The sequence below is a fragment of the Telopea speciosissima genome, chromosome 11 (assembly GCF_018873765.1).
Source record: "Telopea speciosissima isolate NSW1024214 ecotype Mountain lineage chromosome 11, Tspe_v1, whole genome shotgun sequence".
NCBI classification, from domain to species: Eukaryota; Viridiplantae; Streptophyta; class Magnoliopsida; order Proteales; family Proteaceae; genus Telopea; species Telopea speciosissima.
In genome coordinates this window covers 46267615-46328814 of record NC_057926.1, presented here as the reverse complement: position 1 = coordinate 46328814, position 61200 = coordinate 46267615, and the positions used below count along the sequence as shown (strand labels likewise).

The following is a 61200-nucleotide window of genomic DNA, read 5'->3' as shown; positions in this document are numbered from 1 at the left end:
ACTTAGTTTAGTAATATAGTGTCTTGACTATAACCTCTTACCTTATTTAGACCCATTGTAACCAAGTTTTATTTCAAAAGCTGAAACCTAATCCTATGGGAATTTTAACAAACATGTTAGGTGGACTACGGAATTACTTCCTTAGAGTGAATTCTTCTTGCCCTATTCACATAGAAGTCCTCGATGAATCAGATATGGGGGCACTTGATAATCTTGTACAAGATTCTCCTATAATTTGCTAGGCTGCTATGTTCGAGTCTTTTTTAAAAGAAGTAGAGTGGGCATTGTTTTTTGCCCATAGGAGACAGCTTACTCTTGCTGGTTTTGGATGTAGTTCGACTTGTGACAAGATTGAAGCAAAAGCCCAGGGCCTTTCTCGGGCTTTCTCAGTATTAAAGATGCAAGTAAGAAGTAAGAGAGAGAGAGAGAGAGAGAGAGAGAGAGAGAGAGAGGTCAGATCTCTTTAGAAGAGAGACAAACTGGCCGGAAGCACCAAAGTAGAAAATTGGAGCCAGATAACTTGATGGAGAGGACATTGTTTAGGGAGGGAAATGTTGGACAAGTGTGTGTCCATCAAACCCGGTTCGGTCCGGTTCAACCCGATTCACCTTTGTATTGAACATTTATACATTTTAGTTTAATATTGTCACATGCGATATAAACTTTTTGAGCATTATGTGTCCATAAGTTATACTTAAAATGGTAGTCATGACTAGGGTTTGGGCTGGGCACCCTTATCATATGGTCGTCGCTTTGGGTATGCCTAGACATGTGATGTCAGGGTACGAATGCGAGTGCTCACATGTTTGATGTGTGCATTGACGAAGAATCTACTTTGTCAAGTCCCTCATGTATTACTGCCAGATGTAGGAAGGGATAGACATGTGTCACCGACACCCTGTACCTGAGGGAACCCTGTTACTGCAAAGTGTGATCGCATTCTTTGGTTCATCAATGACTGAGACTCAAGCGAGTCAAAGCCGGTGTTCTGGGAATTCATGAACACTTTGTGAGTGAAGGAGTTATCCAACACGATCACCACTGCCCGATTGGGGAACACCAAGATAGAGACTGTCTGTGCATGGTTGGATCAGAATCTGGATCCAGTATCATTTTGGAAATGGTTTTACAAAATTTATTTTACATAAAATGATACATTATTTATAGTTATTTCAAATAAAGTGTTTTATCGAGTTTTGCGGGACCCGATCGGATGCACAGACGCTCTTATATGGACATGTACTATGGATTGGGATTTGGCAGTACATGTGTACATACCCTAGATTCCATAATGATGGTGTTGATTAGTGGGGGGATTGTATATGATAAATTGTTATCATATAGGGAGTTATTTGGAATTTGCTAATTTAATTGGTTCTTTATTTAATTAATGGATTTGGTGCTAATTATAATTATCCATTAATAATTAAATAAAAAATCTAATTAATACTTTCCCTATTAGATTCTGCTTCTTCACCTGTGTAGCACTTTGAGTTTAAACAGAACTGCCAGACTGAGAGAGAGAGAGAGAGTCAAACTCTCACTAGGGCTCTATTAAATCTATCTAGGATTTAATTAAACCCTATCATTATAAATAGGGGACCATAAAACGCAGAAGAGGAAACTCTCCACGTTTTTGGAGCAGACACTCTCTCTCTTACGTTTTTGGTTTCTTTCTCTCCCTCTTGTGATCTCTCTTCTTCATCTTGCTTCTCTCACCTGTGTTTGAGAGTTAGGGTTTGTGAAACCCTAGATCTGTACTGAGGAGTTTGAGGGCATCTGAGATTGGCGTGTAGAACCTTGGTAGCACCATTGGAGGTTCAGATCTGTTTGCTTGGAGCGCTCACTGGAGGAAGAACCACTGTCTATTAGAGGAGCAACACTTGAGGCTCACCAGGTTAGCAGTTCTTTATTAATTGCTTCTGTTCATTGATTATTAATATTTATGGGATGCGAAAGAAACTTGAATCGATTAATTTTCGCTGCGCATTCGAGTATGGGATAGATCCCTCTTGCCATGTGATGGACTAGAGACAAATTTCTCCGTCCCTATTGTGGTAATTAGTTTTATGGGACGCAATAGGGAAGGAGAAACCCTAATAGGGATGCACTAGGGTTCCCATGGGCGACCATGGAAAACCCTAAAATTTAATGGGGCACCCATGGGACACCACGAGATAACCTAGGGTGTGCAAAACCCTAATTTTTCTGTATATTGGTTTCCCTAGGGAACCATGGTTTGATCCCTGGATAGTTGTTTGACCAACAGTGTGGTATCAGAGATACCTTTTCCACCCATGAATATTAGATAATTAATAGTTTAATGTAATTATCATGAGTGGGATGCAAGTTGGCACATGGGTGGTTAGAATATGGTTGTTGTAACAACCTTCCCATATGCACATGGGTAGTTACAAGGTTGTTAGTGTAACAACCTACCCATGTGATGATGGATTTGGTTTGTTTTATTTATTCAAATTATTGAAGCATGTATCCAATTAGGTTGTGATTACTAATTTTTAATTTTAAAATTTTTTAATCATATTCTATATGTGGGAGGAGAGTGCATGCTGCCAAGCCTCTGCGCACGCCCTCCCCCATGAATCTACCCTTGTGCGCATCCCCTTGCGGGCTGCTGTCTGCGGCAGCAAGCTTGTGGGCTGCAGGCCTGCAGGCTGCTGTCCGTGGGCTTTAGCCTACGGGCAGCAGGCTGCTGCTCGTGGGCCTTGTGCCTATGGGCTGCACAGGGAGTGCCTGCAGCCTGCGCATGTGGGCTGCATGCACCCCCCTTGTTTTCCCTCCAGTTTAACAATAAATAAAAAAAAAAACATTATTTTTTCAAAACAGAATTTTATTATTTTGTTATGTTTTTTGGAGGATGATGATGGGTGAAGAGATTCCCTTTTTACCCACTTGCAATTAAAATGCGATTTTAATTTTATAGGCTTGGATACATGTTATCACATGCGATGTGGTGGTTCAATAATTGAAGGAATCCATGTTTTAATTTTTGGTTTACTTGCTTTAGTGCCCATGCATGGAATTGTATTATGATGTGATTATGGGAATGGCATTCTAATAAATGGATGGATTGTTTATGTATGTGATACATGGGGTTATGGGTGGATGTGATGCTTCTCTTTCTTTCTCTCTCTCCCCCTTTCTTTTTTATAAACAAATGTACTCCACCCCATGGGCAGCCTAAATGGTGGGTTGGTTTCTCCATGCGGGGTTTCTTTATTATTATGGAAAGAAAAGTGTATAGAATTTTTCCTAGGTTTTCATTGTAATTTTAGAGGAGTTAGGACTCCCAGGGCATGTTGATGGTGATCCACATGTGGTGCTCAAAGCTTATGGAGATGCAAGTCACCTATTTTGAAGACGTAATCGGGCGGAGGAGATGATCGAGGCATGGCATCCATGGCATGATAAATGCATCCAAAGTTATTAGTTTTATTTTTATTAGGAGGGTTCTTTAATTGCTTCTGATAAAAATGCCGCCATCCCATAATCACTTTTAATTAATGTTGATTAATTATGTTGTTTAAATCTATCCATGTATGTGAGAGTTAATTAATCCCTCTTTATTTACAATACATGTATGATATGGACTAGTCTTAATCGGTAGACATGTCCATGGCCTCCTATTGAATATAAATATAGAAAGTGTGTGACATGATCCCGCATAAACCGACAGGACATTGCCAGAACCTCTGTCACACATTTATCTATATTTAACTCTATCTAGATACGTTAGGGTATGGATAGTGAGAGGGCACTGTGACAGTGGGCCATCTTTCATGATTCCATGATTCTAACTAATACAATAGGTAAGTACATGACTTGGGTGTATGTCAGCCGACAGGATCTGGACATGACACCCAGGTGGCCGAAAATATTGGAAGCCTATGAGGCAGACAACTTAATCCACACTACCATGGTGTGTATAATGACTCCCGACAGGGTAAGTAATGCATGCAAGGGTTGTAGGTATCCAATTCATCTTTTGGGTTATGAGGGAAACCCAAATCATGAAAAACCATTGATGTGTGTGTGCTTAATTTATTATTTTCAATGGTCATTAATTAACATGTGGTTATTTACTTGTGCATATGTAGATTAATATACGATGGCTGCCGTTAATTCCAACCTGTTAACACTCATTAGCGAATACAAACTTAAAGGTACAAACTATGTCGATTGGTACCGGAGCATTAAGTTGCTCCTGACTGTTGAAGGACTGTACACAGTTCTAGAAGAACAAGTTCTTCCTCAACCCGACCTGAACGATTTTGAGGCAAATGAAGAGATGCAAGAGTTCTTCATGAGATTCCAAGGCATCACTTTATATCCTAGGATCGTTGGAAAAGTCAGTTATAGACTCAATCATGGATATACACACTGCTAGGGGTAAAATGGATAAGCCTGCTGAATTGTTCAATAGGCAGTTGACACACGCATATTCTGATGCGGTGAGTCAAATCCATAACTCCAAGATGTCCCAGGGGACTCCAGTGATGGATCATGTAATGAAAATGATCAATCTGTTTGAAAACTGAATTCCATGGGGACTGATTTCAGCCTGCGATACGCATGATGTGATCTTAGCGTTACTCACTTCGCCTCACGCACCTTTTAAGATGTCCTACAAGATGTCCGAGAAGGAGATGGAGCTCACCGAGCTTGCTAATGCACCGGTAGAGGTGAAGCGTCCTTGAAAAAGGACAAGGCGAGGTCAATGCAATGAGGCAAAGCCTTCTTTAAATGGGAAGAAGAAGACAAAGGGAAGTAAGGGCAAGACCTTGAAAGCCAAGGGTGGGAAGTCTGGCAATAAAGGCAAAGGCAAGTGCTTCTATTACAAGAAAGAGGGTCATTGGAAAAGAAACTATCGTGCTTACCTGGCAACTTTGAAAGATAAGAAGCCGGATGAAACAGAGGCTGCTAAAGAAGGTACATGTGATGTTCACGTTCTTTATGAGTCTAATTTGTCTTTTGAACCGACCAATTCTTGGTTGGTGGATAGTGGATCCACTGTTCACATTTGCAATGATTTGTAGGGGTTCAATGAGACAAGGAACCTGGAAAGAAATGAATAGCATCTTCGGATGGGCACTGGAGCTGAGACCATGGCGTTGGCTGTGGGAACTTTTATTTTAAATTTTAGTTCTGCTAGTTTAGTTTTAAAGGATTGCTATTATGTACCCTCTTTCAAGAGGAAGATAATTTCAGTTTCAAAACTTGTTTTGGACGGATATAGTTTTTCCTTTAATTCTAAATTGATTATTCGTTTTAATAATTCCTTTGTGGCATTCGGATATATGCAAAGTGGTTTATATTTTCTAGATTGCCCTATTAGAATGAATGTTGATTCAAATGTTGATTTGAAACGGAAAGCAGCTCCAGTGAACTCAATATATCTGTGGCATCTAAGATTGTGTCACATAAATGTGGACCAAATCAGTAGATTGGTGAGGGATGGGCCCTTATAGAGTCTGAGGGTGGAACCATTCCCCACCTGTGAGTCATGCCTTCAGGGCAAAATGATCAAGAAACCCTTTAGCAATAAAGGTGCTAGAGCCACAGATCTGTTGGAGTTGATACACACTGACGTGTGTGGACCCATAAACATATAAGCAAGATATGGGTATGAGTACTTTATCACGTTCACCGATGATTATTCTAGATATGGTTACATATACTTGATGCGTAGGAAATCGAAAACCTTTGATAAATTCAAAGAATTCCAAGCCGAGGTCGAAAGACAACTTGATAAACGCATCAAGTCCTTATGATCAGATCGTGGAGGGGAGTATCTATCGGATGAGTTTAAAGAACATCTCATATCCCAGGGGATCGTTAGTCAGCTAACTAATCCAGGCACACCACAATAAAATGGTGTATCCGAACGACACAATCGGACCCTATTGGATATGGTCAGGACGATGCTCACTTATAGTGAGTTGCCTCTTTCTTTCTGGGGGTACGCTTTAGAGATGGCGATATATATCTTGAATAGGGTTCCATCTAAGTCTGTAGCCAAGACACCCTTTGAGTTGTGGAAAGGGCGAAAGCCCAATATTCAACACCTTAGGGTATGGGGTTGCATAACACATGTGCGAAAGCAACAGACAGACAAGTTGGAATCCAGGACTTCGAGATGCCATTTCTTAGGCTACGCCAAAGGCACGATAGGCTATTATTTCTATGACCCAGTTGATCAAAAGGTTATTATAAGTAAATATATCCCATTTTTTGAGGAAGAAATGATGACCCAGAGGTCCGAACCAGTAGTCATAAAAGAGCTATCAGATGGCTCAGAAACGTCACTTCTAGAAGTGAGACCAACTGACATACCCGCTGAAATACTAACACCTGAGGAACCTCAACGCAGTGGGAGGACTATTAGACCGCCCACCAGGCTAACTCTTCTAACCGAAGAGGATACAGTGGAGGAGTTCCACATGGTATCGGTTGAATCGGATGATGATCCGATGACATACTCTGAGGCTCTAAAGGATGTTGATGCCACTAGGTGGTTGGAAGCAATGCACTGAAATCGATTCGATGCATTCCAACAAGGTCTGGACTCTAGTCGATCCACCACTTGGCGTCAAGCCGATTGGATGTAAATGGATCTTCAAGAGGAAGAAGGGCGCAGATGGAAAGGTCAAAAGATTCAAAGCGAGACTGGTAGCAAAGGGCTATACCCAGAAAGAGGGTATAGACTATGAGGAAACCTTTTCGCCAAGATGCGATGATGAAATCCATCGAGATTTTATTGGCTATCGTAGCACACTTTGATTATGAGATCCGCGGATGGATGTGCGTCGCATTTCTAAATGGGTTCCTTCAAGAGGAAATCTACATGGAACAGCCAGGAGGGGTTCTCTTCCTTGGAGGAAGAAAAAAAGGTGTGCAAATTGTAGAGGTCCATTTATGGGCTGAAGCAGGCTTCCAGGAGCTGGAACATCAGGTTTGATCAATCAATCAAATCGTTTGGTTTTGATCAAAACATGGATGAACCATGCGTTTACAAGAAGATCAGTGGGAGGGCAGTATGTTTTCTTGTTTTATACGTAGATGACATATTGCTGATTGGTAACAATGTAGGATTCCTTTCATTAGTAAAACAGTAGTTATCCACAACATTCTCGATGAAAGACCTTGGTGAAGCTAGCTATATCCTTGGGATCAAACTCGTAAGAGATCGCCAGAAAAGGATGCTAGGCTTATCACAGGCGACCTATATAGACAAAGTCCTGACCAGATTTAGTATGGAGAACTCCAAGAGGGGAAGTGTTCCCTTCAGACATGGAGTCAGTCTTTCCAGATCTCAATGTCCTTAGTCTCAGACAGACATTGAAGAGATGAAGAGGATTCCCTATACCTCAGTAGTAGGGAGTCTTATGTACGCTATGTTGTGTACGAGGCCGGATATTTGCTATGCAGTAGGTATAGTAAGTCATTATCAATCTAACGTTGGACGCGAGCATTGGAGTGTTGTCAAGAATATCCTCAAGTACCTGAGAAGGACTAAGGAATATTTCTTGGTTTTTGGATCTGATCAGTTGTCAGTATTGGGATACACAGATTCGGATTTCCAAACTGACAAGGATGACAGAAAATCCACATCCGAGATAGTATATCTAATGGATGGAGGTGCCACTGTGTGGCGGAGTGCGAAACAAAAGTCTACAGTCGATTCTACTACCGAAGCAGAATACCTTGCAGCTTGTGATGCAGCAAAAGAAGGTGTTTGGCTGAGGAAATTCCTATCAGATTTGGAGGTAGTCCCTGATCTTGTCAAGGGCCCTATTCCCCTGTTATGTGACAACAGAATTGCACAAGCTAAGGAGCCTAGGGCTTATCAGAGGAACAAGCACGTTCAATGAAAGTATCACCTCATCAGAGAGATTATCTAGCAGGGTGACGTGAGTATCTCCAAAGTGGACACAACTGAAAGGTGTCTGATGCTATGACAAAGGGTTTGTCACCAGGAGTGTTTGAGAAACATATGGAGGGCATGGGTTTAAAATGTATGGGGAATTGGCTTTGATGTACAAGTGGGAGATTGTTGGACAAGTGTGTGTCCATCAAACCCAGTTCGGTCCGGTTCAACCCGATTCACCTTTGTATTGAATATTTATACATTTTAGTTTAATATTGTCACATGCGATATAAATTTTTTGAGCATTATGTGTCCGTAAGTTATACTTAAAATGGTAGTCACGACTAGGGTTTGGGCTGGGCACCCTTATCATATGGTCGTCGCATTGGGTATGCCTAGACATGTGATGTCAGGGTACGAATGCGAGTGCTCACATGTTTGATGTGTGTATTGGCGAAGAATCTACTTTGTCAATTCCCTCATGTATTACTTCCAGATGTAGGAAGGGATAGACATGTGTCATCGACACCCTGTACCTGAGGGAACCCTGTCACTGCAAAGTGTGATCGCATTCTTTGGTTCATCAATGATTGAGACTCAAGCGAGTCAAAGCCGGTGTTCTGGGAATTCATGAACACTTTGTGAGTGAAGGAGTTATCCAACACGATCACCACTGTCCGATTGGGGAACACCAAGATAGAGACTGTTTGTTCATGGTCGGATCAGAATTTGGATCCAGTACCGTTTTGAAAATGGTTTTGCAAAATTTATTTTACATAAAATGATACATTATTTATAGTTATTTCAAATAAAGTGTTTTATCGAGTTTTGCGGGACCCGATCGGATGCACAGACGCTCTAATATGGACATGTACTATGGATTGGGATTTGGCAGTACATGTGTACATGCCCTAGATTCCATAATGATGGTGTTGATTAGTGGGGGGGGTTGTATATGATAAATTGTTATCATATAGGGAGTTATTTGGAATTTGCTAATTTAATTGGCTCTTTATTTAATTAATGGATTTAGTGCTAATTGTAATTATCCATTAATAATTAAATAATGAATCTAATTAATACTTTCCCTATTAGATTCTGTTTCTTCACCTGTGTAGCACTTTGAGTTTAAACAGAACTGCCAGACTGAGAGAGAGAGAGAGTCAGACTCTCACTAGGGCTCTATTAAATCTATCTAGGATTTAATTAAACCTTATTATTATAAATAGGGGACCATAAAACGTAGAAGAGGAAGCTCTCCACGTTTTTGGAGCAGACATTCTCTCTCCTACGCTTTTGGTTTCTTTCTCTCCCTCTTATGATCTCTCTTCTTCTTCTTGCTTCTCTCACCTGTGTTTGAGAGTTAGGGTTTGTGAAACCCTAGATTTGTGCTGAGGAGTTTGAGGGCATCTGGGATTGGCGTGTAGAACCTTGGTAGCACCATTGGAGGTTCTGGATCTGTTTGCTTGGAGCGCTCACTGGAGGAAGAACCACTGTCTATTGGAGGAGCAACACTTGAGGCTCACCAGGTTAGCAGTTCTTTATTAATTGCTTCTGTTCATTGATTATTAATATTTATGGGATGCGAAAGAAATTCGAATCGATTAATTTTCGCTGCGCATTCGAGTATGGGATGGATCCCTATTGCCATGTGATGGACTAGAGACGAATTTCTCCGTCCCTATTGTGGTAATTAATTTTATGGGACGCAATAGGGAAGGAGAAACCCTAATAGGGATGCATCAGGGTTCCCATGGGCGACCATGGGAAACCCTAAAATTTAATGGGGCACCCATGGGACACCACGGGATAACCCAGGGTGTGCAAAACCCTAATTTTTCTGTATATTGGTTTCCCTAGGGAACCATGGTTTGATCCCTGGACCGTTGTTTGACCAACAGGAAAGGCAGTATTGGTGGTTGGAAAAGAAGATATCATTGTGGAGGAGGGAAAAGGTTCGAATGTGGCCTGGTTCTTTGAGGCCATATTAAAGATGCAAGAATTTGAAGAAGATAGGAGTGAGAGAGACACAGGATTTAACGTGGTTCGATTGTTGCTCAGTCTCCGTCCACGGTGAAGAGGGTTCTCCACTATTGAGTTTAATACAATGTTATTGGTGAAGCCTGATCTCAGTCCAAAAAGTGCTATGGTGATTCTTTGGTGGGCCATGCCTTCGAAAAGTGTCAAAATGGCCAAAAACTGCATACTACAGCGCCATAGGCATTGATCCCGGAAGAGCTCGTCTAGAGCTTCAATTTGATATGTATTTCGCCTTAGGTTGGTTCAGGTCCGAATCGGGTGGGTTTCTGGGGTTACATTTTTCTTATATATTGTGACTATCTCTTCGAAAGATGTGAGAGAGGGTTTGTATTTTGCTTCACGTAAATCTTTTCTTGTGTGTGTGTGATTTCTCTTTCTTATTTCGTTTTCTTCTGCAAAATCGTCATCTTATTGCATTGTTTTTCTAATATACAACCCTTATTTAAGGAGAATGTCTGGCATTTTCATTTCTTTCATTAAAAAGAACAAAATCTTAGATATGCTGAGCTCCAACCCAGACCCATTTGAACTAGACCCATTCAGATCTTTAAAGGCTGTTCAACTACAATTTTCAATTTGATCAACTGGGTATTAGTCTGGTTAAGATATAGATTCGATAATGAAATAATTTTGAGGATCTATGCATGTGATACTATATTTAAAGGCAACTTCTTATTCCTAAAGTGGCGTGAATGAGAAGTAATTACAACATTCTTTTGATTGTCCTTTATTTTATTTTAAAAGTTTTTTAAAGTTAAGGATAAAAAAGAGTTTTCAATACAAATTGAAAGTGGCTTCTCATTATGAGATCGATATCATAGTCTTATGCGAAATTACAGGATTTACTTTCGTTGGAAAAAATTGTATCATTCTAGAAGGGCAAAAAAAATAATTAAGATTACAATTTCTTTTTCACCAAATTTGATTACAACCAAAATTTTTCATATTTAAATATCTTGTTTCAATATTAATTTAGGTGCCGCCAAGATCTTGCGTCCTGATCAATCAGATCCGCGTTCGGACTAAATTCTATTAATGAGAATTCTAATTCATTTCTATATGAATCACAGTGTTATAAAATGCAAAACTCTGATCCGATTCAATGCTAGTAGTTGATATGAGTGAAAGTCAACTACGTTAGTTATTAGAATAATATTCATTCGAGATAGGGATAGGGTACACCGCCTACATGCAGTAAGTTAGCGGGCAACACCAATGTGGGATTGGGATGGGATATCATACAGAGTGATAATGCTAGGGTTATTTCAAAAGGGTAAAGAGAGACACTATGGGTGCTAGCTTATGGTACACATGCGGTGTGTCGAACTTTTTTCCTATTTAGAATACAAATATAACTAGAGTAAAAACCCATATGTTGAATGCTTCTTCTTTATTGTTTTTCTTGCTTGTTCCTCGTTCTTCTAATATAGAAAGTAGAAACCCACCACCCACTATTTAGCTTTTGATTTTCTTTATAAAAAAATTCTTTGATCTAGTACCTTACAAATTTTTCTTTTTATGTCATGGGAGAATGCTTATTGTGCCGCAGCGTAGCCTGCGCCCATGCACATGAGTAGCCTGTGCAGAGTGACAGGGTGGTCATTGCGCCTACCCCCATGTGTCTGGCGTAGGCTGCACTGCGGCACAGAGAACAGCGCCCCTTATTTCATATACTCTTTTGACTATTGATAAAAAAAATACTAATGTATCCTACTCCAGCGGCTCATACAACCACTTCCCTTAAAAATAAAAAAAGTTCAAAAAGTCAATAAGAGGTCCTTGGCATTGAGATTCTTCAACATTTACATATCCTTAGTAGGACCCAACTACCAGTATTAATTGGAAATTATCAATACGAGGTTGAAACTCAAATACGTACAGGATTCCTTTTTTAACATTGATTGGTATCTGGTCCATTATTCCCCAATTTAATCATATTTCTTTCTCCTCATGTAAAGTAATAGAAAAGCACATGTAGTGGCGTGGAACTACTAAAACACTTGCTTGAGTACACACTTGTGTGTGGTCAAATGTTCCTACTAAAATGCTGCACTTCCACTCCACTATAGTTTTCATTTGAAAAAAAATAAAAAAATTTAAATAAAGGGTTTGCGTTCTTTGTGGGAGAGCGTGGTCCCTGAACATGCATGGGACCAGTGAAGCACATGCATTGACATGATGGGGCGTGATTTCCACCTTTCATGGAGGTGGGACGGTCATTTTGCCTCCTCAGTGTTTGTATATGAGCGATACACTCATCTACATGAACTTTATTCCACTATGAATATTCTCTCTCTTCCTCTTTTTCTTTTGTATTTTTATGAGGTTTATAGACAGTTCAGCTGGCGGTCAGGTGACACATAAGTGTAATTGTTTATTTTCAAAGAGTTGATTAATTTTTAAAATATAATAAGATAGGCAAAAAGTATAAGACTTTAGTTGTTTATATAGCACCAAAATATCCGTGTAGAAGTTGGAGAAGAGATTGACAACACCAATATACATCCTCTCGTATAACTGGGACAGAAGAAAGTGTAGTTGAGTTGTATCAGATGATAGTCTTCTTAAGGTTTTTAAATGCCCTAATTTGTGCAATCCGAGTTGACCATGTATTTATACCTCCAAAATAAAACAACTCTCTAATTATATAAATTGCACTATTAAATGTGATTACAAAAGAAAATCTGAAGGTTATATTCACTAACTCATTGACACAGACAGACTAGGGTAGAGAGGAAAACAGAATTTTACAATTTCTTCTAAAAATGCTACAAAAATAAAAATAAAAAATACAAGGTCTCCTCTCCTTATATAGGAGAGAAAGAGACACAACCAAGTGGTGTCTCCAATAGACACATCTAAAAAAAAAAAATTCTTATTTTGAATCTTTAATTTAATAAACTATTTAAAAAATCCAACATTAATCCCTCTTCTCTTTCTCTCTAAAATGAATTGTTTTATATAATGCATGTTTGAGTAAAATCATAATAATTGGTTATTTTCATTTCTATGTTATTTATTCTCTCTTAATCGCAAACAACTGCTTGATAGGTTGGTTGGTGACTTGTCGATTGGAGTACATGCCCCCTCGGGAGGTCAAGGGATTAATTCTCTTGGTTTATATATTTCCACTAGAAAAAAGGTTCAAAACGAAAAAACAACTTGGCATCTATTTCTTTCATGTGAATTTTCTAAAACAAATTGGTCTTGCCTTGTTTGACTTAACTTGATTATTAGTGTCCTGACTCCTGATTATTACCACCTATGATTTACTAGCTATTGTGTTTAATTCTTCTTCAAAAGAGGCAGGGTGAGCATTCTTGTTTGTCCATAGAAGAGTACAATTTACTCTTGCTGGTTTTGAATATGGTTCGGCAGGTGACAAGAGTCACAAGATCAAAGCAGAAGCCTAGGGTTTGCTCAAGAAATCAAAAGAGTGGTAAAGGAAGGGCATGCAGTGGTAGAGGTGATAAGCGAATCGCCCACTTTGGTATCTCTAATTCTAAAGTCATAGCCATCTTGTGGTGTGGCCCTAGGGGTTTTTTAAATTACTTTTAAATATTTATATATTATATTATTAACACAAACTCTAAGAAACACAAAGAAAAATAAAAAATAGAGCATAGAAAACACAAAGATTTAATGTGGTTCACGCACCAATATGATGTGCTACAATCATGTCCGAAGCTGAAGATGATTTATTAATGGAAGAAAATACAATGAAGGTCTCTCAAGAACACCCAAATGGCACAACAAAAACTCTTCCCAAAAAATCCTAACTAGATAAACCCTCAAATCTCATTTGTTTCATTTGCTTACACAACAAGGAACGGACCAATCTTACATATATAATATGTTTGATCAATTTAGTATCAAGTGTGAAAAGAATAATATGCTCAAGCTAGTTAAAGCTTTAGCTACTCAAGATAAGGCTACTCAATACTAAAAAATCTTTATGCATGTAATGCATTTTCGTTTCTTTCCTTAAAAAAGAAAATTCTTAGATCTATTAAGCTACGACTCATACCCCATTTGAACTAGATTCAGATCTTAAGGCTGTCCAGCACTCCAGTTACAATTTTCAATTAAAAATCATGATTTATCAACTGGGTATTATTCGGGTTGAGATCCAGATCTGCTAATGAAATGATTTTGAGAATCTATGCATGTGGCATATCTTATATGTAAATTATATTTAAAGGGTACAACTTGTTGTTACGAAAGCTGCGTGATTGTGAAGTAGTTGTAACATTCTTTTGATTGTCCCTTATTTTATATCTAAAGGGGTTTTAAGGTAAAGATAAGGTTTTCGATACAAATTGAAAATAACTTATCATCATGAGCTATCATTATCTTATGTGAAATAAAAGAATTTATCGTTGTTGGAGAACAAATGTCATTCTAGAAGTGTAAAAAAATAAGAATATAATTTCTTTTTCACCAAATTTAATTACAATAAGATTTTTTCATATTTAAATATCTTGTATGAATCTTAATTTAGGTTCCACTAAGATCTTGGGTCCTAATCAATCAGATCGCATTCAGACCAGATTCTGTTAATGAGAATTCTGACTCAGTTTCTATATAAACCCCAATGTTATAGAATGCAAAACTCGGACATGACTCAATCCTGGTTGTTGAGTTAAGTGAAACTCAACTTTGCTAGTCATTAAAATAATATTCATTTGGGATGGGAATAGGCACACCACCATGGGGTAAGCAAGCGGGCAACATCAACAGAGGCATGATGAGACGGGGTATCATACAGGAGAGATAGGGTTCATTTCAAAAGGAGGAAGAGAAAGATAAACACAATGAGTGCTAGCTTACAGTAAGGGGGTCGGTGTATATATCCAGCCTTTTCCCTATTCAGAAATCAAGGTTCTAAATTTTGGTTCAAGGCTAGTTTTGACCCTGACCGAAATCGATATTTTCCAAGTTTTGATTGAAACCTAATATTTTTTTTAGCAAAATTTGACATGTCATGAGTTTGTCAAAGCTGGTCGAAACTACTAAAATTGATCGAAACTGGATTTGTCGAAATTGGGGGGAAAGAAGCCCCTAGGTAGACGGTTCACTTGCTTTAGTCATGTCATCAGGGTAAACAAACCTACTGAAGTCAATCAATGCAGGCATTCTCTTAGCATCACTCTTGCTATAGGTTAGGTTAGGTTAGGTTAGGACTTCTATCACATTGTTATAGTTATAGGTAGACGACAAAGAAGGTCTTTCTCAAGAGTTGTACGTTCAGTTCAATCCATGGTCGGAATGACTGATCAATGGTATTCTGATTCCACTATCGGCTGACTAGACTGGACTGATCTAAGTAGTTAAGATCTAGAAATTTGAATTTTATTTTTTTTGGGGTCAAAACTAGTCGAAATTATCAAAATATGTCAAAACCAAGTCGAAACAATATTACATATGAGTTTCATCTCAAAAACTTGAGAAACCGAGATCTTGAACCATGTCAGAAATACAAATATAACTAAGATAAAAACTTAAATGTTCATTTTTTTTTTTTTTTTTTGGGATCTATCCTAATCTAAGGATCCATAGGCCAACTACACTATAAAGGGAAGACTAAGACAAACCAACATAATTACAACTATCAAGGGAGGAGAGGGGGAGGGGGAAAGGGTGCATTTTAATGGCACAAATGTGATCAAGAGAATCGAACCCATGACCTCCTAGGGGCAATTACTTCAACTAGCAAACCTCCAACCAACCGAATGCTTTTTCTTTATTGTTTTTCTTGTTTGTTCCCTGTTCTTCCAACAGAGAAAACCACTGCCCACAGCTAAGGGGTTTTTAGATTGGGCAGTTCAAAGGTTTGGTGTTTCACTTTTGTTTTATAAATTTTGGTTTTAACATGAAATTATTCTCCTTTGATTTCCTTTTGAAATTCTTTGATGTTGTCCCAAAAAACAAAGGAAAAAAATCATTTCAAATCTTCTTTGACTTAGTAGTACTAACTTCCAAGTGCATGTCTTATCACTATTTTCACCCAAAAAATAAAAAAACATGTCTTCTCATTAGGCTATATATAGAAAGATTGGAGACTTAGGGTTTGAGACATTATAAGCCTGATAGCATCTCCAACACCAACAATAATGGCTGTTCAAGTTTTTATGGATTGGAAGGGAAACCCCATCAACAAAGAGAGACATGGTGGAGCAAAAGCTGCTTTTTTCATCTGCTGTAAGTGAAACTCTGATCTACTAAAAACCCAAATCAGATTTTTGAAATTTAGAGATTTGAGTTGATGAGTTTGTTTCTTCTACTCTTATTGTTGCAGTTATGGTGGTGATGACAAACATGTCTTATGCACCAACCTTTCTAAACTTGGTGACTTATCTTCGAGGTACCATGCATATGGATGTTGCCACTGCCTCCACCACTGTGACTAACTTCTTTGGTGCTACATGCGCATTTGCTTTGCTTGGTGGCTTCATCTCAGACTCTTACATCACTAGATTCAAAACTTTACTTCTTTTTGCTCCTCTAGTTTTCCTTGTAAGTCTTTCTCTCTCTCTCTCTGAGGTAAAGTTCTTGGCTAAGTTGGCTTATTGGTCATGAGAGAGGAATAGATGTGGAGACCATAAGGTAGCATCTCTCTCTCTCTCTCTCTCTCCCATGGGCTGTACTTCTTTCTCTCTTCCGTATGGGGCAGACTCTGCCTCACCGGTCACTTGTGTGTCAGGATCATGTTCCCTGAACGTACGAGAAGGGCTCACAGCCATTCGATCAGATGGAATCCATTTTGTAGGCCCCACATAGGGTGGATTCCATCTGAACAGTTGTGAGTCGTTCTCGCACGTGAAAGTGAGCCCAACTGATTACTTGCTTGGTCTACAATCATATCATAATATAGGACCTAATGAGGTATGACTCAGGTGTGAATGGAAAAATAAAGCACCACCCTTTCTTACAAGAAAAGTGAACATTTGCTTTTGGGAGAAACAGTAACTGGGTCCTTTTTATTTTGTTTTATAGAAAACGACTGAGCACGTCGCCAGGGTGTTGAGCATGTGTCTTTTTCTTTGCCCCGCTTTTGGAAAATACCCCCTTACCCATCTGTGTCTAACCCTGTGGTTGGTATATGCTGTTAGCTTATTGAAAACTGATAGCATAACCAACCCTCATCCTTGTTTTAATCTTTTTGTAGATCAAAAAGTTGTTGTCAGGGTTAGGTTCTACATGGAAGGTGGAAGTAATAATCTCACATTGAATGTTAGTAGAGACTTGTGGGTAATTCGACACCCTCTCCTTAACAGCTAGGTTTCTGAGTGAATTATACTAAAATCCCTAACAAGTGATATCAAAGTTACGATCTGAGCAGAGATAGGGAGTGACAACCTGATGTGCTTCTAAGGATGAGATCCAATATATATATATATATAGAATTTGGATCTTCTATTGCCGAGCTGCCCGGCAGGACCATGCTGCCCAGACACGATGAGACGGGCAATGACCGCCAACAATCGTCGTTGGAGTTGTTTAATTTCAAAATATATCTTGCTGGCTTAGGCCCACCCTTGTTTCATAGTGGTTAAAATAATTATTTTGATTATTACCTTAAACTTAGAAGTAAATGGGTTTATTAGCGTTGACCTTGGACAACATGAAGAGAAAAACTAAAATCATAAAAACCTTGTCTGGTCCCTTAACAATCTCTAAAATATATTCAATAAAAAAAAAAACAACAATCTCTAAAATATTGCTAGTGATTCAGTTTTGGAAATCTCATCTTGACTTCATTATGTTGGTTGAGGGCCATGTTATTTTTTGTCTATTGCACAATGGAATTAAAATTTCCTTTGATTTTGGATCTTTCTTGGTTGCACATCCCCCCCTCCCTCCCCGCCCCCCCCAAAAAAAAAATAATTAGGGATTTGAATCTTTCTTTAACCTCTGTAAAGCTTCTGGAAGTTAGGAGAAGAGATATAAATAAATAATGAAAAATCCAGATTTGAATCCTTTCAGAAGTTGGATTTCAATTTGGTTGTATCTCAGCTTCTGATTATAGTTTAACAATTATAGATAATTATTTATTAATTTTTATTTAATATATATTTATTTATATTTTCTTGAGATAAAAGCAGCAGTCATGCATTATCTTACATTACTTCAATATGTGCATATCGACAATTTTTCAGACATCATCACAGTCAAATTTGATAATCAACTTGGAATTTAAAATGTCTACATCAACTTGAGAGAATCCGAGATTTTTCATTAAACTTGAAAAACTCTTTACACCACTTGAAATTTAACGTGTTTAGCATGAATGTGTACCTTACAAAGTGATCTTCCTTTTACTGGTGTCTAAGTTTTTCCCATAGAGACAGTATATAGGGAGGGAATCCTAATCCCCATATAATTACAATTCTACCCTGTATATGTAACGAACCCCATAACCCAACCCAATTACAAATATATATCAATAATAATTCATTATGTGAACCCATAGAATATTATAGTTGGAAAATCAGGTTTTCTAACTTGACTCGTCTTTTAGAAAAACTTGGCGACTCAGCCTTGTCAAACCCTGTCAAGGCGAGTCATGTTTTCAAAAATTTTTAATATAAATAAATATGTATAAATTAGTAAAAAATTAAAAAAATACAAAAAAAATATGGAAAAAAAAAAAACCAGATAAGATATTGAATCACATATCAATGCATTTTAAGTTTATACCATTGAACAAGAGAAGGGAATTGAGGAGTTGAAGGTTTACTACTATTTTAGAATACGGATTTACTATTTTACCCAACTAAAATTCTAAGCGAACTGACTTTATGATTTTTTTAAAAATGACAAAACTCGTCAAGTTTGTCATGACTCGGGTAAAAATATCAAGTTTTATTTGACTCAGACGATTTATGACCCAGTCTCGTCATTTTTTACTCTGACCTAATGTACACGACTCTTGACCAGATTTTCCAAAATTTTGACTCGACTCGGGCGACTCGCCCCAGTCAAAACCCGGTTTTCCAACTATGCAGAATATAAGACACATCCAACCCCAACAATATGAAGACCCTTTATTACCTTCTCGAGATGTGTATTGTGGTAACATGTAAGGAAACCAAGCCTGGGCTGGTTAATCCATAATTATGCATCTCCATCTATGTATTCCAAGAAATTCATAGCTGATCATCCATGGGAAAGGGTTTAATTAATGACAGTTATCATAGAATCTTAAAATAAAATCAAATATTCTTACACAGTTAAGTTTGTTATTGTCTCTATTTTTTGTAGGGCTTTGTATTGCTTACATTTCAAGCATATTTCCCATCACTTAGGCCACCAGCATGTGACACTTCGGGGCAACAAAGCAACTGCAAACAAGTCCATGGCTCCAAAGCTGCTGTTCTCTACATAGCCTTATACATGATAGCATTAGGTGAAGGATGTTTAAGAGCAAATCTCCCACCATTTGGTGCAGATCAGTTTGATGATGATGTTATCAGCAAATCTCGGCGAAAATCGAGCTATTTCAACTGGTTAAATGTTTCCATTTTTGGAGGATCAGTGATGGGTTTAATCTTGATAGTATGGATTGAATCAAGCAAAGGATGGGTTGAAGGTCTCTCTGTAACTTCAGCTGTTATGTTATTAGGAGTCATAGTATTTGCATTTGGTTTTAAATCCTACCGGCATCAAATCCCAAGAGGTAGCCCTCTTACTAGAATGTTGCAGGTAAGAATTAAGGTCTACTTAATTGATGTTCCTAATTAGATTGCTAATCTGTTTATGTTTAATATCTAACTAATATTTTCTATCTTTAGGTTTTGGTGGCTGCAATTAAGAAAAGAAATCTTCCCTTACCAGAAAATGGAGCAGAATTATTATATCAAGGATCTCCTGATGAAGAGATGATAGGAGAGATACTCCCACACACAAAGAGTCTCAGGTAAGTCTAGAAACCATATATCAATGTAAAGAACAATTAATAAGCCAATATTTTTTGGGCTAGGAGGACCAAAATGCCAACTGGTCCTCCATCCAGCCGGGAAATTCTAGGTCGATAATGCATTCATAGAAATCACACCAAACACACCCTTAATTTTGAAAGGACTGAGTTTTCCTCCATCCACGGTGAAAAGTATCCCATTCACCACGGGGCGGGAGAGGGTATGTGGAGGAAAAAATCCTATATGCTCTGTTTGTTTGACGGATAAAAAGGGGTGGGAAACTTGTGAGGGTGGGTCTTACATGTTGTGGGTTGGATTGACAAGGAAAGATAATAATGGAATATTCTTTTTTTACTGGAGTGGGATTTAGTGGGAGAGAAAGGAAATAGGAAGAAGAGAGAGATAGATTCAAAAGTAACTTTTCCATGAATAGTAGAGAAATGGGAGGGAATAAGAGGGATGCCACCGCACCAGACAATAATAAATGCATTTAATGAGTTTGTCTGGAAGTTTTTCACCCATCTAACCAAACAGTCACTTTTGTGGTAGTTTGTGGGAAACAAGTACAAGTTTCCCACCCTTTTTTACCTTTTCCACTTTTCTCCGTCAAACAAATAGAGTCACAGGGGTTTGTGAATGGTGGTGAACCGTCCTCTATGGGTGGAGAAAATCTTTCTCCATATCAAAAAGTCCACTGTACGTTTTCAGACAATTTCAAAGTATAGTTGTATAGTTCATTCTCTTTAACTACGGTTTAGAGTTGAGATCTTCAAGGGATGGGGTGTGGGAGACCCAAAAAGTGTGAGGTTGAAAAGATGAAATGACAAATATACGTTAAATAAATAATGGATCCATATGTTTAAAATCATTGATGGAGGTCTAACGCAGCGTTTGGTATGACTTCTTCGAATACATTATCAGCCTAGAATCCATGCCAAAGGCATCCTTATAATGTTAAACCATTAAGACAGAAGAACTATGCATTATCAGCCTAGAATGATTATTAAGTATTCCACTAATTTTGTTTGCAGATTCTTGGACAAAGCTTCAATTCTACAAGGGCCGAAAGGGAATTGGTCTCTTTGCAGTGTGACCCAAGTAGAGGAGACTAAAATTGTCCTCCGAATGCTCCCAATATTCCTAAGTGCATTGTTTGCTTACATTCCCATACCACAACTTCTAACATTTACCATTCAACAAGGAAACACAATGAACACTACACTAGGGAAGATCAATGTCTCCCCTGTTTCTCTTGTGACTATCCCTATATTTTTACAAGCAATCATCTTGATCTTCTATGATCGATTATTCGTGCCGCTTGCAAGTAAATTCACAGGACATAGAACTGGCATCACCCACTTGCAACGGATCGCCGTCGGCTACATAGTAGTCTCATTAGCTGGTGTTACTGCTGCTTTGATAGAGAGGAAAAGGAAAAGCATTGCAGAGGAACATGGGCTAATTAACTTAGGAACTCAAGTGCCCATGTCTGTGTTATGGCTTGGGCTTCAATTTTTTGGTATTGTTATCATAGATGTGTTTACCTATGTTGGATTGCTAGAATTCTTCAATAATGAAGCTTCAAGGGGGATGAAATCACTTGGAACTGCCATCTTTTGGTGTATCCTTGGGTTAGCTTCCTTGTTGGGCTCTACTCTTGTGGAACTAGTTAATAAGTACACCAGACATGGAAGTGGTATAGGAGAACAAGGGTGGTTAGGAGGAAACAATTTGAATCAGAATCATCTTGATCGATTCTATTGGTTGCTAGCAGTCCTTGGCCTTGTGGGCTTCTTGAATTATTTGTTTTGGGCTACCAAATATGTTCATAGGAAAACTAGTGTTGATTTGGATGATGAAATTTGAAAATCTTAAGAATCAATTTGATGGTGGAAACTGTTTTAATACTCAAATGAACAAGGACAAGTGCACAACTATGGCTTTATCAGATACTACTTCATCATAAATCATTTGTATCAGATATTCTAAGGAAGAAAAAAGAGAAGGCAATTACTTGCATGGAGTGCGTGTATCTGATGCTTTGGATGTATGGATAAGAGTTAGGTGTTACGTGGATAAAGTTGTTATATTTAAATTTGAATATGTATTTAGAAGTTGCATTTAAACGAGGGAGTCTTTGTAAGATTGTGGGGGGTAGTTGTAATACGTGGGATTATGGTGTGGTTGATAATTACTTAACGATGTAAATTTCTTTAAATATTTCTTTCAGAATGGAAAAATGATAGACTTTAATTGTTGGGTTCCTACAATTTCGATCTCTTTGGAGAAAAGAGGTCGGCTATCTCCTATGTAACGACCCAAACCCGGATAAAGGTAATAGGCCCACTCTCGCGGACGGTAATCAAATGATCGGGAAAGTCTATTTAAAAATCAACGGAAATTTTTTTATTTTTTTTTTAAAAACAAAAATACTATGGAGGTATTTAGGTAAAAATAATAATTAAAGTTTATGAAAGGTTACAACATTACAAACAATCTAAAACAAATGCACATCCATGTCCTCAAAAAGAGAGAAAATATTTCAACCCCTAGAGCTTGGGGTGTCCCTCGTAATACGATCCAATATCTATGCTGACTCTGAAAAAAGTGTTATAAATAATGTGATGAGCACACTAACTCAATGAATATAAATACAATTACCTCATGAAATTTACAACTAAAATACCACATAAGGAAGTAGACCATAAAGAATACAACATGACATGTACATGTAAATTTTTTTTTTAAAGAAGAGCATTTATTAAGGTTTGGTCTTTACGTGATTGTTATTTATTTGGTTTTACACAATACATTCCACGAGATGGTGTGGATTTTCTTTTTAGATGATTAATGACCTCACAAAAACTCTCATTCGATCGAGTTTATTTTATTACAAACCGTAATGGGAAAGAAGTGGATGGGCGGATGGCTATATTATATAGGTTGGGATGGCAGAGGACAGATTTGATGAGGGTGGTGCGCCCGAATTTTTCTCCTCTCAGATTTCCTGTCCGTGCACAGGTTCCTCTCATAGGAGGGCGTAAATGACAATCTCACCCCACCCGGGCAGTGTGTTTGGGCAGGGGGTGAGGTGTCATTTCCACCCCTCCTATGAGAGGAACCTACGCACATGACCGGTCAAGGAACCTGAGAGGAGAACGTGCCTATGATATTAAATTCATTTTCCAGCTCGAGAGTTTATTCTCTAACCTCTCAACTATGACTTGGAAGGAAGAGGATCTACCACAATGCCAAAATAATTTAGTGCCCAGATATTTTATAATTGTGTAAACCAAGGATTCTAGACAAGGTCCGGCAAGTTGAATCTGTACAGTTCATGGTTTGAGGTATCGGTATCAGAATGCCCGATACGGTCAATACTGCATGGTTTTGAAAGTGCCCGATATTGATACATGGCTGATACTGTATCGATGGAACAGTACAGATAAGAGGTAAAATAGTCAAGAAAACCCATTTTTAAGGAAACCCAGAAATAAACTTTTTCGATACAGCCGATCCATGCCGATCACTAAAACCATGATGCAGTTGGCACAAGTGAATAAAGCTTCTATCTAGGTTCACTATTTGTCCTAGCGTATCTTCAAAAAGTTCAAGAATAGATTTAATAGCCAAGACATCATTCTTAGTTGCATTTGATAGAAAAATGAAACAATCATCTGCGAAAAAGAGATGAGATATGATCGAAGCAGATCGAGCCACTCCGATACCTTTGAAAATACCCTCATCTTATTTCTTTATGTTGTGGCTATTGGAGATTTTAGGACCACTAGAGTTTCTCAACAATTCCATTGTCTTTAGGCGATATTATCAAAGAGAAAGCAACTTGGAGTGATTCTGGCTTTATCGTCCTAATATACGTGCCTAGCATGGCTCCCACGCCTAGACATAGTAACCTCTCTTACCGTTTAGAAATGATCGTCTTATCCAATGAAAGGATGGAAATCCCATAAGGGCAAGAAGGTCATTTTAGGCCACAGTACAGTTTCTGTGTCTCACGATCGATTAACGTTCTTTTTCCTATAAATAAATAAATAGAGAGCTTATCAAGAAAAGATTCTAGAAGAGTTGAATAATTGTTCCATGACTGCACGTCCGATAATAATGTGTTTACAGTCTCTCTCTCTCTCTCTCTCAAATGCTACAACTAAAGTATTCTGGAGATTCCAGAATTGGACGAGCGACCTTAGAAATCTTTTATAAAGAAATACTTCCACTTCTGGACCACTTGTGCAATACCAAATATTCTTTTTAAAATGAAAAAAAATCCTTTCCGTATATTACATTCAAATTTCAAACTTCCAAAGCTATGACATGAAGACTTGATCTAGGGGTGTCAATCCATCGGTTTGGACTAGTTTTGGTTCAACTTCATCGGTTTCAATGTAAAAATAAGCGACTTCAAAACATGATTCAATTTGGGTGTATCGGTTTCGGTTCCTTTTATCGGTTTTGATTTACCATATAAATATATAAAAAAAAGAACACTACCCTATGTCTAGACACAATAGTATGCTAAATTTTTTTCCAAAAAATATGTTTTTTAATGAATTTTGGGTTGATATCGATTTCTTATCAGATTATATTGGTTTGATAGTGTTTTTTTGTTTGTTTTTAATTTCAATTCGGTGTCTTATCAGCTTCCGTATGGTCAGTTTTGTTTTAGTATCACAAAACCCAGTTTGAAACATGATCCAATAAATTCATATCGGTTTCGATTCAATTCAGTTTCGATCGGTTTGGTTTTGTGGGTTTGGGTTAGGTTTTGACACCCTAACCTGATCAAACATTTGGAATAGTAAACCAGCCATTGACTTTTATCTTCCCCATTACCTCAAAAGGTTCTGCACTTCTGCTTTCATTACTTTATAAATAGCTTCCATTTCATTCTCAGCCATTGTCACAAAAACCACCTAAAACTGTTTCACAACAGGTACTTGAAGAAGTTCCTCCATGGCTAGCAAGGAAGCTGAAAGAGCAGGGGCAGAAATTGTCTATGGAAAGGAAGCCTGTGACCGATTTTCGGAGGAACTAATGAAAGAACTTGGATTCCCTAGTGGTGTTCTTCCAACAGGAGAGCTTGTAGAATGTGGGAGAGTGAAAGCTACAGGATTTGTGTGGTGGAAATGCAAGTCAGCCTATGAACATTTCAATGTAGCAACCAACACTAAAGCAAGTTATACTGCAGAGACAACAGCTTATGTGGAGAAAGGGAAGATGAAGAAGATGACAGGAGTGAAGACTAGGCAATTGATGGTGTGGGTATCCATTGTGGAGATGCATATTGAAGGCAATAAGATCACTTTTAAGACAGCTATGGGGGTAGGCAAATCTTTCCCTCTCATATCTTTCATGAATGAAGAAGAAAAGAAGATCTATCTCCAACAAAATGGTGAAGCCTAGTAACTAATCTATTTTTCTTTGTCTAATTCAAGTTTTGCTTACTTGTTTCCTTCTGTTTTTCTCCTTTACCAATGTTATCTCGTGAACCAATAATTGTACTATTTACTAATTAAAGCCTGTGAGAACTTGAGGTACAGGCCTAGGTTTTGTTGTTTAATCACTGTTGTTTTGTGGGTTTATGACATGGTTAAAAAATTGGTATACCCTTATTTGGATTGTGAGTGATTCTAAAAGCTCATTATGGAATTGGCTTTGAATGTATTTAGATTTTTCCTTTTGGCTATTTTTCACCTTTCATTTAGTCAGTAATTCCTGAATCTGTGTAAATCTTTGGTTCTTTTTTCCAATTCCATTTCTTAGAACTTTGGCTGATTCCGGGGATTCCAACCAATCTCTTATCCGATTCGAATCGAAGGAGAGAGGAGTTGTGGACTACGAACAGTAGTGACTGTGAGCCAAAACATTTAGGTTATTGTTGAACCCGGAAAAACATTTGTAAGGGTGATTGTGTAATCATTCTAGTGGAAAGTCCAAGTGTGGGGTTAACACTTAGCAGTGGATGTAGTCAAGGTTTCCCAACCACTCTAAATCTCATTGTCTCCAACATTACCTCTTTCCCTCACTCTCACCTTTGCTTTTGTAGTACCTTACAAGTTTACATTCATCCTTTGACTGGGTAGTTTAAATTTAGTTGTCATTCATATATCTCCTACAAAGAGTTTCTCTAGACGAGAGAAATCGATGGAGAATGTTGTTGGGGGTACGATGTCTTGTATTCTATCGATTGGATTGGTTGGTTGCTTCTAAAGGGTCATTAAGGGGCCGTAGGCCTCGAGGCTCTACAACACATGAAGAAGTTGGGAGTCTCATGAGGAGGTGGAGCATATGTCTCTGATTCCCTATACTAGCAAAGTTGGGAGTCTTATTATGCTATGGTGTGTAGCAAGCTAGATTTGCCTCATGCAGTCAGTGTTGTCAGTCGATACATGAGTAATCTAGGAAAGAAGAATTGGAATGCAATTAGGTGGGTTTTCAGATATCTAAGCAAGACTATAGATTTGGGTATTATGTTCAGCACTAAGGGAGGTTCCACAAAGTTGGCGGGATACGTTGATTGATTATATATGCCAGTGACTTAGATAGGCGGAGGTCTATTATAAGGTATATGTTTACATTAGCAGGTAGACCTATCTCATGGAGGCATTGGAGGGTGATGCTTCAGTCCACAATTGAATTGTCCACTACAGAGACAGAGTATATAGCGACGGTTGAGCCAGCCAAGGAATAGGTGTCAATGGGTCGGGCTGGGCCGGGCTTACCCTAAACCCTAACCCAACTCTAGGGGTCTTAAACTCAGCCCAAGCCCGGCCCTGCCAGGGCCTACAATCCCTCAACCCAATCCCAGCCCTGTCAAGGTATACCTTAGCCCGACCCGACCCTGATTGGGTAGGGTCGGGCCAGGTTGGCCCTGATTGACCCTCAATTATATTTGCCCTACTTGTTTATTTAATCAGGTGACTCCCCGTCCCTCAAATATTGATTAAGAAAAGAGAGAGGAAAGGGGAACAAAGAGACTTGCAAACTTCTTTTTTCATATGCTAGATAACGGTTGGGAGGTATGAGATTGCAAGTCTTAACAGTATTTCGCTTGGAGATTGTCTTGATAGGAAGTTTTCATAGAAGGAAAAATGGAAAACATTATGAAGGGGGGAAAAAAGTAAATTCTACAAAGAGCTACAAGAAAGAAAAAAAGTAATATCTACTAAGAGCTAATAGGAAGAAAAAAGAATGAAGCTCGACATAGAGTAGGAGACCTATTTCAATACAGCAGCTCTATTTTCATGCGTGCAAAACTTCCCCAAAAACCGAGGTCCTGTGATGGGGATTCTAAAGGGGTTTGCTGGATCGGGTTCCTCCATTTCTGTTGTTGGTTTAAAGCTTAAACAAAGATTGGGTGGTTGTGAGAGAGAGAGAGAGTTGCAGTGTTTCTCTCTGGCAGTCGTCAATGAAGGTCGAAGGAAAGTAAGAGACTGAAGGAAGCTTCAGCCGCTGCTCCGGCTCAATCTTTAGCGATTAGAGATTTTAAGATTTAGGGTTTGGGCGTTTGGCTTTGGAACTATACTATGGCTGAATAGGAAATACCATTATATATATAGGCTTAAATGTCGCAATGCGTGCGGAAGAATAACTTCACAGCACGTTGGATTGTTTTTATCCAATGATTTAATTATGCTAAATCTCAGCCGTTAAGCATGTTTTATCTCATACCTGAGACCGTGACAGCAGGTCACTGAAGTTACTATCTTCTCCACCTCATCCTTCTGTGAAACCGTTCTGTTTTCACCCGAAACTATCAAAATGCCATCCTCTCACACCCAATCTCTCTGCGGAAGCGTTCTTTTTCAATCGAATCATTTTTTTTTTTTTTTTAAATCTCTTCATGATAGGAAGAATTAGGGAAAACCTATTCTAGCAAAACTCCACCATCCCTTTAGTTTGCCCCATTTAGCAAATTCGCCAGAACATTAATTGAAAAACTTGTAAATCGTTCTTGATAATCAGAGTCCAAATTTCTAAACATAAATACGGGACCAAAGCTTTAGATAAGGGAAGAAGGAAAAACACGAAGATAGCAGGATCATCTACTAATTGTAGTAAAGATAAAATAAATCTAAATTGTATATCTGAACATTTACATGAGAAAAATTCTCTCTGCCTCAAAAACCCATCCCTCCTCTGCCTACCTAGATATCTAAGTACAAAACCCTCCAAATCCTCGTCCTTCCCTCTTTCACCATCACCTTTCCCTCTCTGGAATATACCACCTTGAATGAGTTCAATCTTGGTGTTAAGTTTCCGTATCCGTTCATCATTGTTCTCGTCCTCGCACCAACTGCCATCTTGGAGTCTCTCTTACCTTCACTTCTACCTTTTCTTCTTCTGACTCACAGAAAGCACAGACCAAAGAGGTGGTGCCCTCTCTCTCGGCTGAGACAAGAAGAGTTGCTCCTCGGCTCAAATTTCCGATGGAAAAAGCACAGGCCGCTTAATCTAGAAACCTTTGACCAAAAAAAAATATTATCTAGAAACTAAACTCACTTCATAGAAACTGTCACAGCCAATAATAGGTGACCAGATGTACATTCATTGAATGGTTGAGATTAATGTTGTAGTTAATCAACGGTTATTATTTACATACGTGGAAATAAATTTGCAGGACGTACGTTCTGCTATCACCAACCCTTATATATATATATATATTTTAATTAATGCTATAATACTGGGTTGGGCTCGGCTGGGCCGGGCTCAACCCGAGGTCTCAACCCAAACCCGACCCGACCCTGCCAAGGCCATGAAAATACTAAACCCAAGCCCGCCCTCTGGGTTGAAAAACCAGGCCCAGACCCTGTTTGGGCTCAGGGCGGGTTAAGGCGGGCTCGGGCTGGCCAGGCTTTTTTGACACCCCTACCAAGGAATGAGTCTAGTTGGCTGGATTGGTTCATGAGTTAGGGTCAAAACAAGAAGGTATGGTGTTACACTGTGACAGTCAGAATGTCATCCATCTTGCAAAGAATCAAGTGTTTCATGTAAAGACAAAACATATTGATATGAGGCTTCACAAGATCAAGGAGCTTGTGTCAAAAAATTGTATTCACTTGAGGAAAATTCACACAAACAAAAATCGTACAGATATGCTTACCAAGCCGGTCACCACATAGAAGTTTGAGTCCTGTTTGGACTTGTTGATCAATATTATTCATTGTTGAAGGTGAGGGATGCATCAGATAGTTGTGGATTTATACCTATATGGAGGTACGGAGATGGAGGCATCTACAGCTTAGCTTTATAGGATGCTCAACAGATTTCAAGCCAAGGTAGAGATGGTTGAAGGTAGGGGTGGGGATGGGGGTGGGGGGGGGGGATGATATCTTGTATTCCCCTTTGGAAACGACCCCTTAGTCATCCTATGTCCACCCTTGTGATTGGCCTATGCCACTAGCTTACCGAAAGCTGGTGACATACCCAACCCTCTCCCTAACTTTTTTTTTAAGAGTACGAGAAATAAAACTATTTAAATATGAGATTTTTCTTATTAACACCCCTGAAGGTGTCAAATAATTTGTAATCTTACTTTTTACAAATAAAAGAAATGTTAAATTCTAAATACACCTATAGAGATGCGATTCAACCACTTCCTTTAAATATTTGTAGTGAGAAAATAATGAGAATTACAAGGTACTCATGTTCGTGCTATTGTTTCCATGTTTCTCCCACCCCACCCCTCACAAAATCAAAATCGATGGAATATTTATGGAAAAATTGAGGGGAAGAAGACAATAAGAAACATATGGTGGCAGTGGTGGTGGCAATGGTGACTATGGTGGTGGTGGCAGTGATGAGACCTCAGACCATTAGCAAAAAAGGATGGTGTTTTATTTTTAACATACAATTACTACTTTACCCATCAAATTAACCATGTGCTCATTAAAGAACAAGAGTAAAATCAATTGAAACACCTCCTCAGCTATTTCACAATTTCTATTCCACTTGATTTCTATTTCAGTGAAATAAAGTACAAAAATCAAACCAAACAATTTTCAAAATAGAAATCTTCCCCTGAAATTTAAATATAAATCATATCAAATCAAGCCTTAGTTTTCTATTTTACATGATTCTAAAACTTGGGAGTTTGGGCGTAGTGGCATATAGGAATCTTTACTACATGGACCCAAATTTTGTGGGCATATAATGCCCAAGTACCCTTGCTCACATGTCATAGAGTTTGCCCCGTATCAAAATAACACTTTGAAAAAGAACAATAGCAATTGGAGTATCATAGGGGTGCATGAACATACATGGAACAGGTGCCAATAGAAAGAAAAGTATATAATTGACGGGAAAAGGAATGCTACCTTCCTTGGATCCTATGCTCAAACATAGGAGCATTATTGCCACAACCCCTATGAAATGAAAATTCCCCCTATACACACGCTCTCATTGCCCCCTCGCTGATGCAAAGACCACGTGACCACACAATGATCTCTTATCCTTAACTGAATTAGGTTCTACAATTTGGCATGCAACTAATACAATCCATAACCTCTCTATCCCACGGTTGAGATAGCTCATCAGTTGTCCATGTGGAAAAGAATAAATATTGAGTATGAATGGGTTTCTACCATGAGTGTAAGAACTATTTTCTTAGATGAATGGCCAGAAGGTACCCAACACATCGACAAAAAATAGTGATCAAACTCCGTTTCATAAAGATCAATAAAATCCATTACCCCTAGCAATTATACCAATTTTTTATTGATCCATGAATGTTTTGTAGTATGTTACTATGTTTAGCTTAGTTCCTACTTCTGGGTTTTGGCGTTGGAAGCAGAAGTCGATTATAAAATTTGTATATTTGATAGGCTTTTCAAGTCAGAAATCTAGGAGCAGAGGCAGAGCTACACCATAATCAGGGAAAATCGAAAAAATGGGTCCAGAGCTAAGCCACTTTCTTATGGAGTCAGCTCCTGTCCAGCACCCTGCTCAGGCTGCATGTGCAACACCGAACTTGGTGAGGCGTGAAAAGATCGCCTCACCCCTGTCCGAGTACCTTGCTCGAGCAAGGGTGAGGCGGTCTTTTCTCGCCCCCACCAAATCCCTGGCAGGGTGCTGGACAGAATCCTTTTCACTTTCTTATCATCTAAGAATGCAAAATTGACTTAAAATGCATTTCAAGAATGCATAACAAACGCTGCATTAGTTTTCCTTTCCCCATTCTGTCCTGAATCCTGATCCACATCATGTTTGCCACTTGATTTAACTTGTTAGTGCACTCACTTGCCTGAAATCATTAGGACCAAGTGTAATGTGGTAACCCAACGATCATTCAACAGAGGGTTGATGTCATGAACGCGAGTCCCTGAAATACAACCTTTGTATTAATACGGTGGAACCAGACAAAAAAAAATCATGACTAATAATTCTGTTGACCGTGTGTCTCTCCGACTGCTTCTGACCTCTCTGTCTGTCAGTCTCTCACGACCACCGACACCCCTCACCTTGGCCGAGCAAGGAGGAAGTCCAACATAAGAACAACTTGATTTGGTCCATCACTTTGAGTGGCCTACCACTATCTTTGGTTTCTCACCTTCCACCATGGTGAAAGTCAATGGAGCTCTCTCTCTCCTTTCTTTGCTCTTGGTTTCAGCCCGAACCCAGACCAAAATCATTACCAGCCAGAAAAGGCCATAGCCCAAGAAGAACCTTGATTTTTTCCAACGGAAAATGCAAATCATTTTCTTTCTGTGCTAAAAATGGTCATGTATTGGTCAAGAATAAGTCAAGGGAAGAGTCAGGGAGGCCACCCAAGGGATGCAGAACTAATCCCACACTAGGGAAATCCAGCGGGAGATTAGCTTGTGACAGGATCGCAAGTATAGGAATAAGAACAAGATTTAAAGGACAAGCTAACAACTTAATTAAAACCAGTCAGGTGGGGCAGAAACTTAGGTCGAGTGGTCTTCTTAACAGGATCCAACAGTGAGATTTCCAAATAATGAAGAATCCTACTGGAACGGATTATTTAGAACTCCAGAAACTGTGATTTGATTGGCAGAATTTAGGGTTCTAAACGGTAAATAATAATAGCCTAAACTAGGGATTGTTTGTGAACAGTATTCAAAATCAGTAGGATCAAAAATGTGTTTCAGAAAATCAAGTTTCGAAGAAGTTGATTTGAAGTAGGAAACCTGAAAGTCAACTAGACCTTGAGTTTCTTAAAACAGAACATGGTTCCAAGTTTCAGAAGGTAATCAATAGGGAAAAGACAGCAATAATCAGTTCCATATCTGATGTTCTAGATAAGAATAACCTAGACTGAAATCACAGGGTAGAAAAGTTTAAGTATTCTGACCTGATATTTGAAAGAAGAAATAAGAACTGGTTTAGGAAATCCACAGAAGCACCCACTCAGAATCCACTGAGCAATCTACACCTGAATCCACAAATGTTTTAAGTCTAAAATCCACAGACCAACAAAGCAAAAGAGCTTCTCATTCATTGAAATCAATGATAGGGCTGTAGCCCTTTACATGCATTTGTAATGTTGTATAACTGACTCAGACCCTAAGCAAGAAAGGTTCCAATCCAGGACTAAAAAGGAAAAATAAACAAAACATAAACTGATTCCAACTCTCCAATCACAGCCTGATTTTGCACAGTGCTGATGTCCAAACATCGTTAAATAATAAAAAAGGCAACCTAACAGGACTGGAATCAAATAACTTAGTTCCAGCCTGATTAATGATTGCAATAGTGAATTAAAATAAAAATAAGGCTGCTAGGAAGCCTCCACAATTTGGACTGAAGGATTTCCAATGACATCAGGAATCTATGATCAAAGACTGGACAGATTTAATGAATCTGGACACTGAATGGATAAGTCAATTGGACCACTTTCTTGGTCCAGTTCTGACCCAGCCAATAGCCCTGGCTGGTCTGCTAGAAGCACACAGCATACTACAGTTCAGAATCAATAGAAATAGATACTAGCAGAACAGGGACAGAATTGACAGCTATTACTAAAAGTTCAATATCTAACAAACCATTGGTCTGTTCAGCATAATTTTCTGGTCGAGTATAATATGATTCAGATCTATCAAATGCCGTAATAATTTTGAAAATCAGAAACCAGAAAATAGAGTCTTAATGAATCTTTTGGTGGATCGATGGGACAGTTACAGAAAAAAAAAAACCAAAACAGAGCAGGATGTATGATAGGTCTATAAAGTGATGAATAAACTAAAAAAAACACCAAGAGACTCCAAGAGAGAATGATGAGAAGTATAACTACTAAATTTTAGACCAACATTTCAACTACTAGAGAAGATATGTATAAAAAAAAAAAGGAAACTGAAACTTGACAGAGAACAGGGTATCCATATGTATCAAAAATAAAAAGGAAGCTGAAACTTGACAGAGAACAGAGTATCCACCCAGAACAAGAAACCAGGGGGGGAAAGAAACAGAAGAAGAATTGAAAAAAAATAGAAGAAAGGAAAGAAGAGATAGCACCTTACAGTAGAATTCACAACAACTCAGCCTTATCCCAACTAAATGGGGTTGGCTACATGGATCCTTTCAAAACAAATTAGAGAAAACTGAGGTCCTCACAAATGGAAAGGAAAGTAAGACTATAAGAGGAATGAAGAATAAAAAAGAAGAAATGAGATAAGAAAAGTGAGAAATGAAAAATGAAAAATGAATGTAAGAGGAAAGAGGATAGCCGAGTATTACAGGAAAATCTCAGCTACATGGTGTCGACAACGTGGATCCTTGCCCTCCAATAGGCTCTATCTGAGATCATACTTGGCACAAGACCCAGACTATGCATGTCATTCCTCACAACCTCACCTATTGTCATTTTAGGTCTGCTCCTAGCTCTTTTAGCTCCTTCAATCAGGATCAAATCACTCCTCCTTACCAGGGCATCCACAGGCCTCTGTTGCACATGGCCAAACCACCTCAGACAATATTCTCAGAGCTTGTCACTGACTGGGGCAACTCCCACATCAGCTCTAATACGTTCGTTCCTCACTTTATCCTTCCTAGTTTTGTCACATCTATCTTAGCATCTTCATCTCTACAACACATAGCTTCGCTATATGGCACTTCTTAATTGCCCAACTTTCCGCCCCATACATCATAGCAAGTCGGACAACAGTCCTGTAAAACTTTCTTTTAAGCTTCACAGGAATGTTTTGGTCACACAGTACTCCGGTCACACCTCTCCACTTCATCCATCCCACTTTAATTCTTTGTGAAACATCATCATCTATGTCACCTTCTTTGTGCATGATAGACCCCAAATATCTGAAATAGTCACTTGGCGGTATCTCTCTCTCCAGTAGAATTCTGAACTAGAAGAAAAATAACAGAAAAGAAACAGGATAGATCTGGAATACCAGTCCCATTTGCATAACAATTCAAAACTCTTAAAAAAAACTTCTATTTCTATTATCAACTCATGTCTAACTGATGGGAGTATACATATATATAACCTTTCAAATTTTCTAGACCGACTCATAAAAGGGCTCCAGTCACTCTCTCATACTGACTTGACTTAGTGGGCTCAAAACATAACTATTAAGTACCCTAATCTAACTTAAACATTTAACTTAACTACTAATACCATGTATTAACCTCACCCCCACTTTATGGGCTTATAAATTAGGCTCGTTACAATAAAACCCAATAAAATAAAAGGCCCAGCCTATAACCTAACTTCCCAAAAAGCTTGTTTCAAACCATTGGACTGCCACTTGCAACTGCATCAGACCCATTGTATCCCCCCCCCCCATTATAACCCTCCTTTTCACCTCCATTTCTGCATGTATTTGTGTTTGAATACTTCTATTCGGCTCCCTCCACACGCACCAGCGTAATGCAAATGGAATCTGTCAGAGTACATTCCCCTATATAAATCAACTACTGCAAAGTTGGCACCATTGGCAATTCAAATCATATAAGTATAGAGAATATCCCCCAGACTCCCACACTCTATTAATTAGTTTATCATGGACTGACAACCATTTACTAATTACGCTGCATACGGTACTGAAAAGTTCCACAATTTTCTACCCTGGAAATACACCCAGTTCTATTGATATGGAGGACTTCGCTAAAAAGTGGCCAGAAATGTTTTGCTACATGCTCTTATCCACCCGTTTCCCCACTAGAATTCTATAAGTCTAGTCTGCTCAGAAGATCTAATATCAATTCAACAACCGACTCATGTATGTTTCTTCTGATTCAGGGGTAACCTGCCACTTCTATAACGTTCATATTCCAAATACTTCGAAATTGGGATGCTGTTGCTCTACTTAATAACTTCCCAGTGTCCCACTGCATGACGCCACGAATAAGCCACTAAGAACCATTGTAACTACTGTCAATCAGAAGATGGCTCACGGTCAACCCAAAACACATAAAGTTGCAGACGAAAAACATGAAGAAGTTAAATTTCCCCAGATTTTAGGTACAAGCGCATGCATATTCTCACACCCAAATGGGCCATATAATTCGATGCACAAACATATTCACCAAAATTCATATGGCACACAAATGCCTACAGTTCATTGCATTTAGATACCAAGGATGCAAGGACAATAGGAAACACATTTATAAGCTCATATGAGGAACTGATACAGCAAGGTGAATAGATTTCTTCGTACCATAAAAAAAAAAAATATGAGGAACCAGAAAATTCTCATTATAGCAACAAGTAACATGTGGTTTGTTAGTGGTGTCCAAGTTTGTTAGAAAATTAACTCAGAACATATTCCCTTTCATAGGAAATGAATTCGACCAAGGCACAAGCTAAGGTTTAATAACTCAAACTCAACTCAACTCAATTAAGCCTTAATTTAATTACCAATAGAAAGGTTCATGTTCAAATCAACAAATGGTTTGCCTAACGTTCACAGCATCTGCTGCCAATATGGCACAATCATGCTCCTTAACTACCTAAAACCAAAACTACCCTATTCACATGGGAACCATTGGTAGCCCATTTCACCTCCAAACTGCTAAAGCATGTCTGTATTCATCACCTAACAAAGTACTACAGAGATAAGTAAACCCAAATCATGTCCTATTAAATTACGGGGGGAAAAGGGCCAATGATTCGACACACAATTCCTGAAAATAACTAAAGATCTTTACTAAATACACATTTGTAAGACCATATTGAAAGCGACAAGATAGATGTGGTTTGCCAGTGGTGTCCAAGTTAGTTTGTTAGAAAATTAAATCGGAAACAAATGATTTGCCTAAAGTTCTGAGAATCAGTTATCAACCTGGCAAAACCCTGCTTCTTAATTACCAGAAATCAAGACTACCACATACAATGACAGCCATAGGTACCCTCATTTCACCTCCACACTTATATAAGATGACTGTATTCATTGGAAGATAAGAAGTAAATCAGATGATGTCCTATCAAAGTAAAGGGGGGGTGGGGATGAAGGGGTTCATGATTCAACACAAAATTCCTGAAATAACAAAAATGTTCCCTAAATACACAACTTCCCTTATCTTAGATAGGCCGGGATCTTGATTCGAATAAAGAGCATACTCATGACATAAGCAATGATAACCGATGAGATCCCAGCAGAAGCAAAGGACACCTTGACGATCTTAGCACGATTGCGATCGAGAGCAAGATCCAAGAGAACAATGCCGATACCACCAAGAACGAACATGAAGCCAGAAGAGAGACCTTCAATGATGTACTGACCATTAACACGGCCAGGAAGAAACACAACGGGTCGGACAGCGCCGGTGTGTCTATCCTGGGTGCTGCCGATACCTGGAGGTTCAACGATGACGTCGTAAATGATGCCTGATACAACCATGAAGTAGGTCAGCAGAACAAGGGCGTAGACAGTCATGGCAGAGGGGAGAGAGATCGAGGGCAACTTCAGACGCATTCGAGGAACGCGAAGGAAGCCGAAAGGGATGATCTTGAGGAGATGGAACAGGGGATCCATGGAATCTGCTTGATCTGCAGGAGCAGACCTCGATAGGGTTTCGGATTTCGGAGGCATTCCACTTCGATTCTTCGATCCTTTGCTATGATTTGCGACTCCAATGTTGGGCCCTCTTTAACTCCCACTTTGGGTTCCTCCTCACACTTTCTCTGATGAGATCGCCACAGTAATGAGAATTGCGAATTAAGATGCCGAGTCAAATAGCACCATCCTAAGGATCGCCCTGAATCGGTCTGGATGGGACAGAATTGCCCCTGTTTTTTTATAAAAGAATGATGTTCTCTACAGAAGAGGCGTAGGATGCGCCCAGACACATGGGTATAGCTCAAATTTCTAATACCTCACCCCACAACCTCTTATATTATTGCTCTTGTATATGTATGCATGTTTGTGACCTTCTGCGTCGGTGTTTGTGAGAGCAGTGCCTAATATCCTATGCGGGTTTGGGACGTTACATAAGGCAAAATCGTTCGATACAAATTATACTATACCAAATTATCTATTTTCAAATCAAACCCAGAACACACTTGTACAATAATATTTATAAATTATGTATCTCATTATATATTATATATGAAATATGGTTTATGAAATCATGTATAAAAACAGTAGTAAAATTGAACCAAGCCGAATAAGGAACTATTTATGAAATCGAATAAAAGTTGTATCAAAACTAAATTGACTTGGTATGGTTTCGATATTGAAAATGCATTCAAGTTCTCAATTAGATATGGTTTTGATTTCTCCTTGGTTTTGATTGTTTTTTCTTTTTTACGGTAGTAAGAAGATTCATTCATTAGAATTTCGTGGAATACACAAGGTCTCTTGAACAATTAGTTCATGAAAGCTAAGGAATAGAATGCGGCTAATTTGTCTTACACGAAATTGATAGGACCTTCCTTGCCAGACTATCCACAACACTATTGTATGTCCTGGATATATACGAGAATAAAATTGATTGAAAAGAGACTATTACAATGATAATGTCCTGAATAATTGGGTTAATACTGAGACGAGTAGTGGTTCTTTTAGGATTTGTAAGAATGGAAATCACCTCCAAATATTCGATTCCATCACAATGTTATCCAAAACCATTTATTTAGTATGAAGAAGTCCAGTACGGATTGAAAGAGCTTCACCCACTATTGCCGAATTGAATGCAACATAATCTTAAACTACAGAGATTTGTGCACCAAAACTGTCTCGAATTATGTAACCAATATCTTCACTTGTACCATCTTTAGGGAGTGTGGCAACACAATTTAACTTAACAAAACCAGCTGAAGGTGGCTCTAATCCACATCGAAGGATGTTGGAGAAGAACATAAACGTGTAGACTCTGTCTCTGCCTTATTAAATTCATAAAAAGATTGCTCCGCATGCCTTACCACTTCTTCTGGATTCCATTTGTTCTTGCTGAAAATAATATCATTCTAGGCCTTCCATATGCTCCAACAAATGAAGGAGGCAAAAGAGAAAGAACCTCGGCCGATGCTCTCATCAGAGGAAAACAAAGAATCTCATTCCTGAATCCAAATATGGGACTTTGGATTTTGGGGAACGTAGTAAGACAAATAGTTGCCAAACCATACCGCCCTTGTAAAATCACAATCAAATAATATATGGTTTATTGTCTCCATCTGACAATCACATCTAAAGCATGATGTATCAAGGGGAACATGCCTATGTGTGAGGGCTTCCTTGGGTAGCCAATCCTTGGACGCAAATCCGCCAAAGAAAATTCTTGATCTTCAATAGAGTTTGGGCTGACCAGATCTGTTTTCACATCCCATCCAGAATATGATCAATTGATGAAGATCTAGAGGAGGAAGGTCTTAATGACGACTCATCACCCCGTAGATTTGACAAGAAATGATAAGTTGTTTTAACAGAAATTGGCCTATTTTAGATGCCCCCCCCCCCCCCAAACATGACGGTCCTCCAAGTGGTATAAACTGAGGTTGATATTAAGGATTATTGATTTATCTATTGGGCTAAAGATTGAATCGAGCAAATCCATACGTCATCTCCTATTCTCATGGTCAATAAGTTCAGAATCTCATTCAATATTGCATCAATCAAGCCTAGGATTATGAATTTTGAAGTTCTTATTTGAAGGAATATATCTACCTATCCTCCCAAATATTGATTCTAGACCCATCACCTACTTGTCACATGAGGCCATTGAAAAACACTTTACGACCTTCAAGAATACTATGCCATCCCCATGAAGGTTGGTTACCCAGTCTTGCATGAAGGAAGTCACTGTTGGGAAAATAAATAGACTTTAAAATTTTGGCTCAATAAGATTTTGATGAAGACCACAGACGTCATGCGACTTTAGCAAGGAGTGCTTGGTTTTGAAGGCGGGGGTCACGAAAACCTAAACCTCCTTTCTCTTTAGAGCGGCACAAATATTGAATCCATAAATTCCAGTGAATATTTGCTTTGTCTTCTAAGTTTCCCTAGAAAAAATTTGTTGTCACGTTTGGAATTTGATTGTGATGAGATACAGGAAACTTGAAGTGGATGCATGCATAATTTGACATGGAAAGAGCAACAGACTTAAGCATCACTTCTTTACCTACATAAGAGAGTAATTGTTGTTTTCAACTTTGTAGCTTTTTAAGGGTATGGTCCTTAATATCTTGGAAGAGATTTGACTTTGATATACCAAAATCTGCTAATAGTCCAAGATGTATGGATGGTCCTTCTCCATAACAAACTTTAAGGACCCGAGGAAACCTTCAGTTAAATCTTACCTGTGTGTTGGGACTGAAAGAGATACCAAATTTATTGAGGTTGATGGATTGACTTGTTGCATAGTAATAAAGATCCAAACAATCCTTCAAAGAAGTAATCTCTTGAAGATTCATTTTTTCAAAAGAAAAAGTAATCATCTGCAAATAATAAATGAATTACTAGAAACAATCAATTCCTGTTTTTGATTCCATGGATGACATTGGATTCCCGGGCATGCGTAAAATTAATACTTGAGGATAACGCCTGATTTCTCTCTCCCTCTCTCTGTGCTGACTTAACCCCAAAGACGGTGTGAACACATTAAACCCTTTATCGTCTCATTATTGGTGCTACGTCTGCTACCGACGTCACTTGCAGACTTAACCTCAATGACCCAATTGTGTTAAAACCCGACCTACTCCAGCCTGTTGAACATCAACTGGTTAAAGATTCTATGAGTTGCCCAACAAGGCAACGACCACAGACCCTTTTTCTTTGCTTTCTCTCTCTCCATCTCTCTCTAAAGATAGACTCACCGGCATTTGAGGAAGAAAAAAGAAAACAATCCTAGCGGGTTTGGGTAACCCGACGTAATCATATCCAATGGGGCCCATTAGACTACACTAACTTTTGCTTTTCAATGCAATGGTTTCCACAAAGGGGCTCAGAGCTTTAGAGAATTCTTTCTAAGGATCATAACATTTGATTGGATATGGAGTACTGGAATGGCCTGCACTACTAATTCTAACGGTTGTGATTTGATCCATTATAGAGAGAGAGAGAGTTCGCATTGACAGGTCACATATGGAAGACTAGCCGAAAGACGGAAGACTAGAGAACAAAGTCTCTTTCTCTCTGCCTTTTGAATTGAGCTTTTCTTTGAGATGATCATGGTTTTAGTGCAAGGTATCAGAATCGGATCGCTGTGTCGGACAAATTTATCCTTGATTTTTTTTTAAAAATAAATATTTTAACCATTTTACCCTTTGTCCGTACTGGATCGCTTGCAAAATCAGTACGGGATAGAGATACCTCAAACCATAAATGGAGGTGATAGAAAGATACAAGTGAATAAAAGAGGGGATATCATAGTTGCTGTTGAGTTTCTTATACTTATGAATCAGTAATGCTAGCTTTCCTTTACGAGGTTATCTTTGCTTTTTTCTTCCTTCCTTTGGAGCTAAGTAATCTGTTCATTCTTTCTCCCTTGTTCCTTCCTTTGGAGCTAAGTAATCTGTTTATTCTTTCTCCCTTGTTCCCTCTTGCATTTGAAACTCTATTATATGTGTTTGGGAAACAAAAAGGTAGTGAGACTGAAAGTGTTTCTCTGCTTATGTTTAATGCTGCTGGTGGGTGGAAGAAGAGATTGGTGAGTGGAGATAGATCAGAAGGAAGGAAAGCAAACACACATGCCCAGGTTTGCCATTTACACATCTCTTCTTTACAGTTTAGTAGTTTGATGATCATGGGTTGGCCTCTTCTCTTCTTATATGAACACCCTTTTTCTCTCTCTTGGAATATTAAGTAGAGAGCTACTGATGATGCCTGATCTGATGAACAAGTTTTAATAGCTAGAAATCTAGATGTTTTAAACGGACTAAACTAAAGACAGGGTTTTGTTCCTTTTTTGTTGTAGTTATCTTTCAGGGGACATTATATCTTCAAAGCCCATCCCCTAGCTACCATTCTTGTTAGCCATCCATGGGGTGTAGTCCCCACACCATGGATGATACACAAATGATCGATCTCACACCATCCATGGGGTATGGTCCCTGCACCCAATAGGTGTCCACATAGCCCATGGATGGTGTGAAATTGATTGTGGTGGTTAACGTTATAAGAGGAGATTTGGACTTAATTGATATAACCTATCATTCTTGTTGGTCAAGAAGAAAGTTTTCCTTGACCATGCAGTCAAGTAACCATACATCTATCAATGGCCATAAACATCTAAACCTTTTTTTTTTTTTTTTGGGGGGAGGGGGGGGGGGGGGGGTACATCTGAACCTTATTTCGAAATGATTGAAAATCCCCCCTCCCCTCAATATTGTGCGATGTACTATGGACATCATCTGAACCCCTCAATCCTTCGACCATGGGTGGAGAAAAACTCAATACAAAAATCAAGTTATTTTATATTTGTTTTTTTTTTTTTTGGTTCTAAATGATTTAATTATTGTGAGAAGATGTAGCCATGTAGGACACTTAGGCGGTGCAAAAACCCTACACTCTAAACCCTAAACAATTATTATATCATATATTTAAAGATTATTGACTAAAATGTCCACTAAGACATGGAGCCAATCACATTTTAATTTTGTTTCCATAAAAACCCCTCCTCCCCTTGTAAATGGTAAAAAAAGGACAGGTGGTCGGGTCTCACATGTACGTCCGTTCACCTGTTGGTACATGCAGAAGAACCGAACTCATTTTCCCACACCCACTCGGGGAATAAAAGTGATTGGTTGGAACAGCATAATTTTTATGGGAGGATGGAAATCTCATCCTTCTATTGGTTATAATACTTTCTCTTGCCATTATGATTTAATTTTTTATGGGAGGATGGAAGTCTCATCCTTCTACTGGTTATAGAGTAATTTCTTTTTCTTTCTCGTAGGTCGTGCAGGACTTCTGAAATACAAAAAAAGATGGATCGTCAATAACAACACGGAAAACACGCGCAGCAATAAATTTCTATGGTCCCTTGAAGTCCACGTTACCCTTTAGTCTTCCTTCCATCTCCGGCGTATTCAGTTTCTTCTTAGAGCCTGACGAGCGACTACTGACGAGGAAGAGGAAAGAATATTTCGGCCCCCGGTCCTGTTTTCCTGGTTTGCTTCTTTGTCTTCTGAAACAGCTGTTCCTGCTGGTTGATCCAGCGAGCCTAAAATGGGTTCAGGTCTTGTGGATTTGGTCTTCTCATGGTCTCTTAGAGATGTACTCTACGACCAACTCTACAAAGCTAAGGTACTATATATTATGGCACATGCATGTCCATCTTGCACTCACACTCACACTCACACTCACACTGTAGAGAGAGAGAGAGAGAGAGAGAGAGAGATATTTTTAATCTACTAGTAATTTTAGGCTGCGTTTAGTTTTGTACATTTTTAGAATGCATTCTAAGTCGATAATACATTCTGATATGATAAAAACAACTTTTTGTTGCATCTCACAATGCATTAGCAACCTAGAATGCAATCCATGAATAGTTTGAAGGTAATATTCGATCATGTCTTTCTTAAAGGTTGTTATTGTCTTGTATATTTTTTCAAATCGCATATGAAATAATAGAATTTTATTAAAAGAAAATGTGTAATACCAAGAGAGTTAAAAAGGGAGGAGGGAGGAGGGAGGAGGGGAACAATTGTCCTCCACCCACAATGAAGGAGAATCACATCATCACGGGGCATCGATGGTGTTGGGATGGGTATGGGGAAGAGTTAAAGCCTAAAGGTAATTACAGCCATTGATCAAATAGGGTGGGATAATCATGACGGTTAGATCTTAGATGTGTGGTTTTCTTACATCACAAGTAGAGGAACATTTTTTCCCATAAACAAAAAAGTTTGCAAAAACATTTGACACTTTAAGGGTTGTCAACAAGAAAATCCCTTTTGTATAGCTATAGCCTTTAATCTAGTTAGGCATGCTCAGACTAAAATATTTGTATATTTTTCGATTAGTTAGTTTTTAATATATTTTATTTTATCATCAAAAAAAAAAAAACAAGAAAATCCCTTTATTTCTTAGGGAAGGTTTTCATGTAGGCGGCACGCAACAATTGGTAACAACGGGAGGTTTTGGTCATTTATCCTTATTATTCCTATTCAAAGACGAGTCAAGATCACGTTCACGTAAATAGAGTGGATTCCTTCTGAATCTTTATAGGACCCACATGGAATGGATTCGATCTGAACGACTGTGAGTCGTTCAAGTACGTGAATGTGAGCCCAACTCTCCAAAGACATCTTTTTTCTTTTTTTTTATGAGAAAAAAAGATTATATTACTAAAAAGATAAATTTACAAGATCTAAAGTATTAGGATTACTCATCCAAGTAGAGCTATGGTAGAGAGTTTCATTGTTACACCATTTAAAATTAACACTAGTGAAGTTAATAGTTGCATCCGCAAGTTCAAAATATTGGTTAATTAGATTCCAAGGGAGACAGATAGAATCAGTAGGGTAGAGTAAATCACACATTTCTTTGTTGGAGCATCACACTTGTTTGATCTTGATGTTTGCCTGCATAGTCTACTTCCACGGAAAATTATCTCATGCGGTTTTCTACCTGGTACAGTTCTCTAGTGCTTCTAATAAGAGGAGGATGGACCCCACCCAGGCAAGGGATAAGGTGGTCATTTCTGCCCCCTATAAGAGGAAATGCAGGAACAGTACCAGGCAGAGAACCGCAGGGGATACAGATCCCACTGCTACCCTTGTAGAATTCTATGTAGCTCAGCTCTCCAAATACATCTTGCATGCTGTACTTGAAACCTTTTGCCTTAATTGTTTTTTTCTAATTTTTTCCATTCAGCACCTACCCATCTCGATATATAATTTTCTTTCTTTTTTTTTTTATTATAAATTTACAGGTGAAGAAAATCCCAAAGACATTCTCGTCAGCACAGGACTACTTTGCATCATACATTGATCCTCTTATTGAGGAAACACATGCTGCTCTGTGTTCAAGCATGAAGAACCTGTCCTTTCACTCACCTAAATGTCGAATAATTCATATTGAAAAACACAAAGATCATAAACCACAACGACATTTGTTTTATAACATTGGAGTTTTGAATGAGGGTGATAGTAAGAATGCGAAAGAAATCTATGAGCCTCAAGTTGGAGATCTCATTTTCCTCTCAGATGTAAAACACTTCTCCATTAACGATTTAAAGAAGAGTGGAAAATCTTTCCTTCTTGCATTAGTAACAGAAGACGGCTCTCTCATCAAAATCCTTTCATCAAAACCTATTGGGTTTGAATTGCTGAGGAAGAGGGAACCACTTTTTGCTGTTTTTCTGATTAACTTGACATCAAATATCCGTATATGGAAAGCTCTGCACCCAGAGATGAAGGAGGCAAACTTGAACGTTATCAAGGAGGTCTTGTCCTCTAATTCCACTGTAAGTTCCTAATGAATTTCTTCATTTTTGCAGTTTTCCACTTTTCTGTGTCTTATTTTATACTTGTATAGTGTTATTCCTTGTAATTTTCTACATATATAAATAAGGAAACATCTCTTATTGTACCAAAATTTATGCAATTTCCACTTGGAAACTTTATCCACACTTGAGTTCCTACTTTGTTCAATGCTTCTAAACTCTAGTTTTGCCAGAATCCTAGCTATTTCTTAAGACCATACATCACAACCCTAGGCAGAGTGATTATAATTGGCTGTGCTCATCTTTTGTCTATTGCCCCTGTTGGTCCAGTACATGCCATGTATAGAAAAAAAGGGTTTTTTTTTTTTGTTGGTGGGGTAGGGAAGAGTATGTTCTGACCATTATATAGACATGTCTGTGTTTAGATTAGCCTTGTGTGATACTTCAGAACCTAATTCAAAAAATACCCTCATGTATTGGCATGCATTCTTATATTTTTCAGCTATTTGTGTATGTCCGCGCAACCTCCAGTAGTCCCTAGTTTTTAAAAGCTTTATTTTTCTACATGGCCGTAGCCGTCTAAGCTGAAACATGACAATGCAGGGGTCAATCGGGACTGTAAATATCGAACCCAAAAGCTCGAACTTTTTGGGTGTTGGGTCACCAAGTATATGAGAGGACAGGGGTAACCAATGTGGGATTATTCTCCCAGCACTTTCCCTCACATGTAGGCAGGACGGAACTAGATACACATGCACAGATGAACTGAGGCAGGTCTGGAACTAGCCTCATTACAAGGAAAGGCAACCTATTTAAACCTAAAAGGCCATAGATCAACTTTATCGAAGCAAGCAGCATCCCTGAACCATAATTAACATATCAACAAAAAGTTTTGAAAACTTGATTACTCCTGTGATTGCATTGCCTCGAAAGTAGAAAGCCACATTATCCAAGAAATTTTGAGCATGTCCCATGTTTTGCACTTATTTTGGTATCACATATAGGTTAACATGTGGGATCTCACACCTGAAATAGAAAGCTATGATGCACTACTAATTTTGTTTTTATCCTTTTTAATGATAGGTCGGGGTTGATTGTAATCGTTGCTTGTTGTCACAAGATGATAATATCCATGGAAATTCTCTTCTCCCAGATCTTCAAACCTTCAACCTCAATGAATCACAGACTGATGCAGTGGTAAGATCCATTGCTACAAAGGGTTGCAAACATAAAAGTTCAGTAAAGCTTATTTGGGGCCCTCCAGGTACTGGGAAGACAAAGACAGTTGGTGCTTTGCTCTGGGTACTTAAAAGAATGAAATGCAGAACCCTCATATGCACAGCGACTAATACTGCCTTAGTCGAAGTCACATCACGCCTCCTGAAGTTGGTTAAGGAGTCACCTCAGCATCAAAATTATGGCTTGGGAGATATAGTGTTATATGGTAATAAGAAGCGATTGCAGATTAATGATTATCAAGAACTTTATGATGTCTTTTTGGATGATCGTGCCACTAAGCTTGCAAAGTGCCTTGCCCCAGACTCAGGGTGGAATCATCAACTAAATTCCATGATAGTCTTTCTTCAAGATGGGGGTCGTGCATATCTTTTTTATTTGAAGGAGAAAAATAAGGAAGAGCAGAGTGTTTCTGAAAATGAGAAAAAAGAGAAAGAGAAGGATATTTCTGAGAAGTTGAAGGGGAACACCATGGAAGAAAGGAATAAAATGGTTATTACAAACTTAAAAGAAGAGAAAAATAAAAAAATATTTCAAGATGAGATCCTTGCTCATGACAGTAAACAATTGAATTGTCTGAAATCAGAGGATCCTTCTGAAATCAAGAAAACTGAAGGGCAGGAGGACGAAAAAAAACATGTTTTGACAATTGAGGAGTTTATGAAGAAAAGGTTCACTCATATTTGGATGGACCTCAAGTTCTTCATTACTACTTTGTGTAAACACCTACCTACATCCTTCATTTCTGTGAGAATAGTAGAAGACATGATTAAATCTCTTGATTTGCTTGAATCTCTTGAAATGCTGTTACATGGATCTGTTACTGATGACGTCCTGAAGTGCGTGTTTTTGGATTCTGAAGATTTAAATACAGTTTGTGGTTCCAATACAATAGAGCTTCGTAGGATCAGAAATCAGTGCCTTGAGATTCTCAAATCCCTGCAAATATCATTTTCTGTTCCTGAGTTAATGGATATACATTCAATCAGCAATTTCTGTTTGAAACATGCTTACCTGATTTTCTGCACTGCTTCAACCTCACCTAAGTTGCGCACAGATGGGATGACGCCATTGGAGCTGTTGGTTATTGATGAAGCAGCACAGCTTAAAGAATGCGAATCAGCCATTCCCCTCCAACTCCCTGGTATCCGGCATGCCATTCTCATAGGTGACGAACAGCAACTTCCAGCAATGGTTTTTAGCAAGGTTCGAATTCCTCTTTCTTTTTATTTCATTATGTTTTCTAATTATGTGTAGTTCTCTCTGATTGGGGACCTTTCCATTCGTTAGATTTCGGAGGAGGCTGAATTTGGAAGAAGTCTGTTTGAAAGGTTGGTATCATTGGGACACAAGAAGCACCTTCTCAATACCCAGTATAGAATGCACCCATCAATAAGCTTATTCCCAAACACAGAATTCTATAGAAAGCAGATTTTGGATGCTCCAAAGGTCAAAGAAAGTAGCCATAAAAGAGACTTCCTTCAAGGTAATATGTATGGGGCCTATTCATTTATAAATGTTGCTTATGGAACGGAAGGACATGGGCATGGCAAGAAAAACATAGTGGAGGTGGCAGTGGTTTCTGAGATTGTGGAAAGCCTCTTCAAAGGTATATTTCACCATTGATTCTTTGAATACTTTCCTTTGAACTGATTTTTTTCTTCTTTTTTACCTAATGATCAGAAAATAATTTTTTCATAGCTCATTCTTTTATTTGGACATACTATGTGAACATACATGTACATGATCCATTTACACTGTTACAGCATCGGTTGCTTCAAGGCAGAAGCTTAGTGTTGGTGTAATATCTCCATATAATGCTCAAGTTTTTGCGATTAAAGAGAGACTTGGAGGCACATATGATACACAGAATGACTTCTCTGTCAGTGTTCGGACTGTTGATGGGTTTCAAGGTGGCGAGGAGGATGTAATAATAATCTCTACTGTCAGGTCGAATGGGAAAGGATCGGTGGGTTTCCTTGACAAACTTCAACGTACGAATGTAGCTTTGACCAGGGCAAGGTACAAGAACATAGGATATATCTTGGTTAATAATGTTTAACTCTTTCGATCTTCTACGAGTCTTGGTTGTTATCATTGCAGGTACTGCCTCTGGGTATTGGGGAATGGTCCAACTTTAATCGACAGTGGTTCCATTTGGAGGAAACTAGTCCTTGATGCAAAGAATCGGGGATGTTTCTTTGATGCTGATAAGGACAAGAGCTTGATGGAAGCAATAATTGCGGGTCTGGTTGAACTTGGTGAATTTGACAAGTTACTTGGTTTGGATTCTCTGCTGTTTGATGGTGCGAGGTGGAAGGTATGTTGCTTGGCTTTATTGTGTTCCATCTTGGCTTACCCTTCCTAGTTCATAATTATAGATGCTGCTGCATACCTAAGAACTGCAACCCTGTTTATGGTATTATCTTTGAAAAATCATGTCTTGTGTTTGGGCAAAACCTTTCAGCTCAAATATCTGCCATGTGGCAGATCAAATGGGGCCCAAGTTTTGGGGACCGGTAGATCCCAAGGTCGTTGCTCACATGTTCAAGTTGAGCTAAAACAGAGTTTGGCAAATGACAAAATAGAGCTCTGAAAATTCAGGATCATAGGATAGTGCACAGTTGTGGTCGGAGTACCGTAGGTGGGCATAGACATATATGATGGTATTTGATTGAATTTGAGTCTGAAATTTAGCACATGGCTAATCCAGTCCATGTCTTCTCTATCCAATGGTCCGATAGTGACATCATCTGTATATGTGGCACAATGAGAGTGGGCCATTTTGATAAACTTATCAAAGTTGAACAGAATTTTCCGTTTGTATTTTCAGTTTTAAATGTTTAGGCTCAAGTATGCCTACATTTTCTGCTTTTATTCTTTAATTACACTTAAATGTCAAATGAACTAGAGAGTATTCAATGTCTACACAGCCATTCTCAAAGAATGATAAGAAAACGGGACACGACATACAGTTGAGTATTAGAGGAACAGGGAAGTTTTGACTCAAATTTTGCCTTCTCTAAGGAGGAATTTACAAAATCAAATGGCAACTTACCTGGCTATTGATTCCCATATCTAATAATTTTTTTTTAAATGTCTTTGACTGTAAAACCATGAAATTTATCAAGCAGTGTGCCTGGGAGAAGCCTTTTCATTGATTAAAATCCAGTTTTGATAACCTCTACCTCTTTCTCTCTCTCACCAAATAGATAACAAGTTGCATTTAATTTAATGTTCAACAGGTTCGCTTCACCAATGATTTCTGGAATTCCATGGGTAAAATAAGAAAGATTGATACTCAGAAAGAAGTGATTGCTCTATTTATGAAGCTAGCAAGTGGATGGCGTCATCTCCAGAAGCAGGAAGTTCTATACTTAATGGATGGCATTTCTTCTGAGCTGCTGGAAGTATACAACATCGATGGGTTGTTCAATCTTGTCTGGACTGTTGATATTCTCAGTGAAAATCACAAGTACATCCAAGTCTTGAAAGTTTGGGATATTTTACCATTGGAAGAGATACCAAAACTGGCAAAGAGACTGGATGTTTTCTTTGGGAAGTATAAAGCAGATGATATTAACCGCTGCAAGTTCAAATGTTCTGAAGGGTAATTACATGATCATGCTCCTTAATATGTATTTTTCAAATATTTTAAAAGCAAAATGTGTCTAAGATATGGCAGATCAAAATATTGTTTATATGGTATGACCATAGATTAATATGTTTTTGTATAATACCATTATCTTTGACTGTTATATGGACCGAAAATCTCATGTTTTCTACTTCGGGTCACTAGGAATTTGGAAGTTCCAATGAGTTGGGGAATCTCAAGTGCTACAACTTTGAAGGAACAGAATTTATCTAGTCGTTTCGCTTCACTCCGTCTGGGGAAGGAATGAAATGCATCAGCACCAGTAAATGGGTGAGTTATTTAACTTTGATTTATTATTCATACATAGATCTATATTTTGTCAAAAGATTATTGGGAAGTAAGTAGATTAAGGTGTCTATGATTTTTTTTAATTGAATTATGCCATCAAATACTAGTTCCTCTGTAGGCAACTATTATTGTGAGAGGTCTTCTCTGGAAAATTGGTTGGTCAGTGCAACCAACTCAATCATGCTGAGTAGCCTGGTCATCTTATTCAGTAGGAGCTGCAGATTTTATTTTATGGACAATAATCTGCGGCTTTTATTCCTGTTCAGTTGGGTCACATGGTACATCTTCTATAGTTAAAATAGCTAAAGATCAATGCGCTGTACAAACCATTTATTCCTTAGTCCTGAGTTTTCAAGGATCTATTTTGCCACTTGACAAACTCCATTTGGGCTGAAATTTGGAGTCTACCTGTCCACAAAATTTTGGCCCCAACTGAGCTGCCACTGGCAGCTCTTCCTAGTGGGCCATGCTGGAAACAAAGGCTCCTACTTTAATTGCAGGTATAGATATATAAGATATCTGCAGTAAACATTGCATGTTGGTTCTGAGGTTGGAGACCTCATGTCTCAGACTCTTCGACCTGTTAATGTTTTCCAAAATATGTAAATTAAACAAATACATAGTATGACCCACCGGAAGATCAATTTCCTTCCTAGCATGCATCAATGAAATTATGCTGGTGTTCTCTGCAACTAAGGCCAAAATCAGCCAACGTTCTGGAATTTGGTTTTTCGGACAAAATGAAATTTTTTGAAATTGTCAGCTTTTCCATATCTTATCTGCAATAACACAGGGAGGATACAATATATAATTGGGAGCTCCCTTTATATTTTCATTTACTAAAATATAATACTTCAGTTTTAGGAGATGATGAAACCATATTCCTGTTGTTTCTTTTAAAGATCAATAGAAATCATAATCCTCTTTTTGGCAAGGAATATAATACTGGCTTTCAGGAACTAGGTTTGATATTTTTGTGTTTAAACCTTTTAGGAGGATTAAGGATCTACAGATTTTCCTTTAGTTGAATTTGATTAGCATGTAAAACATTGCTGATATATGCTTGGGCCTGTTGTGCTCGTTGAATGCAGGGATAAGAAGAGTTGGTGGCTCAAGATGCCTAAGCATTTCAAGAAGGCTCATGCATTTGTCTAGCTTATAGAAGAATCTCTTAAAGTATCTAAAAATCCTTCTATTGCAGACATTTTCTAATACATATCTCCTATTTGATAGGATTTTGCTATTGATAAGGTAGAAAGAAATATTGTAGTATTTTTTTGTATATCTTTTTTACTTTGTGGAGTCCTACTGGTGTTGCATTTCTAGTAGTTGTACACAGCTAGTGTTGTATCTCTGTTCTAAATATAAATCAAAGCAATCCCAAACAGCCCTCAATGTACTTTCCCCAATATTTTTTTTGAACTTGTTTCCACTTCTTTGCTTGCTTTGGAATGGTTCATCTGACAGTGGCTATTCCAATGCCCTGGCTTATCCAATTTAGTGAATTTTGTCTCAATCGAATTGACTAACGACAGTTTTCTACCATGGAAAACTCAGTTTCTTCCAGTGCTGTACAGTCATATCTTTTTCAAGTTCATAGATTTTTCTTCACCAGCTCCATCAAACAACTGGAGGCAAAGTAGGCAAATCTGAACCAAAATCTTGTTCTAAAGTTGGACCACCACCATGTTAAGAAAAACAACACCCAGAATGGCGATTTTCAGAAGAAAAATGAAATAGAGAAAGCACACACAACGCACAACACAGAGATTTACGTGGTTCACCCCCAAGGTGGGAAGCTACATCCACGGCCGAGTAATAGAACAGATTTCACTATTTTTCTGGAAATGTTAGGAACCCTCTTAACCCCATCTCAAAGAGGTAAGAACATTATATAGGAAGCACTAACCCCAGAAAGTACAAAAGTGCCCTTGGTCCAAAATTGCCAAAAAAGCAGGGTCGGACCAAAACATAACATATGGCTCAAAAGTACTCATTTCAAAGATCTCGACGAGCCCAACACAACATGTTGCCAATGGCAAGGATGTTTGCCATTTTTCGCCATTCCGAGGTCGTTTCAAGGCCGAAAAAGCCCTTCGAAGATCTCAACCGCGCTTTCTGGCCAAAATCGAGCTTCACCAACAACACACCTCTTTATCCCACTTGTGATTTTGCTCTAAAAGATGTTCTTACTGTTCTTGACATTGCCACGAATCAATAAATTCACTAAGGATATAATCGTTGTTCAGTTTAGTCCAACTGTATTTTACAATTAAGGATCTATTGACTGAGAAGGTTCGATTAAAAGGGGCGATTAGACTTGGCTTATGTCCATCTCCACCATGAAAGAATTCTCATGTTCTTGAATTTTTATAGAAGAATGGAGGTTTTCCTTTTATTGGTAGTCATAGCTGTACTTTAGTTTGTTCGTGCTGTTCTTCTAATCAATTACAAGCAATGCCTTTGAATTAATACATGCTAATAGGGTCATTCACTTGTGTTATCTGAAGTGGATTTTTTTTTTCCCAGCCAGTCTCTAATATTTCCCTTAGGACCGAGTTTTCCATCAGCCACGGTGAAGGGGAATCTCTTGACCACTACTTTTAGATGGGTGGGAGAGGATATCGTGCAATAGGGGAAAGGTATCATCTGTTAAGAAAACAACGCCCAAAATGACGATTTGCAGAAGAAAAACGAAAATAGAGAGAGCACACACAACACACAACACAGAGATTTACGTGGTTTACCTCCAAGATGGAAGCTATGTCCACGACAGAGCAATAGAATAGGTTTCATTATTTTCTCTGAAAATGTTACAAACCTCCATATCCCTATCTCAAAGAGATAAAAACAATATATAAGAAAACCCTAACCCCAGAAAGTACACAAATGCCCCTAGTCCAAAAAATGCCAAAAAACCTAAGCCGGACCAAAACATAACACATGGCTCAAAAGTACTCATTTCGAAGATCTCGACAAGCCCAACACAACTCCAAGCCTTAGACGTGGAGCCCCGCCATTTTTTGGCATTCCGAGGTCGTTTCGAGGCCGAAACGGCCCTCCGAAGGTCTCAACTGCACTTTTTTGATCAAATCAGGCTTCACCAACAACATTACTTAGGGAGAAGGGGGGGGGGGGGGGGAGATGTTTTAGGACCCTAGGATGGTGACTAAATCCTATACTATGGGTTTAGGAAAACTTTCTCCTTTCCCTTATATATAGCAATGGGGTGCTGTTTTCTGTGTCGCAACACAGGCTACGCCCAAGCACATGGGAGTGGGCGCAATGACCACCCTACCCCCCTGAGTGGCAAACCCATGTGCCTGGGCACAGCTTGCACTGCGGCATGTGTGATGGGGAAAGGAATTTTATGGTAAGCCATTCTCTAATATGTTGAAACTTTTGGCTATTTTTCAACTTTTTCATGCCCAGACACACCTAAACAAAAGGCCTTATTGAGTGAAAACAAAGACATTGCTTAGATGTGCATGAGTGCATCTGACGGTGACCACTGCAGTAAGAAAATAAAAATCTAAGAACATGTTCTTGGTCACCGTCCAAAAAGATTTTTTTTTTTTTTGTTGGATAGTTAAAAATAAGAGTTTGGAAATGCGCATCCAGGGAATCGAACCCTGGTCAGTACCGTGGGAGGGTACTATGATACCACTACACCAGATGCGCTTAATCATGTGTAATACTAATAGAGGCCCAAACTTATAAATCAATTTGCTACTTGTTTTGCTAAAATTTGATGAGTGAAATAGATTTGGGATCCTTTACAACATGGACCCACCCAAGCCCATTAGAAGTTTGCAATGTGGCATTAAAGTTGTTATATATGGTATTCAGTTTGGCTGAACCCATTAGATGGTCCCCCGGTCCAATAAAAAACTTGAAATGTATGGGTTGTATTGAAACTGTTCGTAGTTCATGGGCTTCTTAAAGAAGCCCACATCCCACAATGGCCACTAAAACCAAATTTATATCCAAAAATTTCATATCAGTCCATTTTTTACTTCAGGGGCAGGGTGGAGTGGTAATTTAGCCTGTTCCTATGTTTGGCACAAAATCATCGTGACCATGCGTTCTTTTTCCTTAATTTTAACTAAGAAAATACAATTTTTATGATCTTTGGTACCTTGAAAAGGCAGCTGTAAGTAATTTCGAAGGACAAAAAATTATGGCATAAGAAAAAGTTCAAAAATCCTTCCGGAAGTGGATCTCTATATCAAGCTTTTAATACTTGGAATCGGGAATGGAATTTGTCAGAGAGGATTTCGATCTGGTTCAGGCTGAATCGGTTTAAGAATCGAAAATTTAAGCTATTTTATGGTAAAAGTTGAATCGATTCAGGAATTGAGAATCAACCCGATTTAAGATGGATTACAAAAAAAAAAAGACTAGGAATCGGCTGATTCGGTTCTGATTTGGCCAACCTGATTCCAATTCAAGATGCAACGATTACAAACAGTGGAAATTGGGATCGGTGTCAAGCCAATTTCAAATGGAATATGCCGATTAATAGATCCGATTCCCGATTCTTAAAATCATAATTTCCATAGATGAAATCTTTTGTTACATAATAAAGAAATCAAATAATTTTAAACAACTATGGTTTGGTGTCAATTGGATTTGGTTTAACACATACGAGTCATTCTTGCTATTGAAGTGATGAATTTTTTTATTGTTTTCGTGGTTAACAAGTGATGAACTCTTAAACAATAAGGGAAAATAAATACATGTACCAACAACTGCTTAGCTTAGTTGGTGAGCCGTGGTGCGCTTCATATCCATGCTCACCAAGAGGTCTCGAGTTCGAGTTTCTTGGCTGGTATCTTATCCCCTCCTGATTCGATCCCCCCCCACCTTCGATCAACTATATATGTAAAGCTCCCAATAACCAAAAAAAAAAAAATATAATAAATACATGCATGATGAATTCGTCTGAAAACTAAACGAATACGAATACGGATAGGCTATAAGCTTTCACCAACACTAATATTATTTGGTTCATGAGGTAGGCTTTAAATAATGATTCTTACCGATATGGCAACCAAAGATATTGGTCTTTCCAAAAAGTGCAGCCGTACAGGTGGAATAGTTTCGTGTTTATTTTTGTTTGTTTGGTACAAAGTTTCATGTTTAAATTCTAATAAATTCGTCATCGCATGTCCGTGCAGAGGCATTCCATGGTTGGTTTAAGTTGACGTTACCATTCGCTCTTCCCTCTTCTCTTCTGCCTCTTCAGATTCTTGGTAGAGCCTTAAACTCGACTGACGAGGAAGTGGTAAAGACCTTTATCCTCCCCAGGTCTGTTTCCTTTGTTTTTTCATTTTTGTTACTGGTTGACACGGGGAGAGCCTAAAATTCTGAGCTGGTGGATTTCCTCTTCCAATTTGGATATTTTCCTGTCAAGCTGCCTGGCAGGATTGTGTTGCCCAGATACAGTGCTGTGCGCAATGTCCACCTTACCCCTGTCCAAACGCCTTGCCCGAGTGTTAGTGGAACAGTCATAGACCCTTTACCTTCAACCCTCTCACATGCACAGCTTACATAGTTCCTCTCACATGCACAACTTATATAGCTCTCGGTGAAAACTATCCCCAAATTCTGTTATGCCGTTAACTTAAAAAACTTTGAAGAATAAGATAAAGAGCATTTAAAAGGAGTCAAGTTCTTAATACATTCATATAGGTGTCATTCAGACACTCCCAATATTTAAGGGAAAAGTTTTTCTACACCAAGCGTACAATCGTCAATGACTGTCAATATCTATCGGCCCTATTTATAAATGATCGATAATATCCCCATTGTTCCTTATACCCAGTATTTTTTGTTCATTCTTTTAGGAGAAAGAAACAAAAAATCATATGTGAGAAGTTATAGGAAACGCTTTAAGGGTGTCAATCGGTACGGTATATGATATTCGATATTCGATATGGTATTGGTATGATACACTTCTTATATGCCTCATACTGATACCATACCAAATACCAATCAATACAAGTATCTCATGCCGATACTTTACCAACTCTATTCGGTATTGTTCGGTACACGTACTCAGTACGGTATGGTGCATCCAATCGAGAGAGAGAGAGAGAGAGAGTTTGTTTGCATTGAAAGATGGAAGAATGGAGAACCCAGGGGTTCAGTCTCTCTATGCTTTTTGAATTTAGCTTTCTTTTGAGGTGATAGACACATAAAAGTGGATAAGAAAAAGAGGGATAATTATTGTACGTTTAGTTTCATAAAAATCAGAGCCTGATTGATTCATCAGTAATGCTAGCTTTTCTTTAGGTGGTACGCTAGCTTCTCTTATTTTCTTTCATTCCTTTGTAGCTAAGAAATCTGTTTCTTTCTCCCTCCTTGATCCCTCCTCCCTCTTGCGTGTGAAACTGATCATCTGTTAATTATATGTGCTTGGGATACAAAAGGTGATGAGTCTGAATGGGGTTCTCTGCGTATGTTTAATTGCAGAGTGGAAGCAGAGATATATAAGTGATCAGAGGATGAGATAGAACAGAAGAAGGCTTCAATTCACCTAATTAAGAAACACATCTATGCCAGGTTTGCCATTTAATCTCACCTCTTTTTCTTTACAGTTTAGTAGTTTGATGATCATGTCTCTTCTCTTCTCTTCTTATATGAACACCCTTTTTCTTTATTGATGATTAATGATCCCCTACATCCTTGTTAGGATTCGAGTCCTCTGTAGCGCGACAGTGTGTAACGCACCATCCGACTGCCACTGTGTTGGGCTGTGTGCCCGAGCACACAGGGTCGCTGGATGTACAATACACACTGTGTCGTGCTACAAAGGAGCCCAACGCATCCTTGTTACCCCCCCCCACCCCAACACACACACAGAGTTGAGCCCAATTGATATACATACAGTCCAATGTCTATCCATTTTGAAAAGATATAACTGGGCGAAGGCCTACCTTCTCATAAAACTGGAGAAAAGAGAGAAGATGGTGGGAGGGGAGTGTATGTCCAGATCCTCTCCCCAAGTGGGGACGGTCTCCACATGGGGATCCATTGTCGTCCAACTATCCGAGTCTAGTTCCTCTGCATGTATGTATGAGAGGTAACCACCTGTCCTATTTTTGACATTTAATTACAAAGGAAGGAAACAAAAAGGACAAGTGCTTACCTCTCACATATACGTTCACCTACACATACGTGCAGATGAACCATTCTCTATGGTCCATGGGGTGCAAGACTCTATAGACGGTGGATCCCCATGTGGGGACCGAGCTGATCTCTACCGAGTGTACTGATCTATCTTACTCAGTTTCTATCATGGTTGGCCGTGTGGCATATGCTTTCGTGGATAACATGGTAGAGGACCTTAATTTCATCCATCCCCTTGGTCTAGTGTCTGATGAATGGAGGAAATGGTTTAACAGGGAAAAAATTTGCTGCTACACTTGTAGCAAGAATGTTCCTGCTACCCTATTGGCAGACAAGGAAATGCAATAATTCACTTCTCCTTGGGTTCATAAATATCCTCTCCATTTCCTTGGCTGTCACTAGGGTAGCAGGAACATTCCTGCTACACTCATTAGTGTAGCAACAAAATTTTTCAAAATGACATTTAGTTATCAAAATGTTTTTTCTACGATGAGAGAGGTAGTTTTCTCTAGATTATTTAAGAGAAACTGTTTTAGGTAGTTATATCTAGAGACTTGGATGATATTTGAAGGGGAAGAGTTTTCTGTCTAGGAACACCGACTTTCATGGGGGAGGGGTAATCATTTCGCCCGGTAATGTGTATGGACTCACTGGACCGAGTCTTTTTTCCCTTTAAATTTTATGGGCAAGAGATGACTACATGGTCTGTGCACTAGCATGGGGCGTGATGGGGGCCAATGAGAATGCGCAAGGACATTTGTCTAGATGAGATTTTTGAGTTCATTGGGATTGAATGATAATTTTGCACGCTCTTGTGTCTGAGTGTAGAAACCACACGACCAGACAACATTTTTTTTCCCAAATTTTATTTATGGAAGGAGAACGTTGCCCGGTTGGTCCCAACAAAAAACTGAAATGTAGGGACTGCGTTGAGTCCAAGGCGGATCAATCTTCTCAAATGTGTGCCTATAAGGACCAATATGGTCCGTGGCCATAGTCATACTCCATGAAATTGTTCGTAGTTAATGGGCTTTTTAAAGAAGCCCACATCCCACAATGGCCACTTGTACCAAATTTATATCCAAAATTTTCATATATGTCATTGACTGAAATGGCCACCGAAACCAAATTTATAATTAGGGGAGGGTGCCCAGCCAACATATGTCATCCTCTCTCCTCTTCCTTTGAAAAAGACTTCTTTGTCCTCCTGAGTCCAGCTCTGTGATTGGTGTATGCTGGCTCTGCTAGCTTACGGAAAGTTGATGGCATACCCAACCCTCTCCCAAAAATCCCAATTTATTATTATGGGGGAGAGTTTAGTGTGGCCCCAATGCCAAGCATCAATAGGGGCGAGATTTCTGCCTTTCTTGGGGGTGAGGCGGTTATTTCATGAGGGTCTGTGTCTAGACACAGGAGCCACACGCCCACACTCCCCCACCGACCCCTTTTTCCCAATTAATATACTGACCATTGAAGGGTGCGGTTCAATCAGCACTTGCATTTGGAATATCAATGAACAACCCTTTCATGTGAGAGCGTACAACAAAAAAATAATTTTATGACCCAGTCTTTTATGCACAGCCATGTGTTACAACCGTTAGATGAAGGTGGGGGTAGGAGTGTAATTACACATCCTTTTCTCTCCCCCATCCAATAGTTGAAGGCAGGTTCTACCGCAGAACTGTGTACGTACACGACCGTGTATACAACCTTTTGCCATAATTTTAAAGACAGAAGATCACTGTCAAGCTGCATGGTCCTTGCACTAGCGCAGGTGCCGGAAAATTATCACGTCAAGTACTTGACGCGGTCAAGTGCGCATCGTGCGGCTGGGCACCGCTCATGTGCTCACAGTGGGCCCTATCATGCACACATGGATGGTGCCCAGCCGCACGATGCACACTTGACCGCGTCAAGTACTTGCCAATGAGAGAGCGTCCAAGGATATTAACATGAGTGAGATTTTTTTCATTTCAGGGGCGAAGCTATCATTTTGCATGCTCCTATGTCTTGAAAGAGACTCTGTGCAACTTGGCAGAGATCATTTTCCTTAATTTTAAATAAGAAATTACAAAATTTTATGATCTTTGATAGGTTGAAAAGAAATGTATAGTAGGTTATATGATTGAGATGAACTACCAAATTCAATTTCAATATGAGACCAACCGTTGCACAAGACTCTCGCCATTACGGGGTCTGTGGGGGGTCATAATGGACACAGTCTTACCCCTTCGCAGAGAGGCTAGCTGTTTCTAGACTCGAACCCGTGACCACTTGATCACAATGGAGCAATCTTTACCATTGCACCAAGACCGACCCTCTAATCTGGTCCCTTAACCTTCCTCCAAAATGTACTAGGGATATCGAAGGCCTTCAACATACTTATATTTGTATCATGAGGTAGCTTAAATAATGATTCTTACCGATATGACAACTAAAGTACTTAATTGGTTATAGTAAATTCTAATAATTTTGTCCTCCCATGACATTGTCTTGCAGGGAATTCCATGGTTGGTTAAGTTCACGTTACCATTTGCTCTTCCATCTTCTCTTCTGCCTGTTCAGATTCTTCGTAGAGCCTGAAACGCTTCTGACGAAGAAAGTGGAAAAGGTTTCCTCCCCAGTTCTGTTTCCTTTGTTCTGAATTCTAACTTCTGCTACTGCAACTGCTACTGATACTAATAGACACAAATGTCTTCTGAGCTGGTGGATTTGGTCTTCTCATGGTCTCTTAGAGATGTACTCAACGACCAACTCTAAGGTACTGTTATGGCACATGCATGTCCATAGTGCACCACACCCACACCCAAAAGTAGTAACACATTTCACAAACACATATACACCCTGTCCGGGTGGAGTTCACGCCCTGCCTGTGTGAGGCCGCACGCCGGCCACACGGCTGCCCGGCAGTAGAGGATCACGATCCTGCCAAATCATTTAACTTTACTGCTGTATATCTTGTAAAGTTCTACTCGCAAGGGGATGATTGTCTTGGTAGGAATGTTGGGGTTCCACCCGAAAACAATTATCCCACATCGAATATAAATAGCCCAATGTGAAGGCATATAACGGCTTGGGCACCCTCTCCTTAATAGCTAACAAGAATAATAGTTCCATATAGTTTGAGCTTTTCTGATAGATAAACTACATGATAGAGAGTGGCTTTTCTACAGTTCTGTTGTAAGTGTTTCCTACTGTGTTTGGTATGCATTCTAGAGCGGTTTTGCATTCCAAAAATGCTTTTTATCATCCTAGAATGTGAAATTGACCTAGAATACATTCCAAGAATTCATACCAAACGCAGCTGGATGCATATTCCCCGAGAATCACAACCAAGTGTTTCAAAACTACTTCTGGGAACATTGATCTGTCATTTACTTGTTCAATGCCAGCAATTTTATTTTTTTCAAATTTGTTAATATGATAAAAATTTCTAGCAAGTAATTGAACTCAAACCAACTCCAACCACAATTCTAATCCATTACCTCCTTATATATCTTTCAGTATAACTCAAATCAACTATTGATGTGTCTTCTATTATTTGTTACTTTACAGGTGAAGAAGATCCCAAAGACATTCTTTTCAGTACATCATTACTTGAATTCATACATTTACCCCATCATTGACGAAACTCATGCTGATCTGTGTTCTAGCATGATGAACCTGTCCCAAGCACCTAAATGTCAAATAGATTATGTTGCAAAGTCTAATGCTCACAAGCCACAAAATGCTTTGTTTTATGACTTGGTAGTTATAAAAGAGGGTGATAGTAAGCATGATAAAGAAATCTACAAGCCTCAATTTGGAGATCTCATTGCTCTATCAGATGTAAGACCGGTATGCATTGACGATTTAAACAAGCCTCCAATGTCATATCTTCTTGCTGTAGTCACAAAAGGAACAGTAACAGACAAAGAGGAAGAGGAAGATAAAGACTGTCTCATCAAAGTCATTTCATCAAAACCCATTGTGTTTGAAGAAGAAAAAGTGCAGAAGAAGAAGAGGAAACCCCTTTTTGCTGTTTTCCTGATAAACATGATTACAAATAACCGTATATGGAATGCACTGAACCCGGAGATGGAGGGGGGAAACATGAATGTTATCAAGGAGGTCTTGTCCCCTGATTCCACTGTAAGACTCAACTCTATTTCTATGGTTTTGTTCATATTTGCAGTTTTCTTCATACCTGTGACTCATTTCATACTTCCAATGCATTATGA

The 61200-nt window shown here is 38.7% G+C and overlaps 4 protein-coding genes, 1 non-coding gene and 1 pseudogene across 5 annotated transcripts; 4 read left to right on the top strand and 2 right to left on the bottom strand.

The window, feature by feature from the left end:
• The first annotated feature begins 16014 nt into the window (after positions 1 to 16014).
• LOC122646433 (protein NRT1/ PTR FAMILY 4.6-like) lies at positions 16015 to 21714 on the top strand. The gene is made up of 5 exons (XM_043839983.1): positions 16015 to 16129; positions 16227 to 16444; positions 19193 to 19633; positions 19723 to 19847; positions 20880 to 21714. The coding sequence occupies exons 1-5, from the start codon at positions 16042 to 16044 to the stop codon at positions 21712 to 21714; spliced, it is 1707 nt and encodes a 568-aa protein (XP_043695918.1). The 5' UTR covers positions 16015 to 16041.
• A 3105-nt stretch (positions 21715 to 24819) lies between these two features.
• On the top strand, positions 24820 to 25298 carry LOC122645219. Its single transcript, XM_043838550.1, has one exon. It carries the CDS (start codon positions 24820 to 24822, stop codon positions 25267 to 25269), a length of 450 nt encoding a protein of 149 aa, XP_043694485.1. The 3' UTR covers positions 25270 to 25298.
• A 10825-nt stretch (positions 25299 to 36123) lies between these two features.
• Positions 36124 to 36923, bottom strand: LOC122646057 (oligosaccharyltransferase complex subunit OSTC-like). The gene has a single exon (XM_043839523.1). The coding sequence runs from the start codon at positions 36870 to 36872 to the stop codon at positions 36357 to 36359; it is 516 nt and encodes a 171-aa protein (XP_043695458.1). The 5' UTR covers positions 36873 to 36923; the 3' UTR covers positions 36124 to 36356.
• Positions 36924 to 42419: 5496 nt separating this feature from the next.
• Positions 42420 to 61200, top strand: part of LOC122645218 — a 24755-nt pseudogene continuing 5974 nt past the window's right edge.
• LOC122646056 (probable helicase MAGATAMA 3) lies at positions 46842 to 51241 on the top strand. The gene is made up of 7 exons (XM_043839522.1): positions 46842 to 47109; positions 47194 to 47512; positions 47670 to 47925; positions 48007 to 48223; positions 49149 to 49513; positions 49703 to 49828; positions 50938 to 51241. The coding sequence occupies exons 1-6, from the start codon at positions 46873 to 46875 to the stop codon at positions 49803 to 49805; spliced, it is 1497 nt and encodes a 498-aa protein (XP_043695457.1). The 5' UTR covers positions 46842 to 46872; the 3' UTR covers positions 49806 to 49828; positions 50938 to 51241.
• Positions 53457 to 53527, bottom strand: TRNAG-CCC. Its single transcript has one exon. It is a non-coding gene; the product is annotated as a tRNA-Gly (tRNA).

What these genes read in the sequence shown, in the direction of transcription:
- LOC122646433 (XM_043839983.1), top strand. Translation starts at nt 16,042, where the DNA reads ATGGCTGTTCAAGTTTTTATGGATTGGAAGGGAAACCCCATCAACAAA. An exon ending in AGCTGCTTTTTTCATCTGCT is followed by an intron (nt 16,130 to 16,226) that starts GTAAGTGAAACT and finishes TTATTGTTGCAG; the next exon opens with TTATGGTGGTGATGACAAAC. An exon ending in CTCTTACTAGAATGTTGCAG is followed by an intron (nt 19,634 to 19,722) that starts GTAAGAATTAAG and finishes TTCTATCTTTAG; the next exon opens with GTTTTGGTGGCTGCAATTAA.
- LOC122646056 (XM_043839522.1), top strand. Translation starts at nt 46,873, where the DNA reads ATGGATATACATTCAATCAGCAATTTCTGTTTGAAACATGCTTACCTG. An exon ending in TTGATGGTGCGAGGTGGAAG is followed by an intron (nt 48,224 to 49,148) that starts GTATGTTGCTTG and finishes AATGTTCAACAG; the next exon opens with GTTCGCTTCACCAATGATTT. An exon ending in AAGTTCAAATGTTCTGAAGG is followed by an intron (nt 49,514 to 49,702) that starts GTAATTACATGA and finishes TCGGGTCACTAG; the next exon opens with GAATTTGGAAGTTCCAATGA.
- LOC122645219 (XM_043838550.1), top strand. Translation starts at nt 24,820, where the DNA reads ATGGCTAGCAAGGAAGCTGAAAGAGCAGGGGCAGAAATTGTCTATGGA.
- LOC122646057 (XM_043839523.1), bottom strand. Translation starts at nt 36,872, where the DNA reads ATGCCTCCGAAATCCGAAACCCTATCGAGGTCTGCTCCTGCAGATCAA.